The following is a 72,089-nucleotide window of genomic DNA, read 5'->3' as shown; positions in this document are numbered from 1 at the left end:
AAGACTAGGGCCTGGTTCACTGAGGGTTCTGCACAATATGCAGGCACCACCCAAAAGTGTACAGCTGCAGCATGACAGCCCCTTTCTAGGACATCCCTGAAGGACAGCAGTGAAGAGAAATCTTCCCAGTGGGCAGAACTTCAAGCAGTGCATCTGGTTGTACACTTTGCATGGAAGGAGAAATGGCCGGATGTGCGATTATATATTGATTCGTGGGCTGTAGCCAATGGTTTGGCTGGATGGTCATGAACTTGGAAGAAGCATGATTGGAAAATTGGTGACAAAGAAATTTGGGGAAGAGGTATGTTGATGGACCTCTCTGAGTAGTCAAAAACTGTGAAGATATTTGTATTGCATGTGAGTGCTCACCAACAGGTGACCTTGGCAGAGAAGGATTTTAATAATCAAGTGGATAGGATGACCTGTCCTACGGACACCACTCAGCCTCTTTCCCCAGCCACCCCTGTCATTGTCGAACAGGCCCATGAACAAAGTGGCAATGGTGGCAGGGATGGAGGTTGTGCATGGGCTCAGCAACATGAACTTCCACTCACCAAGGATGACCTGGCTATGGCCACTGCTGAGTGCCCAATTTGCCAGCAGAAGAGAGCAACACTGAGCCCTCGATATGACACCATTCCTCGGGGTGATCAGCCAGTGTCCTGGTGGCAGGTTGATTATATTGGAACTCTTCTATCATGGAAAGGGCAGAGGTTTGTCCTCATTGGAATAGACACTTACTCTGGATATGGGTTTGCCTATCCTGCCTGCAGTGCTTCTGGCAAGACTACCATCCATGGACTCACAGAGTGCCTTATCTACCATCATGGTATTCCACACAGCATTGCCTCTGACCAAGGCACTCACTTTATGGCTAAATAAGTGAAGCAGTGAGCTCATGCTCATGGAATTCACTGGTCCTTCCTTCCATGCTCCCTATCACTCTGAAGCAGCTGGATTAATAGAATGGTGGAATGGCCTTTTGAAGTCACAATTACAATGCCAACTAGGTGACAATACTTTGCAGGGCTGGGACAAAGTTCTCCCAAAGGCTGTGTATGCTCTGAATCAGAGTCCAATATATGATACTGTTTCTCCCATAGCCAGGATTTATGGGTCTGGGAATCACAGGGTGAAAGTGGAAGTGGCACCACTCACCATCACCCCTAGTGATCCACTAGCAAAATTTTTGCTTCCTGTTCCCGTGACATTACGTTCTGCTGGCCTAGAGGTCTTAGTTCCAGAGGAAGGAACACTGCCACCAGGAAGCACAACAACAATTCCTTTAAACTGGAAGTTAAGATAGCCACCTTGGGCTCCTCCTACCTTTAAGTCAAGCTAAGAGGAGAGTTACAGTGTTTGCTGAGGTGACTGACCCAGACTATCAAGATGAAATCAGTCTACTACTTCATAATGAAGGTAAGGAGAAGTATGTATGGAATACAGAAGATGCATTAGGCTGTCTCATAGTATTACCATGCCCTGTGATTAAGGTCAATGGGAAACTACAACAGCCCAAGCCAGGCAGGACTACAAATGGTCCAGACTCCTCAGAAATGAAGATTTGGTTCACTCCACCAGGAAAAAATCTGCTACCTGCTGAGGTGCTTTCTAAAGGCAAAGGGAATACAGAATGGGTAGTAGAAGAAGGTAGTCATCAATACCAGCTGCGACCACATGACCAGCTGCAGAAACAAGGACGGTAACTGTCATGAGTATTTTCTCCTTTAGTTAATAACATATTTGTGCATTATACACTTGTACTAATAAAATATCTTCATTTCCTTTTCCTTTATCATGTGACATAAGATTTATTGACTTCCTATCAGCATTTCAGTATTGTTAACTTTATGTAATAGTATTTGGGTTGGGTGTTGGTGCGTTTCCAGTTGTATGAAGGATGGTTGTATTATGTTAGTGCAGTTATGACCTCATTATTGTCTTTCTTTGAGATTGTGAATGATCTCAGGAGATGTGTATGGGTTCAAGTTGACAAGGGGTAGACTTGTGATGGTTAATACTTAGTGTCAACTTGATTGGATTGAAGGATGCAAAGTATTGATCCTAGGTGTGTCTGTGAGGATGTTGCAAAAGGAGATTAACATTTGAGTCAGTGGGCTGGAGAAGGCAGATCCACCCTTAATCTGGTGGGCACAATCTAATCAGCTGCCAATGAATATAAAGCAGGCAGAAAAAGTGAAAAGGTGAGACTGGCCTAGCACCCCCAGCCTACGTCTTTCTCCCGTGCTGGATGCTTCCTGCCCTCAAACATTGGACTCCAAGTTCTTCAGTTTTGGGACTAGGACTGGCTCTCCTTGCTCCTCAAGCCTGCAGATGGCCTATTGTGGGACCTTGTGATTTATTAAGACTTAATAAACTCATATATATATAAATATATAAAATATATTTATTTATATATAATATATATTATATAAATTATATATTATATATATTTATAAATATATATTATATATATTTATAAAATATATATATTATATATATTTATATATGTATTTATATATAATTTATATTTATATATTTATATATAATGTATAATATATATATTTATTTATATATATAAATATATATAAATATATGTAGGATCTCAAGAGATGTCTATGGGTTCAAGTTGACAAGGGGTGGACTTGTGATGGTTAATACTGAGTGTCAACTTGATTGGATTGAAGGATGCAAAGTATTGATGCAAAGTATTGATCCGATATACATATATATATACTATTATATATATATATCCTATTATATATATATATACTATTATATATATATCCTATTTTATATATATATATATAAAATCTCCTATTAGTTCTGTCCCTCTAGGGAACCCTAATACACAGTCTTATCACCTTCTAAATGGATTCAGAACCTTCTTACTTCAAACTGTCTCCACAGCCACGCCCCTAGCTCAGGCTACTATTGTCTCCACCTGGATGATTGCAGAAGCCTCCCTGCTGGTTTCCCTGCTCCTGTCCCTTACAATCTGTTCTGAACAGAGCAGCCAGAGTGATCCTGTCAAAACTTGAGTCTGATCATGTCCACTCCTCTGCTCAAAACCCTCTGATGGCATCCTGACTTGCTCAGGATAAAATTGGAAGTTTCTACAGTGATCTGCAGGGTCTAGGTACCTATGACCTCTCTGGCTTCATCTCCTTATTACCCTTGCTTATTCTGATGTAGTTACATAGGCCTCTTTATTATTCTTGGAACATGATAGGCAAACCCGTCCTTTGCATTTGCTCTTCCCTTTGTCTGGAAGTGGCTTTCTCCCAGGTAATCCAGACAGCTTCCTCCCTCACTTACTTAAAGTCTTTGCTCAAATTCACTCCGTCATAAAAGCCTTTGTTGAATACCCTGTAAGTCAGCATCCCTGCCTCGAATATGCTTATCCTTTATTCTAGCAGCTATCACCATCATTTCATTTTTAGGGTCCCAGAACAGAGACTTTGCTTTGTTCACTACTGTAAGCACAGTACCTAGTATAGTGCTTAATCTAGGAGATACTTTTTTGTTTTTTTTGAGATGGAGTCTTGCCCTGTCACCCAGGCTGGAGTGCAGTGGTGTGATCTCAGCTCACTGCAAACTCTGCCTCCCGGGTCCAAGCAATTCTCTGCCTCAGCCTCCCAAGTAGCTGAGATTACAGGCGCCTGCCACCAGGCATGGCTAATTTTTGTATTTTTAGTAGAGACAGGGTTTCACCATCTTGGCCAGGCTGGTCTTGAACTCTTGACCCTTGTGATCCACCCACCTTGGCCTCCCAAAGTGCTGGGATTACAGGTGTGAAGGCCCAGCCAGTACCTAGGAGATTCTTAATACATATTTCCTGAATGAATGAATGGGTACTTAACTATGTTCCAGGCTCTGTGTTAAACTCCTTACATACATTTTCTCATTGAACCCTCAGAACAAAAAAATTGGCCTGTGTTGTTACATACTTTTAATGCTGAGGAGTAACTCTCTCCAAGTCACACAGACTGGAAGTACATCAAGATATGCTGGCTCTGAATCACTAAGCTTTATCACCATCTCTCCTACTTCTTATGAGAAGCTTATAAGGAACTTACAAAAAGATGACTAATGTTAGAGGGGCAGAAATAAGTTTCCTGACTTTTAGCTGTTCTTTCACAGTGAGGGAGGAAAAGGGAGGTGCCTAAATTGGCCAAGGGGTTGAAGCTTAAAGGAGGGGTTTCTTTAGAGAGATTTGGTGCCTGCCTTAGTAGGGATAAAGAAAATTTCCCTCAAGATTAATGTGAGAGTTTAATAAAAGGAGTGTTTACAAAACTGTAGGAAGAGTGGAGGGAAACTACAAAGCATGCTTCTGTACCCTGGAACTCATATCAGCTGAGTGCTCCTAGGACTGGAAGAGTCACCGGGATGGAGAATGGAGCGGGACAGGTGAGGGCAAGATATCCAGCAGAGCAAAGGAAGGAGGGACCTTGGGTTTCCCAAGTATCCAGACAGATTCAATTTGCCATGCCACATAAGACCTTGTGGTGGACACTCTTGCTGCAAGTACTTGGGACTCTCCTAAGGGGTTTTTCTGGCCTCAGGAGGAAGCCTGGGCATTTGCACAGCAGGTTGAAAGTGCCACGTGAATGAACACCCCAGGAGGCATCCTCACAAATGACAAACATAAGTTGGTAGACAGTTATCCAAACTTCCTCTCTTTTTGAGTAGGACCGCACTGTAGCTGGTTCTTGACCATCTCCCAGAGCCTCCTGGCAGGATTGAATTCCAGTTGCCTCCAGCAGTAATTTGCTTACCAACAAACAACATGGCTTCTTTCCCTTTCCTGTTTCACTCCATCCCTCTCTCACTAGGTGTTTCTTGGGATCACCCCCAAACAAATGGCTCTCAAATCTTAGTCTTAGGGCAAGGTGCATGGCCCATGCTTGTAATCCCAGCACTTTGGGAGGCTGAAGTGGGCAGATCACTTGAGGTCAGGAGTTTGAGACCAGCCTGGCCAACATAGTGAAACCTCATCTCTACTAAAAGTACACAAATTAGCCGGGTGTGGTGGCATGCACCTGTAATCCCAGCTACTTGGGAGGCTGAGGCAGGAGAATTCCTTGAACCTGGGAGGCGGAGGTTGCAGTGAGCCGAGATCACGCCACTGCACTCCAGCCTAGGAGACAGAGTGAGACTCTGTCTCAAAAACAGCAACAACAGCAAAAAACCAAAATAAACAACCTTAGTCTTAGGATCCACTTTTGGGGAACTCAACCTAACAGAGACCTTGACAAAAACCTATGACAAACTGGAGTTTAGGAATAGTAAACATTCAAACAGATTTTCAAGTTAGGCCACTGGTATAATTTTGGAGGCTACAGGGCAAATTTTCCTATTGATCTGCAAAAAGCAATGGAAACCATAGGCTTTATGTCCTTGGATTCTTTGAGTGATATTGGGAGGCAGAGAAAGGAGGGGAAGAAATGGTTATTAGTCCCGGGTTTACCAAACACATTGTCAGGCTGGGCAACTTGCAGATGATCTTGCCTGTTGTCTGGGAGGAGTGACTGAACAGCGTTCTCCCAGGCTGTCTGTGTTCTTAGTCAACTGAGTGAGGCTAAGACATGAGAAATGAAGAGCTCCAACTTTGTTTGGGTGGAATTCATTCATTCATCCATTCAATGAATATGGAGTAAACATGACAAAATGCCACGTAAGATGCTAATTATTATGCAAGTTACATTCACTAACACCACCTTAGAAAATAAAATCATGAGAATAATTAAGTTCAAATACAATAGACTGGAAAATAATCAAATTTAACCATTTATTTTCTAGGATGTTTTCTACAGGACATTATTTAGACAAATTTTGACTGCTAAGGCCATTCTATACATTGTAAATGAAAATTTTATTGTTATAGATGTTATAAATATACATGCTTAAGAAGTTAAATTTTCTCTTTACTAAAATTCTATTAGTCTGTAAAACCATTTTGTAAGGACCAAAAATATGTATCACAATTTTAGTTACACTTCATCAAATTCCTATTCATCTGTATAAGTCACATATCTTTTTCATCTTAATATTTTATCCTCTGGTTAAAAAAATAAACAAACCAAATTTTTCAGCTTAGCTCTTTAAATTATAAACCATCTTACTTTTTTAACTATAGCATATATGGTTCAGTAAAATCATATTATACCTCTCTCAGTAGGTAAACTTTATGTACAGACTGTTGTTTCTAAAATATATTTTACCATTTCTTAAGTTTCCACGTGTAAGTGTAAGGTGTTTGCCTAATTTGAAGAAATTAGCTTTTATCTCCAAAATTTATTATCTGAGCTCCCTATAATTTTTCAACATAACATCTTTTATTTTAGACATACATTTAAAGCACAGATTTCATCATAATTACAGAATTAAAATAACTTTTAAATATATAGACATGCTTTTTTCTCCTCATAGAAAGTCCACTTCTATGGTATTAACTTTTTTATATTTAGTATCATGAGGTGAACTATTGAATCTCATGTTAGATTTTCACTGGGCTGACTGATACCTAAGCTATTGTAGTTTATATCTTGAATCTCATTGTTTTACATATACACTATATGTAAATATTTTTATACACATGTACACTGCAGACACGCAATGTTTTTAACTTCATTTTCAATTGTTTCTTTTTATCTCTCTGATGTTCATTCTTCAGAAGTCCTCTCCTTCCTTATCTTGTAGGTATGCTTTATTTACGAGTTTTTCTCAGGGGTAGGTATGCTTTATTTATGAGTTTGACTTTTGGTTAGCATTTGTAGTGCTGATGTGTAATGTGTTATGTTAATCTACTTAGGTAGCAATTGTGTCCTTCCTGGGAAAGTCAACTGGGGCTCAGTGGAGAAGATGTGGGAATGTGTGAGAGGTGGCAGCGGAACACATGCTCATTCTCCTTCTGAAATGTAATTTACTCTGGTTTTGGGTAAGTTAACATCAGCTTTTCTTGAAAATACAAAGCTGCTTGATCATAGTTGAGGGCAAATAACTGAGTTGAATTTGTAGTTTTGCCACTGGAATTAACCTTGGGCAGGCAACAGAAGCACATCTCTCCACTTTGTTTTGGCAGCGTGAGGAATGAGAATAATAATGCTGCCTACTTTATGAGGAGAGCCTTAATGCATTGTACTTCTGTAGAACATTGTGAGATCCTGCCGCAAGGGGTGCTGGGAGGGCCTGGATGCTATAGAAATCTAAATGCCCTTATTCTTGGTATTTCAAAGCTGTTCTCTCAGGGTTATAGCAGTCTCTCACCAGTGGGCTATTGAATTATTGTTATGAATAAGAACTGGAATCTAGTCAGAAGAAACTGGAAATCTTAAATTTTTATTGTTGCCCCAGACCTGAGCTTTTTGTATACATATGTGATTCTCTAAGATTAATTAGCTTAGTTGTTCCACATAAAAACAAAAACAGACTGGAAATGATTTCTGCTGCATCTCTAACAAAACAGGATATCAGCACCCAGATGTCCAGAATGCAGACAAGGCCAGCAGGAGAGGGAAGAGGATGATGATGGCAAGATAGACATCCAGCCCCATTCTGGGAGATTTCATTATGGGTGTGGGTTGTAACAGGAACAGTGGCATATGATGAATGTCAGTCATAAATCAGGCTGTTTGAAGATTGTCACTGTTGGCCTGGAGAGTCAGATTATTCTCACTGGAACTCCTGGAAAGTCTTTCTGTACTTCTGTATCTACTGCTGATCAAATTAGAAGGAAGTAGTACAACGGATGTATAAATATAATTCAGCCTCCCACCTCTACCTCCAAATAGTTACCTGCTCTGCAGGAGCCTCTTCTCCGGTATCCCTACTGCCAGCCTTTCTCAGGTTCTTCCATCCACCGTGCTACTGCCAGAACACTTTTCTCCTGGGAACAAAATCGGAATTTCTCTCTCTCTCTCTTGCTTGAAAACCTCTCAATTCCCAGATGTTGCCCACAAGACTCATTCCAAATTCCTCTGGCAGGAATATAAGGCCAGTTACAATTTGGCCTCAAGCTGACTCATTCCTTTTATTCCTGGCCACTGTAATCCTATGCTTTAAATTCCAGCTTCAGTAAATTTTTTAGCACTTCTTTAAACAGCAGGGCCCTTTGGTCTGCCTTTACCCAAACTGTTCCCTTCACCTGAAAACACTGTCTGCCAGAAGCCACCTTGTGGACACTCATCCTTCTGCATCCTGCTCAAAGGCTGTGCACCCTTCCTTGGAACCTCTCTCTCTCTGGTCTCCCCAGCCCTGAATACATCCCCTCTCTACCAACCACAGAGTTAAAGTTACCTCTGCTTTTGTGAGGGTAAGAACTATGCTTCTCACTTTTTTTTTTGAGACACATTCTCGCTTTGCCACCCAGGCTGTAGTACAGTGGCATGATTACAGCTTACTGTAGCCTCAACCTCCCAGTCTCAAGCAATCCTCCTACCTCAACCTCCTGAGTAGTTGGGACTATAGGCACATGCCACCACACTTGGGCAATTTTTGTATTTTTTATAGAGATGAGCTTTTGCCATATTGCCCAGGCTGGATTCAAACTCCTGGGCTCAAGTGATCCATCCTCCTGCCTGGGCCTCCCAGTGTGCTGGGATTATTAGGTGTGAGCCACTGTGCCCAGCACTTTTCACTGTCTTACCCCCACCTCTTTAATCCTAGAAACTGGCATTTGTATTTCTGAATGAGTGGACTATATCTCAGGTATTCCTTTTATAGGCATACTGTAAAGCGGCATTCTAAAGCCTTATGGGAGATGTAGCTTCTAAAACTGAGCTTGAGCATTTTTTTGTCTTAGGTGATGAGATTAGTGGAGATGCTGGGCTCTCGTGTAGTCCTGCCACACACAGACAGGGTCCCAGTGGACTCATGTCTTGTCTCACTGAATCTCATGCAAGGCAGGCTACGTTAAGGTAAGGCTCTGATCAGGAGATGCTCAACCCATGTCGTCACAGTGTGCTAGAGGTGGAAGGCCCTCATAGAGGTCACCAGTGTCACCTTAGTTTACTAGAAAAAGAGATTGAAGCTAAAAAAGATTGAGCGATGCTCAAGGAAACACAACAAGCTATTATCATAACTGAAATTTGCACCTGAGTGCCCCCACACTCCAGTGGCAGGCCATTGCTCTTTGTGTCCAGCCCTGCCTCTGCTGTGGTACTTTCTCAGCCACTCAGCAACCACAGGCGGGCAGGCAGAGGCCACCAAGCTAAGACTCTCTTACTCCAAATGGGAACAAGTGGATATGGAAACCTGACCATGGTATTTTTTTCTAAACTGTGGCTCTGTCACAGCAGGCTGACACCTCTTCTTCTTCTCCTTTTGGTTAGCTGCTCTGACCTACTTAGACCAAAGGAATCTGAATCTTTCCTTTGTCCCTACTCTTCTGTCTACCCCTGGGTTCTTACATATGACTTCTCTAGTTTGGTTTTGCCTCCCCTGGGTTCTTACATATGCTTTCTCTAGTTTGGTTTTACCTCTTCTCCATCTCACTACTCCTTGCTCCCTTAGCATTTGGGTATCTCATGAACAAGGATTTAATATGTGTGTGTGTGTGCACGTGTGTGTATATATGTGTATTTCCTAATGCTTATTCAGGAAAGGTCATTACATTAAAGGTTTAAGGAGGCAAAGTACAAAGGAAATCCAATAATCTATAATAAACATCCTGTGTAACTTTCACATTGGATATTCATGTATGCATTTGTATATGTATAGAAATTTTGAATAGGGGTATTTATGCCAACACATGGGTAAATGAGGTATGAAATAAGATTGGGAGTGGAGGGAGATGTTGAACTAGAAGATACCTAACAATGTTTTAAGGAAAAATTTTTGTGATTCTTTTAAGTGATGGAATCCAGTAGGAAAAAAACCTAAACGTTTTCACTAGAGCAGTTTGATGGTTTTTCTTTTGGTTAAAATGGAAATAAAAACTAGGCCAAACACTTTTTTTGTGGGAGTGGGGTGGTACATGAGCTTTGGGTGTTTATCAGTTTTATTCATGGCAGCGACATGTTCCCTCTCCTCTCTTATAAACACTCCCTATACTCATTTATTAGCATAGCATAAAGGACCTCCAGTGAAAGCTTGCCCTTTGGTCTCTGACATAGAGAGATCGTCACAGCACTCCTCCACACAGAGGGAACACTTAATACACACTGAGATCCTTGATTGTCTTCCTTGGTCCTCATCAGGGTCCAGCATTAAAGGCAATTGAACACATGTCCAGAGTGTGCCTTCCAGTGTCCAAAATTAGTGTCACAACTAAGTTTACATTTGTGACAAGATCAAATGTTATAGGATTTATAATAATTCATTATAATTACGTATAGCTAATATCTTCAGACAAATTGGGTAAGATGTGTTTAAAGGGTTCAAAAGGAAAACAGAAAAATCCCAACTTTAAGAACCTAAAATATTCCTATAATTTACACAAGATTACACAATTGATAAATGCTTAATAGAAATTAGAAATGTCCTTTGAATATTAAAATATTCTTTAAAAGTTTAATTATAGTCCTATAAGAGAACATATATGAGAATGGTTAAAAAATATCTTAAAATTTCAGAGATAGGCAAAAATGCAAACAGAGCTTAAGAACAGTTCTAAAGACATTAAAAAAGGCACTAAGAGTTCAACAATCTGATTATTTGATTTGAGCATCAGGTGAATGGGTTTTAGGAGGAAAGGCAAGACTGAAAAACTCTCTCAAGTGTACAAATGAAAAGCTATGAATGTAATGCTACTTACATTTGACATTTCTTTCTTTTCTTTCTTTTTTTTTCTTTTTTTTTTAGATGGTGTCTTGCTCTGTCACCCAGGCTAGATTGCAGTGGTGCGGTCTCAGCTCACTGCAGCCTCCTCCTCCCAGGTTCAAGTGATTCTCGTGCTTCAGCCTCCCGAGTAGCTAGGATTACAGCATGTGCCACCATGCCTGGCTAATTTTTGTATTTGTAGTAGAGATGGGGTTTTCATCATGTTGGCCAGGCTGGTCTTGAACTCCTGAACTCAGGTGATCTGTCTCCTTGGCCGCCCAAAGACCTGGGATTACAGGCATGAGCCACTGCACCTGGGTGTATTTGACATTTCTTTTGATAATTCTTTTGCTTGTCTTCCATCTGTCCCCCCTTTCATTTCTCGACAGGCAATATCAAACCTTCAACATCCTCTATGCCTCTACCAACTTCCAGTGGTTGTAGTAGGAAAAAAAAAAGGCCCCCCTAAAAAGGTCCACATTATAATCCCTGATCATGTGAATGTGTTAGGTTATGTTATAGCAAAAGGGAATTAAAGTTGTAGATAGAATTAAGGCGGCTAATCCCGTGACTTTGAAAAGGTGAGACTGATCCTTATAAGTGGAAGAGGGAGACACATGAGACAAAATCACAGAGACGGCAATATGAGAAGGCCTTGGCCTCATGTTACTGGCTGTGAAGATGGAGAAATGGGGTCATGAGTCAAGAAATGTGAGTAGCTCTGAAATTGGAAAGGCAAGAACACAGATTCTGTCCCAGATCCCCAATGAAGAGATTCAGACTTGCCAACACCTTACTTTAAACCCAGTGAGATCCATGATAAATTTCTCACCTATAGACCTGTAAATAATAAATGTATTGTTTCAAGTCACTATGTTTGTGGCAACTTGTTAGAGTAGCAAAAGGAAATAAATATAGTGGTCTTCAAATATTTTTGCTAAGATAATGCAAAAAAATTTTTATTTTTTGAGACAGGGTCTTGCTCTGTCACCCAGGCTGGTATGCAGTGGTGCAATTATGGCTTGCTGCAACCTCCACATCTGCTCCAGCGACCCTCCCACCTTAGCCTCTTGAGTAGCTGCAATTACAGGTGTGCACCACCATGTCTGGCTTTTTTTTTTTTTTTTGTAGAGATGAGGTTTTACCATGTTGCCCAGGCATCAAAGAAATTTTGAACAAACACATACCTCTTCAAGTTTTCATGCAAATATCTAAAAATTTTTCAACATAAGTTTAAATAGTTGAAAAGGATATGATTTTAGTGCATAGATATATTGTGTTTAAAACCTAAACCTAAAAGAAAAAGAAGGAATAAAAAAAGGCTTACAAGGTTCATAAACCAGCATCGAAGGAACAAATATTTGAGCTACAGGAGTTAAAGAAGGAGAAGAGAGAAACAAAGGGTTAGAAAACTTATTTAAAGAAATAATAGCAGAACACATTTCAAACTTGGAGATATAAATATCTAGGAAGAGGAAGGTCAAAAATGTCCAATCAGGCTGGGCGCGGTGGCTCACGCCTGTAATCCCAGCAGTTTGGGAGGCCATGGTGGGTGGATCACGAGGTCAGGAGATCAAGACCATCCTGGTTAATGTGGTGAAACCCCATCTCTACTAAAAATACAAAAAATTAGCCAGGTGTGGTGGTGGGCACCTGTAGTTCCAGCTACTCAGCAGGCTGAGGCAGGATAATGGCATGAACCTGGGAGGTGGAGCTTGCAGTTGAGCCGAGATCGCACCATTGCACTCCAGCCTGGGTGACAGAGAGAGACTCCATCTCAAAAAAAAAAAAAAAGTCCAATCGGATTTAATCCAATTCCAATACCACACCAAGATATATTAAAATTGAATTATAAAATATCAAAGACAAAAGAGAGGATCCCGAAAGCAGCAAGAGAAAGCAAGCAAGTCACATATAAAGGAGGTCCAATAAAGCTAGCAACAGACTTCTCAACAGAAGCCTTACAAGCCAGGATAGAGGAGGATGATATATTCTGAGTGCTTAAGAAAAAAAGAAAAAAACCTGTCAACCAAGAATACTGTACCCGGCAAAGCTATCCTTCAGAAATGAAGGATAAAAGCCTTTCTCAGACAGACAAAAGCTGAGGGAGTTCATCACCCCAGACCAGTCTTAAGAAATGTTAAAGTGACTAATTAGCATCCCTTTCTTCCAGTTTAAAGAACACGAGAATAGTAAGTCCTTACCCGCCAATAATTACCTGGCATATCCAATCAAAAGACACAGAGTGACTTAGTAGATTAAAAAAAGGACCCAACTATATGCTACTTACAAGAGACTCACTTCAAACTTAAGTGCACACATAGACTGAAGCAAAGGGATAGAAAAAGATATTCTATGCAAATAGAAACCAATAAAGAGCAGGAGTAGTTATACACATATCAGATAAAACAGAGAGTTAAAAGCTGTAAAAAGAAACAAAGGAGGTTATTATATAATGATAAAGGGGTCAGTTCAGGAAAAGGGTATAACAATTATAAATATATATACACCCAACATCAGAACACCTAAATATATAAAGCAAATATTAATAGATCTGAAGGGAGAGAGAGATTTTTATAAAATAGTAACAGACATCAACAACCCACTTTCAGCAATGAATAGATTATCCAGCCACAAGACATTAATATAGAAACATTGAAAGTAAATGACCCTGTAGACCAAATGGACCTAAAAGACATATACAGAACACGACATCCAACAGCTGCAGAATACACATTCTTCTTAATTGGCATGGCACATTCTCCAGGATAGATCAGATGGATCATATGGTAGGCCACAAAATAAGTCTTAATAAATTTAAAGATTGAAATTGTATCAAGCATCTTTTCTGACCACACTGGTATAACATTAGAAATCAGTAACAGAAGTTTTGGAAAATTCAAAAATTAATCAATATGCTCCTGAATAACCAATGTGTCAAAGAAGAAATTGAAAGGGAAATTAAAAAACATCTTGAGACAAGTGAAAATAAATGAACAATATATAAAAGCTTCTGAAATACAGCAAAAGCAGTTCTGAAAGGGAAGTCTATGGCAATGAATGCCTACCTCAAAAAAGAAGAAAAATCTCCAAAAAACTACACTACACCTCAAGGAACTAGAAAAAGGAGAACAAACTAAGCCCCAAAATTAGTCAAAGGAAGGAAATAATGATCAGAGCAGAAATAAATAATATAGAGACTAGAAAAACAATAGAAAAGATCAAGGAAGATAAAAGCTAATTTTTTAATCCTTTCCCCATCTGCCTCAAGAAAATTTGCCAGTGGCACTTGCAGCTGCAGAGTTTATCCAGAAATAACTGCCATGACATATCTTGCTTTTATTGTTATTTTTGCATTACTGTAGTATATCAACTTTGGAAACAAAAGACATCATCCTATTTTAGCAGTTATTTTCCATTTACAAAATATGGTAATGCTCAATTGTTGAAAATGTCTAATCCTAGAAAAGATAGCATTACTACACATGATGTTAGTGTCATTTTCAGTTTTTATTTGATGAATCAGATTTTTCTAAAATAGATGATTCTGATGATTCAGAAGATTCTGATGTTAGTTCTGTTTAGAAATAACTCCAAGAAAAGTTTTTGTATTTCATTTTCACATTGAAAATTAGTCAGATTTACTTCAGCCTCAAAGAGGGTACTTATGTAAAATTAAATGAGTGCTGGTAGCAAGTGGTACTTTTTTTTCCTAATTGAGCAAAGGGTTAAAAAGAGAAGCAAAATTGACAAATCTTTAGCTAGATTAAGAAAAAAAACCTGAGGACTCAAAATGAGTAAGAGGGAGAGATCACAACTGATATCACAGAAATACAAAAAATTATAAAAGACTACTCTGTATAATTATATCTCAACAGATTAGATAGCCTGAAACGAATGAATAAATTCTTACACACATTCAACCTACTATGAAATAGAAAATCTGAACAGATCTATAACAAGTAAGACTGAATCAGTAATAGAAAGTGTTCCCTCAATGAAAAACCCATACCTTGATGGATTCCTAACTGAATTCTGACAATCACTTGAAGAAAACCTAATTCCAATCCTTCTCAAACTCTTCCAAAATATTGAAGAAGAGGAAATATTTCCAAACTTTTTACAAGGCCAACATTACCCTGATAGTAAGGCCAGACAAGGATACTACAAACAATAAAATTACAGGTCAATATCTCTGATGAACATGAATGTGAACATTCTTAACAAAATACTAGCAAATCATATTCAATAGCACATTAAAAGGTTCATTCACCTTGAGCAAGTGAGATTTAAACTAGGAATATAAGGATGTTTCAACACATGCAAATAATAAATATGGTACATCAGGAGAGCTGTCAAGATGGTCAAATAGGAACAGTTCTGGTCTGCAGCTCCCAGCGAGATTGATGCAGAAGGTGGGTGATTTCTGCATTTCCAACTGAGGTACCCAGTTGATCTCACTGGGACTGGTGGGACAGTGGGTGCAGCCCGCGGAGGGCAAGCTGAAGCAGGGTGGGGTGTGGCCTCATCCGGGAAGCTCAAGGGGTTGGGGATTTCCCTTCCCTAGTCAAAGGAACTTGTGAGAGACTGTATCAGGAGGAATGGTACAATCTGGCCCAGATACTGTGCTTTTCCATTGGTCTTCGCAACCAGCAGACCAGGAGATTCCCTCTGGTGCCTGGCTTGGTGGGTACCACCCTCACAGAGCCTAGCAAGCTAAGATCCACTGGCTTGAAATTCTTGCTGCTAGCACAGCAGTCTGAGGTGGAACTGGGATGCTCAAGCTTGGTGGGGGGAGGGGCACCTGCCAATGCTGAAGCTTGAGTAGGCTGTTTTACCCTCACAATGTAAACAAAGCTGCTGGGAAGTTAGAACTGGGTGGAGACCACTGCAGCTCAGCAAGACCAACTGCCTCTCTAGATTCCTCCTCTCTAGGCAGGGCATCTCTGAAGAAAAGGCAGCAGCCCCAGTCAGGGACTTATAGATAAAACCCCCATCTCCCTAGGACAGAGCACATGGGGGAAGGAGTGGCTGTGGGCACAGCTTCAGCAGACTTAAACATCCCTGCCTGACAGCTCTGAAGAGAGCAGTGGATCTCCCAGCACAGTGTTCAAGCTCTGATAAGGAACAGACTGTGTCCTCAAGTGAGTCTCTGACCCCTGTGTATCCTGACTGGGAGACACCTCCTAGTAGGGACCAAAAGACCCCATATACAGGAGACTTCTGGCTGGCATCTAGCAGGTGCCCCTCTGGGATGAAGCTTCCAGAGGAAGGAACAGCCAGCAATCTTTGTTGTTCTTCAGGCTCTGCTGGTGATACATAGGCAAACAGGGTCTGAAATGGACCCCCAGCAAACTCCAGCAGACCTGCAGCAGAGGGGCCTGACTGTTAGAAGGAAAACTAACCGAAGGGAATAGTAACATCAACATCAACAAAAAGGATGTCCACTCAGAGACCCCATCCAAAGGTCACCAATAGGAAAGACCAAAGATAGGTAAATCCATGAAGATGGGGAGAAACCAGTGCAAAAAAGCTGAAAATTCCAAAAACCAGAATGCCTTTTCTCCTCCAAAGGATCACAACTTGCCAGCAAGGGAACAAAACTGGATGGAGAATGAGTTTGACAAATTGCCAGAAGTAGGCTTCAGAAGGTGGGTAATAACAACCTCCTCCGAGCTAAAGGAGCATGTTCTAACCCAAAGCAAGGAATCTAAGCACCTTGAAAAAAAGGTTAGAGGAATTGCTAACTAGAATAACCAGTTTAGATAAGAACATAAATGACCTGATGGAGCTGAAAAACACAGCATGAGAACTTCGTGAAGCATACACAAGTATCAATAGGTGAATTGATCAAGTGGAAGAAAGGATATCAGAGAGTGAAGATCAACTCAATGAAACAAAGTGAGAAGACAGGATTAGAGAAAAAAAGAGTGAAAAGAAATGAACAGAGCCTCCAAGAAATAAGGTCTTTGTGAAAAGACCAAATCTACGTTTGATTGGTGTTCCTGAAAGTGATGGGGAGAATGGAACCAAGTTGGAAAACACCCTTCAGGATATTATCCAGGAGAACTTCCCCAACCTAGTAAGGCAGGCCAACATTCAAATTCAGGAAATACAGAGAACACCACAAAGATACTCCTTGAGAAAAGCAACCACAAGACACATAATTGTCAGATTCACCAAGGTTGAAATGAAAGAAAAAATGGTAAAGGCAGCCAGAGAGAAAGGTCAGGTTACCCACAAAGGGAAGCCCATTAGACTTACAGTAGATCTCTCGGCAGCAACTCTACAATCAAGAAGAGAGTGGGGGCAATATTCAACATTCTTAAAGAAAAGAATTTTCAACTCAGATTTTCAACCCAGCCAAACTAATCTTCATAAGCAAAGAAGAAATAAAATCTTTAACAGACAAGCAAATGCTGAGAGATTTTGTCACCACCAGGACTGCCTTACAAGAGCTCCTGAAGGATGAACTAAACATGGAAAGGAACAACTGGTACCAGCCACTGCAAAAACATACCAAATTGTAAAGACCATCAACACCACGAAGAAACTACATCAACTAATGGGCAAAATAACCAGCTAGCATCATGATGACAGGATCAAATTGATACATAACAGTATTAATCTGAAATGTAAAGGGGCTACATGCCCCAATTAAAAGACAAAGACTGGCAAATTGGATAAACAGTCAAGACTCCTCTGTGTGCTGTATTCAGGAGACCCATCTCATATGCAAAGACACACATAGGCTCAAGATAAAGGGATGGAGCCAAGTGAATGGAAAGCAAAAAAAAGTCTGATAAAACAGACTTTAAACCAACAGAGATAAAAAAAAAAAAAAGCCCAAGAAGGGCATTACATAATGGTAGAGTGATCAATGCAACAAGAAGAGCTAACTGTCCTAAATATATATGCACCCAATACAGGAGCAACCAGATTCATAAAGCAAGTTCTTAGAGACCTACAAAAAGACTTAGACTCCTACACAAGAATAGTGGGAGACTTTAACATCCCAATGTCAATATTAGACAGATCAATGAGACAGAAAATTAATAAGGATATCCAGGACTTGAATTTAGCTCTGGACCAAGTGGACCTAACAGACATCTACAGAACTCTCCACCCCAACTCAACAGAATATACATTCTTCTCAGCACCACACTGCACTTACTCTAAAATTGACCACATAATTGGAAGTAAAACACTCCTCTGCATATGCAAAAGAATGGAAATCATAACAAACAGTCTCTCAGACCACAGTGCAATTAAATTAGAACTCAGGATTAAGAAACTCACTCAAAACCACACAACTACATGGAAACCGAACAACCTGCTCCTGAATGACTATTGGGTAAATAACAAAATTAAGGCAGAAATAAAGATGTTTTTCAAAACCAATGAGAACAAAGACAAAACATACCAGAATCTCTGGGACACAGCTAAAGCAGTGTGCAGAGGGAAATTTATGGCACTGAATGCCCACAAGAGAAAGCAGCAAAGATCTAAAATTGACAGCCTAGCATTAAAATTGAAAGAACTAGAGAAGCAAGAGCAAACACATTCAAAAGCTAGCAGAAGACAAGAAATAACTAAGATCAGAGCAGAACTGAAGGAGATAGAGACACAAAAACCCCTTCAAAAAAATCAATGAACCAGGAGCTGGTTTTTTGAAAAGATCAACAAATTAGATAGACTGCTAGCCAGACTAAGAAGAAAAGAGAGAAGAATCAAATAGATGCAATAAAAAATGATAAAGGGGATATCACCACTGATCCCACAAAAATACAAGGTAACCATCAGAGAATACATAAACACCTCTACACAAATAAACTAGAAAATGTAGAAAAAATGGGTACATTCCTGGACACATACACCCTCCCAAGAATATACCAGGAAGAAGTCAAATCCCTGAATAAACCAATAACAAGTTCTGAAAATTTAGGCAGCAATTAATTACCTACCAACCAAAAAAAAAGTCCAGGACCAGATGGATTCATAGCTGAATTCTACCGGAGGTACAAAGAGGAGCTGGTACCATTCCTTCTGAAACTATTCCAAACAATAGAAAAAGGGGGAATCCTCCCTAACTCATTTTATGAGGCCAGCATCATCTGATAACAAAACCTGGCAGAGACACAACAAAAAAAGAAAATTGTATGCCAATATCAGTGATGAACATCGATGTGAAAATCCTCAAGAAAATACTGGCGAACTGAATGCAGCAGCACATCAAAAAGCTTATCCACCATGATCAAGTCGGCTTCATCCCTGGGATGCAAGTCTGGTTCAACGTACACAAATCAATAAAGATAATCCATCACATAAACAGAACCAACTACAAAAACCACATGATTATCTCAATAGATGCAGAAAAGGCCTTCGATAAAGTTCAGCACCAATTCATGCTAGAAACTCTCAATAAACTAGGTATTGATGGAACATATCTCAAAATAATAAGAGACATTTATGACCAACCCACAGCCGATATCATACTGAATGGGCAAAAACTGGAAGCATTCCCTTTGAAAACCGGCACAAGACAAGGATGCCCTCTCTCACCACTCCTATTCAACATAGTATTGGAAGTTCTGGCTGGGGCAATGAGGCAAGATAAAGAAATAAAGGGTATTCAATTTGGAAAAGAGGAAGTAAAATTGTCTCTGTTTGCAGATGACCTGACTGTATATTTAGAAAACCCCATTGTCTCAGCCCAAAATCTTAAGCTGACAAGCAACTTCAGCAAAGTCTCAGGATACAAAATCAATGTGCAAAAAATCACAAGCATTCCTATACGCCAATAATAGATAAACAGAAGGCCAAATCATGAGTGAACTCCCATTCACAATTGCTACAAAGAGAATAAAATACCTAGGAGTACAACTTACAAGGGATGTGAAGGACCTTATCCAGGAGAACTACAAACTACTGCTCAAGGAAATAAGAGGACACAAACAAATGGAAAAACATTACATGCTCATGGATAGGAAGAATCAATATTGTGAAAATGGCCACGTTGTCCAAAGTAATTTATAGATTCAATGCTATCCCCATCAAGCTACCACTGACTTTCTAAACAGAACTAGAAAAAACTACTTTAAATTTCATATGGAGCCAAAAAAGAGTCCACATAACCAAGACAATCCTAAGCAAAAAGAACAAAGCTGGAGACATCATGCTACCTGACTTGAAACTATACTACAATGCTACAGTAACCAAAACAGCATGGTACTTGAACAAAAAGAGACCTATGGAACAGAATAGAGGCCTCAGAAATACCACCACACATCTGCAACCATCTGATCTTTGACAAACCTGACAAAAACAAGCAATGGGGAAAGGATTCCCTATTTAATAAATGGTGTTGGGAAAACTGGCTACCTGTATGCAGAAAGCTAAAACTTTACAAAATTAACTCAAGATGGATTAAAGACTTCAATGTAACACCTAAAGCCATAAAAACCCTAGAAGAAAACCTAGGCAATACGTTTTAGGACGTAGTCATGGGCAAAGACTTCCTGACTAAAACACCAATTGGCAACAATAGCAGCAATGGCAACAATAGCCAAAATAGACAAATGGGATCTAATTAAACTAAAGAACTTCTGCACAGCAAAGAAACTATCATCAGAGTGAACAGGCAACCTACAGAAGGGAGAAAATTTTTGCAATGCATCCATCTGACAAAGGGCTAATATCCAGAATCTACAAAGAACTTAAACAAATTTACAAGAAAAAAACAACCCCATCAAAAATTAGACAAAGGATATGAACAGACACTTCAAGAGAGTTATGCAACTAACAAACCTATGAAAAAATGCTCATTATCATTGGTCATTAGAGAAATGCAAATCAAAACCACAATGAGATACCATCTCATGCCAGTTAGAATGGTGATCATTAAAAAGTCAGGAAACAACAGATGCTGGAGAGGATGTGGAGAAATAGAAATGCTTTTACACTGTTGGTGGGAGTGTAAATTAGTTCAACCATTGTGGAAGACAGTGTGGCAATTCCTCAATGATCTAGAACTAGAAATACCATTTGACCCAGCAATCTCATTACTGGGTATATACCCAAAGGATTATAAATCATGCTACTATAAAGACACATGCACAGTTATGTTTAATGTAGAAATATTCACAATAGCAAAGACGTGGAACCAACCCAAATGCCCATCAATGTTATACTGGATAAAGAAAACATGGCATATATACACCATGGAATACTAAGCAGCCATAAAAAAGAATGAGTTCATGTTTTTTACAGGAACATGGATGGAGCTGGAAACTATCATTCTCAGCAAACTAACACAGGAATAGAAAACCAAACACCACTTGTTCTCACTCATAAGTGGGAGTTGAACAATGAGAACACATGTGCACAAGGAGGGGAACATCTCACACTGGGGCCTGTCAGGGGATGGCAGGCAAGGGGAGGGATAGCATTAGGAGAAATACCTAATGTAGATGATGGGTTGATGGTTGCAGCAAACCACTGTGGGACATGTATACCTGTGTAACAAAACTGAACATTCTGCACATGTACCCCAGAACTTAAAGTGTAAAAAAAAGAAAAAAAAGTATAATAAAAAAAGAAATAATATACTTTATAATAAAGTATAATAAAAAAGAAAAAAAATTACACATCACATTAACAGAACAGAATGAAGGTCAAAAAATATAATCTACAAAATATAATAGATGCAGCAAAAGCATTTGGAAAAATTCAACATCTTTTCATGGTAACTTTTAACAAAAAACTTTTAACAAATTTAGAAGGAATGCACCTCAACACAATAAAGACCACATTTGACAAGCCCATTGAAAACATTATACTCATTGGAGGAAAGTTGAAAGCTTTTCCTTTAAGATCAGGAACAAGACAAGGATCCCTCTCATCATCTCTTTTCAACATACTATTGAACTGCTAGCCAGAGAAATTAGACAAGAGAAAGAAATAAAAGAATTCAAATTGGAAAAAAAGAAGGTAAATTGGATCTGTTTGCCAGTGAGATGATCTTATATATAGAGAACACTTAGAATTCCCTTAAAATTAATTAGTTAGAATAAATTCAGTAAAGTTGCAGAATAGAAAAATCAACATACAAAGAATCAGTAGCATTTCTATACATTAGGAATGATCAATCCAAAAAAAAAAAAAAAAAAGAAAATGAAAAAAATCCTATTTGTGGTAGCTACCAAGAATAAAATACATAGAAATAAATTTACCCACGGAGGTGAAAGACATGTATACTGAAAACTCTAAAATACTGGTGAAATAAATTGATGAATACATAAATAAATGAAAAGATATCCCATGTTCATGGAATTGAAGAATATTGTTAAAACATTCATACTATCCAAAGTGACCTACAGTGAATGCAATTGCTATCACAATTCCAATAACATTTTTCACAGAAATAGAAATAAATCCTAAAATTTATATGAAACCAGAAAAGACTCCTAATAATCAAAGTAATGTTGAGCAAAAAGAACAAAGCTTGACGTATTGTACTATACTATCTGACTTGAGACTATACCACAAAGCCACAGTAATCAAAACAACATGGCACTGGCATAAAAACAGATACATAGACCAATGGAACACAACAGCAAGGACAGAAATATAACTACACGTTTACAGTCAATGGATTTTTAATAAAGGTGCCAAGAAGAAACAATGAGGAAACATAATATTTTCAATGAATGGTCTTAGAAAAACTGTATTTCCACGTGCAGAATAATTAAATTAGAAGAAAATATTACAGGCCCAATCTCATACCATATATGTTTTCCTCCAAGATGAGAGATGAGGCTTTTAGTGAGCCTCAACCACTTGTAAATAACAAGGTAGTGCATAAAGAACAACTCTGTGAAAAATAACTGCATTTTTGATAAGGAAAATGGGAATCCACTGGAATTGTGTAGAACACTACAGACCCAGGGGAGGAGAATGTGGGCAAACAGCTCCTGTGATGGTGTCCAGCTGATAAAAGTGAGTAAATTTCCATTAAGTGAGAGATAGAGTGCCTCTCTCTGTGACTCACCCTTCCACTGAGAATCCAAGCAACCCAGAGGCTTGGAAGTGCTGAGAGAGAAAGACTTGGAAAATCTGGAGGAATTTTCCTGTATCTGTGACTAAGAGCAAAATGCCATTTGTTTTTTTTTTTTTTTTTAATAATATTTAGTCTTGCTCTGTTGCCCAGGCTGGAGTGCAATGGTGTGATCTTGGCTCACTGCAACCTCTACCTCCCAGGTTCAAGTGATTCTCCTGCCTCAGCCTCCTGAGTAACTGGGACTACAGGTGCCCACCACCATGCCTGGCTAATTCTTGTATTTTTTCGTAGAGACAGGGTTTCACCATGTTAGCCAGTCTTGTCTCAAACTTTAGATCACAACTGATCTGCCCCCACTCGGCCTCCCAAAGTGCTGGGGTTACAGGCATAATCCACCACACCTGGCCCAAGATGCCATTTTTAATCTGAGTACACACAAAGTTAACCATTCTTTGGCAACCTGGCAGCATGGCCATACAGGCATTATAGTCTCAGGCCAAAGACTGAGGTGTTTGTTCTGGAGCCAGGTAGGTGCCTCCACAGCCAGAAATGTGGAAAGCATCTCAGCAGAAGGTGCTGGAATTGTGTTCTCCCTGGTCACAGTCCTGGGGTGGGAGGACAGCTGCTATGGCTACAGTTTCTCCCCGGTGATGAGACCTGCAGCTATAGCCAGCATGGAGATCGAAACTGGTCATGTGTGTCATTGCTGGATGCCCAGCCTGCTTCCCTGAGATCGTGGTGCAGTGGGACCCTGTATTAGTCTGTTCTTACACTGCTATAAAGAAATACTTTATAAAATACCCAGCCAACTTGGTAACTCATGAAGAAAAGAGATTTAATTGGCTCACAGTTCTGCACGCTGTACAGAAAACATAGCTGGGAAGGCCTCAGAAAACTTACAATCATAGCAGAAGGCAAAGAGGAAGCAGGTCTGTATTACATGACTGGAGCAGGAGGAAGGAAGGGAGGGGAGGCGTTACACAGTTTAAAGCAAACAGATCTCATGAGAACTTACTATCATGAGTACAGCACCAAAGGGGAAATATGTTCTCATGATCCAATCACCTCCCACCAGGTGCTTACTCCAATGTTGGTATTATAATTTGACATGTGATTTGGGTGGAGACACAGACCCGAACCATATTATTCCATCCCTAGCCCCTCCAATATCCCATGTCCTTCTCACATTTCAAAATACAATAACGCCTTCCAAAAGCTACCCCAAAGCCTTAACTCACTCCAGCATTAACTCAAAAGTCCAAAGTCCAAAGCCTCATCTAACACAAGTCTAGTCCCTTCCACCTATGAGCCTGTAAAATCAAAAACAAATTAGTTACTTCATGGATACAATGGGGGTACAGGCATTGGGTAAATACTCCCTTTCCATATGGGAGAAACTGGGGAGAAGAAAGGGCTACAGACACTATGCAAATCTGAAACCCAGCAGGGCAGTTATTAAATCTTAAAGCTCCAAAATAATCTCTTTCGACTCTATGTCTCACAGTCAGGGCACACTGGTGTGAAGGGTAGGCTCCCAAGGCCTTGGGCAGCTCCACCTGAGGCTCTACAGGGTACAGTCCCTGAGGCTGCTTTCAGGGGTGGCATTTAGTGCCTGTGTCTTTTCCAGGTGCAGGGTACAAGCTGTCAGTGTATCTAGCCCTCTTCCCACAGGTCCAGTAGGCAGTGTCCCACTGGGGACTCTGTGTGGAGGCTTCTGCTTGGTGTTCCAGGCTTTTCCATACATCTTCTGAAATCTAGGCAGAGGCTCCCAAACCTCAACTTTTACAGTCTGTGCAGCTGCAGGCTTAACACCACATAGAAGCTGCTAAGGTTTGTGGCTTGAATCCTGAGAAGCAGCAGCCTGAGATGTACCTAGGATCCTTTGAACCACAGCTGGAACTGGAGCAGCCAGGATGCAGGGAGCAGTGTTTTGAGGCTGCACAGGAAAGCAGGGCCCTGTGTCTGGCCCATGAAACCATTCTTCCTTCTTAGGCTTTGGGGCCCGTGATTGGAGGGGCTGCTGTGAGGTCTCTGATGTGTCTTCAAGGGCTTTTTTTCCCCATTGTCTTGGCTACTAGTTCTTGCCTTCCTTTTAGTTATGCAAATTTCTTCAGCTGGCTTGAATTTCTTCCCAGAAAATGGGTTTTTCTTTTCTACTGCATGGCCAGGCTGCAAGGTTTTCAAACATTTATGATCTGCTTCCCTTTTACATATAAGTTCCAGTTTCAGATCATTTCTTTGCTCATGCATATGAGCATAGGCTTTTAGAAGCAGCCAGGATTTAGCAGTTCAGGTTCAGGTTTACCTTGAACACTTTGCTGCTTAGAAATGTCTTCCACCAGGTACTCTAAATCATCTCTCTCAAGTTCAAAATTCTACAGATCCCTAGAGCTGGGGCACAATGCCACCAATCTCTGCTAAAACATATCAAGAGTGACCTTTACTCCAGTTCCCAATAAGTTTCTCATTTCCATCTGAGACCTCCTCAACCTAGACTTCACCATCCATATCACTATCTGCATTTTGGTCAACACCATTCAGCAAGTCTCTAGGAATTCCAAACTTTCCCTCATCTTCCTGTCTTCTTCTGAGCCCTTTGAACTGTTCAAACTTCTGCCCATTACCCAGTTCCAAAGCCATTTCCACCACATTTTCAGGTATCTTTATAGCAATGCCCCATTCCTGGTACCAATTTTCTATATTACTCTGTTCTTGCATTGCTATAAAGAAATACCTGAGACTGGGTAATTTACAAAGTAAAGAGGTTTAATTGATTCACAGTTCTGCAGGCTGTAGAGGAAACATTGCTGGGAAGGCCTTGGTAAACTTACAATCATAGTGGAAGGTGAAGGGGAGGCAGGCATGTTTTACATGGCTGAAGCAGGAGGAAGAGAGAGAGAGGGGAGGTGTCGCACACTTTTAAACAACCAAATCTCGAGATAACTCACTCACTGTCATGAGAAGAGCACCAAATGGGAAATACGCCTCCAAGATTTACTTACCTCCCACCAAGCTCCACCTCCAATATTGGGGATTACAGTTTGACTTGAGATTTGGGTGGGAACACAGACCCAAACCATATTAGATTCTGGTGTGCTCCACCCCCAGGTAAATCTCTAGACATTTGAAGTACTCCTTCACCTGGATCAGCAGGTGGATCTTCTTGTGTGTAGATCATGGTGCAGTAGGGCCCTCTCTACTCCACACCTAAACATTTTGGACATCATCCAAATTTCCAGGCATTTGAAGCACTTGCTCAAAAGAACTAGCAGCTTCAGCCATGCTGCCCTTCCTGCACAAAGATCCTGGTGCAGGGGAGGCCTTTGTGCTTCATACTGAGGCAGATCATCAGGCATTTGGAACACCTGCTCAACTGGGTGGCAACCCAAGTCACCCCATCCATTCTGTGCAGAGATGAATAAAACTGGACTCCTACCTCTCACTATATACAAAAATTAACCCAAGGAGGATTAAATATTTAAATGTAAGGCCTCAAAGTATAAGGACCCTAGCAGAAAATCTAGGAATACCATTTTATATGTGAGGCTTGGGATAGAATTAGTGACTAAGTCCTCAAAAGCAATTCCAACAAAACCAAAAATTGATAAGTTGAACCTAATTAAACTAAAAGGCTTCTGAATAGCAAAAGAAAACTCTCAACAGTAAATAGACAACCTACAGAATGAAAGAAAATATTTGCAAACTATGCATATGACAAAGTTCTAATATCCAGAATCCATAGAGAACTTAAACTGTTGAAAAAGCAAAACTCCATCTCAGAACAATATGTAGGCAAAAGACATGGACACTTCTCAAAAGAAGACATACAAGTGGCCAGCAGACATATGAAAAAATGCTCATCACTAAACATCAGAGAGAAATGCAAATTGAAACCACAATGAGATATTTTTTCACACCAGTTAGAATGGCTATTATTAAAAAGTGAAAAAGCAACAGATAGAAATAAATAAAATGTTTATACATTGTTGGTGGAAATATAAATTAGTTCAGCCACCGCAGAAAGCAGTTTGGACATTTCTCAAAGAACTAAAAACAACTACCATTCCACCCAGGTTTATATCCAAAAGAAAATAAATCATTCTACCAAAAAGTCACACATACTCTTATGTTCATGGAGTCAACCTAGATGCCCATCTACAGCGGATTGGACAAAAAAAAAAAAAAAAAAGTCATACATATATACCATGGAATACCATGCAGCCATAAAAAATGAAATCATGTTCTTTGCAGCAATGTGGATGCAGCTGGAGGCCATTATCCTAAGTGAATTAACACAGGAACAGAAAACCAAATACCACATATTGTCACTTATAAATGGGAGCTAAACACTTGGTAATTATGGATATAAAGATGGCAACAATAGACATGGGGGATTTCTAGTGGAGAGATGGAAGGAGTTGTCAAGGGCTGAAAAACTATCTATTGGGTACTATTCTCAGTATCTGGGTGAAAAGATCATTCATACCCCAAACCTCAGCATCACACAATATACCCAGGTAACAAACCTGCACATATACCCCCTGAATCTAAAATAAAATACAAAATTATTTAAAAAATATATAGCTCAGGGAAAAATCAACTCAAAATAGATTAAGGAATTGAATGTAAACCCAGAAATTATAAAACTACAAGAAATCATAGGCAAAATCTTCATGACATTGGTCTTGGTGATGATTTTTTTTTACAGACTCCAAAGGCACAGGTAAAAAAAATCACAGTTAGACAAATGGCATTACATCAAACTAAAAAACGTCTGCACAGCCAAGGAAATATTCAACATGTGAAGAGACCACCTAGCAAATGAGAGAAAATATTTGACACATGAGAAGGGGTTAATATCCAAAATATATAAGTAACTCTAACAATTCAATAGCAGGAAAACAATCTGATTTTAAAATGGGCAAAGGACTTGAACAGACATTTCTCAAAAGACCACATACAGTAAATAGGTACATGAAAAAATGCTGAACATTACTAATCAATTATAAAATGCAAATTAAAACTGCAATGATCACTTTACACATATTAGAGTAGGTATTATTAAAAAGAAAAAAGGTAAATGTTGGCAAGAATGCAGATTAAAGGGAATTCTTGTACACTTGGTGGGAATGTAAATTAGTTAGAGTCATTATGAAAAACAGCATAGTGGTCCCTCAAAAACAATATACATATGTAACTACCATATGATCCAGCTATCACACTACTGGATACATATTCAGAGGACATGAAATAAGTATGCTGAGGAGATCAGCACTCTCATATTCATTGCACCATTATTCACAATAGCTAAGATACGGAATCAACCTAAGTGTTCATTAATGGATGAATGGATTAAAAAAATCATATATATACACAATGGAATACTATTCAGTCATAAAAAAGAAGGAAATTCTGTCATTTGCAGAAACATTAATGGAACTGGAGGTCATTATATTAAATTAAATAAGCCAGGCATAAAAAGACAAATACTGCATGACCTCACTTATATGTGGAATCTAAAAAAGTTGAACTCATAGAAACAGAGAGCAGAATGGTGGTTACCAGGGGCTGGGGTGGAGGAAGTTAGGGAGATGTTGGTCAGAGGATACAAAATTTCAGTGAAGAGGAGTAAATTCAGGAGATCTACCTGATGTAAAACCTGGTGACTACAGTTAATATGAACACATTATATTCTCAAAAATCACTGAGATTTTAAATATTCCCACCACAAAAAAGGATATGTGAGGTAATGCATATGTTATATTTATTTACCCTATGACATATACACATTTCAGAACCTTAGATTGAACACAAATATATGCAATATTTTTGTCAATTAAAAAAATAAATAGTGGGGGGGTGGGTGGGCAAAACAATCCCAAAACTGTTACATTGCTCTTTAAATGTAAATAAGGAAATTAAAGGTTATAAAAAATTTGACATTTACCATCATCTGTTAAAAATATCAATATATATTGGAGTTCTTTAAATAGCTGAAAAATCTCCATTGTTACCTTTTCTTCTTGAAATCATATTTTTATTTCATTTTCCCTCAGAATTTTATTCCAATGAATTATTTTATGCTTAAATATATATCATTCTACAAACTTCTCTGCAATAAAAATATGTATATGAATGAAAATAATATTTTCTCAAAGACTGCATGTTTTAGTGTAAGTTATAGTAGGTTATTAATATAAATGTTATTGATAATTATCAAACCTAGACATTGAAATTTTATGACAAGACATTGCCTTGTCAGATAGTTTTCTTTTTGTCTACTTAAATAATGTATCCATGGATAAATAGGACTTACTGATAGAATGAGACAGGATTCAGCATTAACTATATTTTTTTATATAGTAAATGAGAAATATTTATTTACATAGTAAATAAAGAATATAATTTTTATAACATCACTCAATTCTTAGAAATTCATCCAAGTCATACAATCAAATTCATAGTGATATGTTATCAAAAATTATATTTAAAAATCTAGCTATTGACCACTGTTATACCTCCCTTTAATTTTGTTGAAGACAAAAAACAGAAAAGTGCTGACTTAAAAGGATTCTTTAACCTGGCCCTTAGAATAACTTTCTCATTTCCTGAGAAATACATCAAGAAGGCTTTATCAAGGCTTATCAATGCCTTTTTTTTTTTTTTAAATAGGGTTGCTCAGGCTGGAATGCAGTGGTGGGATCATGGCTCACGGCAAACTTGACCTCCCAGGCTCAAGCAATCCTCTCTCCTGAGATGAAAGCCCCTTATACCAACTATACTTTCACTTAGAGGCAACTTGTTTATGGAGCTAACACTAGATGGCCATTGAGTAAAACCACTGCCCGCCAAAAAAAAAAAAAAAGAAAGAAAGAAACCCTGGAAATTGTGCATTTTAGGACTTTTCCCATTGACTGTGAATCCAGACCTACATATTCATCTAAATTACAATTTTCCAGGTAATCTCAAAGTACCTTGGAAAGATGTGAGGTTAGAAAGAGTCACGTTCTTGAGTATTTTTATACATAGCTAGATTGGTAGTTCCATTTTATAGTTTAAGACAACTGCTCACACATTTGAAAGAATTGAACAGCGTATCTGCTTTGGAGAGGGAGAAAAAACACTAATAGTGTGAGTTTTCTAAACTTCAAGGCATTATATCCTAATTGCTCTGGAAACATTTTATCCTATTTCCATACACAAGGAAATGTTTTGCTTTAAAGGTACATTTTAACTGCTTTGTGGAAATTTATAGCAAGAAACAAATGAAAGACAAAAAAAAAAAAAAAAAGAAAGAAGGTATAGGGCCACCAGTAAATGTAGAACTTACAAGAAGTGAATTGACAATTTTAAACTATGTATAATAAAATCAATAACATATTTCTATTAAGTTAACCTAAATCTAATAAACACATAATAGAAATGAATGAGCAGAGAAGTGAGTGAGAAGAGGCAGCAAGCAGGAGGTTTCATTGCTTAAATATTTTAGTAATGAGTTAATAAAATTGTTTCTTTTACATGTCTGAATAAATGTTTAATATAAAATGCTAACTTACCTTCAATATGTGTTCCTTTTATTTGAAGCTGTAACACTGGCTGACTGAGCTTTTTCACCTCATCCTTGAAATCATGAACACATACACCTGTGTCCTCGATGAAGCAGCAGCTGAAATGAGTTCTTCTCACGCTCTTTTCATTAAAAAAAAAAAAAAATTGCAGAGGGTTGAACCTCATACTTGACTGGATTTCCCGAAATGCCTACCGCATATCTCAAATAGTCTATTCTCGAGCAAATAGAAGGGTACTCCACAGAGCCTTGCCTTGAGTTTGTTGCTTGGGTAAAATAAGGCACTGAAACTTCCACATTTTCCTGTATTCTCTCTCATTGCTTTGCTCTCATAGCATTCTCCTTAACGTGATGTGTTCCTTGGTAGTAGTCCAGAGATGGAAGAGCGGAAGTTGGTAAATGAAATCACCCTCATTTCTTCTGCCCCATCCTACAAAATATCTGAATTCAGAACATCTTAACTCTCTTTTCCTGGGTTCTCCCATAGCAGAGCCTAAAACAAATGCTTGCATACAGGGAGGAGTGACACAGGTGAGTGAAGGAGGAAGCAGGAGAGCCAATAAAGGAAGCTTTATTCAGCTGGCTACTATTATAGGAGATTGGCTGCTGGATAACAGTGGATCATCAGAGAATCCTAATGAAATGTGTCTCAGGATTGTCTCTTGGTGAACAGAGGGGGAAGCCTTTATCTACCTACTGCCATGGTTCAAGGATTACTCTACAGAGTAACTTCCCACACAGTTGGGTTGCATTTATGTGAGTTCCCACTGGTATCCACATCAGAGAAACTGAAGCCAGAAGCTTCTAGGTTGTACCTGCATGAAGTTGGTCAAAGCCTTTGAAGAACTGGACATGGGAATAAGAGGTGAGATTAAAAGGAGCGAAAGTGGTCACAAAGGAGATGGATACAGAACATAGGCTTCTAGAGCCAGGCTGTGCCCTTAACAGAAAAGTGTAAGGGAAAAACGTAGGCTCATCATATGTTTTTGGTGCCTCAATCAATTCAAGAGGACTTTGCTCAAGGCTAAAATCTTGATGTGCTTCTTTGACCTGTTGGAGGTTTTTATATTCTAAGGAAATTTATCTGATTACCATTAGGGATAGATGAGGAGAATGCCTTTCTTTTGTGAAGGGGAAAGATGGTGACTGCAAATGGAGAAGTGAGAAAGGAGAATTTTTTCAGTGCCTGAACCCAAAGTGTGTAGGTCAGTTTTAGGAGGGTTCATATGGAATTTTAGGATATGGAAATTGATCCCCTTAAGACTTTTCTTGGCAGCAGATCAATATTCTACATAGGTTTACACATTCACTTTTGAAGTTATTTAAAGCTCAGGTGGAGAAATTAGCCTTCAGATTGAGGAGGCATTTCTCAATCATTTTTAGTACAAGAGAGGGCAGAGGGTTTGTGCTGTGATTCTAGCACTCAGGCTTAATGTCATGAAGCTGCCTTCCATGATCTCTGCACTCTTCTGCCACATTTCCACCAATTTGTGCTCAGCCTTCTATGTGGAATTCTCTTCGCTGTGTCTCATTCAATGTGGTGGTGATTCCAGATTCTGTCCTTGGTTCTCTTCTCTCCTTAATCTCCAGTCTCTATACTATCCCAGGACATCTCCTTCATTTTCATGGTTTTAACTGCCAGCTATACATGGATGAACACCAAATATTTATCTTTATGAATTTTCTCCTAAAGCTGCAGATCTACTCATCCACATGCCTCATGGATATCCTCCTCAGGAATGTCTAAATTGAGACTGGAATTCAACATGCATCAATTCTTTATCTTCCCTGCCATGCCCAAATCTGCACTTCCTTCCCCTTACTCCCCATTCCAGTGAGCACAATCATTATCCACTCATTCCAACAGGCTAGAAAACTGAAAGGCACCCTGGACTTCCTTCTGCACTTTGCACATCAGACTCCAGTTGAGTTTATTTCTCCTTCGTCCTTCCTTCTTCCTTCTTCATCTTTTTTTTTTTTTGAGATTGAGTCTCACTCTGTCACCCAGGCTGGAGTGCAGTGGCTCAATCTCGGCTCACTGCAACCTTCGCCTCCCAAGTTCAAGTGATTCTCCCACCTCAGCCTACCGAGTAGCTGGGAGTACAGGTGTTTGCCACCATGTCTGTCTAATTTTTGTATTTTTACTAGAGACAAGGCCATGTTGGCTAGGCTGGTCTTGAACTCCTGACCTCAAGTGATCCACCCACCTTGGCCTCCCAAAGTGCTGGGATTACAGGCATGAACCACCTTGCCTGGCCTGATTTTACTCCTTAAACACTTTTACATTCATCTACTTTTCTCCATCTTCAGTGCCACTTATTCCAGGACTCCCTTATATCTTGCATGGATCATTGTAAAAGCCTCCAAACTGGTCTTACTACTTCCATTCATTTTAACCCTCTATTCTATTCCTCAAATTGCTCCCCAAGAGAGATCTCAATAAAATTTAAATCAAATCATGTTACTCCCTTCCTTAAAATTCAATGACTTTCAAGTGCCAACAGGATAAAATTCCAACTGCTTATTATGACTTACAAGATCCTTCATGATTTAACTCTATCAGTGTTACACAAAATAAGCAGTTATGCAAATACAGTTTTTCCACCTGGAATGCCCTTGTAAACATAATTGAATCTCATTAATGCCACACTGTGTTGAGGGGACTGTTTATCTGGTTATCCTCAATTTTGGGGGAATGGAGTCGTTTTTTTAATTATGAAATATTTCAAGCACATAGGAAAGCAAAGAGAAATACTGAAAAATACCACCAAGTTTTGTCAAATCTTAAAACCTTGACATATTCCTGCAGATATATGTTCTTTTCAAGAAATAAGTCACTGCAGATACAGTCAAAGCCCCTCATTACCTCTTTCCCTTCCTGTTGTGTCTCCCACTGAAGACAGTGGGGTGAGACAGTCACTCTACTGAAATTGGTGTTGATCATTTTATACTCTTACTATGTTTCTTATATATCCACAAGTTATATATAGTATTGTGTTACACATTTTAAGTTTATGTATACGATATGGTATATATCCTGCAACTTGTTCAGATGCTCAATCAATGCTTTTGAGATTTATCCAGGCTCTAATTCTGAAGTACCAGTTAATATTCTACTGTATGAATCTACCATAGTCCATTTATCCATTTTCCCATTGATGGATATTTAGATTTTTTCCAATTTTCCTCTATTATGAATAATGCTGCAGTGAACATTTTGTGTGTATCCCTTCTGTGCATATGTGAGAGGATTTTCTTAGGTTACATACCTAGGATGAAATTGCTAGTAGAAGGACATGCACAAATTAAACTTTAGTACTTATATTTCTCCAAAAGTTCTTAAAGAAAAATTTTCGTATAAATTTTTCTCCAAAGGCAGTAGAATCTGGACCCTTCTACTAGTCAGGTAAAGTTCGAGTATGAATCTAGTCCAAATATTTAACTCTACTTAAGAAGATTTTTTTTTCTATAGCTTCTTTTGTTCTACAATGGCAGAGCTGAGTAGTTGAACAGAGATCATATGGAACAGAGATCAAAAAGCTTAAACTATTTACTATCTTGTGTTCACTATAGAAAATGTTTGCCAACTAAGAAGAGGTTCTTAAATTAGCAACTTTCTGAAGATTATAAGAGGGCCTTATAGTGATTGAGTCTATATTTGGTTATGAGAATTTCAGTGTGTACTATGTGTCTGTGCATGTATGAGTGCATGTGCATGTGTTTTGTTTATATAAGCAAGAAAGGAATGATGTGTTTTTCACATCAATCTCTAGCTGCTACTTTCTGAACTGGCTTTCTTCTGAGTGTTCAGGTGCTAGGAGCCTTTTCTTTCTCTTTCCTTTTTTCTTTTCTTTTCTTTTCCTTCTTTCTTTCTTTCTTTTTTTTTGAGACAGAGTCTCACTCTATTGCTCAGGCTGGAGTGCAGTGGCATGATTTCTGCTCACTGCAACCTCTGCCTCCTGGGTTCAATGATCCTCCTGCCTCAGCCTCCCGAATAGCTGGGATTACAGGCATGCACCACCACGACCGGCTAATTTTGTATTTTTAGTAGAGATGGGGTTTCGTCATATTGGTCATGCTGGTGTTGAAGTTCTGACCTCAGGTGATCCACCACCTCAGCCTCCCAAAGTGCTGGGATTATGGGTGTGAGCCACCACAGCCGGCCTCCATTTCTTTTCATTCATGCAGTCAGTCGATAAATATTTATTGGGTGCCTATTGTACAGCTGGCAGTATTGTAGGTGCTGGGGGTACACCAGTGAACACAGCAGATAATGTTCTGGCCCTCAAGAACTTATATTCTTATGGGGGTAGACAGACAAATATACACATATATCATGTGGCAATTTTGCAATTTAGAAAAAGCAGGGAAAGGGGAATACAGAATGTTAGAGTCGGGGGGAGAGTTGCTGTTTTATAAAAAGTGTTCCTTGAAGACATTATTGCACAGGTGTATTTTAAATATAAAGAAAGTCAGGAAGGGAACCTTGTGATTCCATGAGGTAAGACCATTTGAAGCAGAGGAAATAGTAGGTGAAAAGGTCCTGAAGTGGGGGAGCACTTGGCACTTTTGAGGACTAGAAATGAGGTCAACATGGCTGAGGCAGAGCCAGCAGGGAGTAGGCAAATGTGATAGCAGGTGAGGTCAGGATAGTGCTGGGAGGGAACTGTTGATTTTACTCTGACTCAGGTAGGAAGTCATTGGACAGATCTGAGCAGAGGAATGCCATAATCTGATTGACGTTTTTGAACAATCATTCTGATAACAGGAATAGATAGAAGCAGGGAGGCCCATTGTGGAGGCTATTACAATATTCCCAATGAGAGATGATTGCCCTATGGACCAGGATTTTTGCAATAGAAATTCTGAGAAAGGGTCAGATTCTGGATGTATTTTGGAAGAAAAGTCAATAAGATTTGGTGCTGAGGTTGAATATGGGATGTGAGTAAAAAAGAAGACTCATGGGTGACCAAGATTTCTGACATGAATAATAAAAAATGGAGATGCTATTACTTAGGTGGGGAAGATCTAAGTAATAGCAACCTGTAGGAACATGTTGAGGAGGGAGTAAGGAGTTTATTTTGAGATATGTTAAGGCTGAGATTTCTATGAGACTTAAAAGTAGAATTCTTTAGAGGGCAGTGAGATATATGGACTTGAAATTTGTGGTTGAGAGCCAGACCAGAGGTTTGAATTTTGGAGTCATCAACATGCAGACGTTTTTTAAAAGTATGAGACTGGGTGATATCTCTTAGGAAGTTAATTTGGATAGATTAAAGAAGAAAGAGGACTGAGGGCCTTGTCCTGAGGCCCACCAACATTTAGAGTGTAAAGAAATGAGGGAGAAACTGCAAAGAAGACCTAAGGAGTAGTCTTAGAGATTGGAGAAGCAAGAGACTGTGCTGTCCCAGAAGCCAAAGGAAGAAAGTGTTTCCAAAAAGAGTATGTAGTATATTCTATTAAATGTTGTCAGTAGATGAAATTGTAAGGATTGAAAATCGATTTTGAATTCAGCAACAGAATGATTATTGGTGACCTTGGCATAATGTATTTTAGTGAAGCAGTAGCATCAAATGACTGTTTGGAGTACGTTCAAGAGAAAATATGAGGGTGGAGCCAAGATGGCCAAATAGGAACAGCTCCAGTCTATGGCTCCCAGCACGAGCAATGCAGAAGATGAATGATTTCTGCATTTCCAACTGTGGTACCGGGTGCATCTCACTGGGGATTGTCAGACAGGGGGTGCCATGCACCGAGCCTGAGCCAAAGCAGGGTGAGGCATCGCCTCACCAGGGAAGTGCAAGGGGTCAGGGAATTCCCTTTCCTAGCCAAGGAAAGGGGTGACGGATGGCACCTGGAAAATCGGGTCACTCCCACCCTAATACTGCACTTTTCCGACAGTCTTAGCAAAGGGCACACCAGGAGATTATATTGCGTGCCTGGCTCGGAGGGTCCTATGCCCATGGAGCCTTGCTCATTGCTAGCACAGTAGTCTGGGATCAAACTGCTAGGTGGCAGCGAGGCTAGGGGAGGGGCACTCGCCATTGCTCAGGCTTGAGTAGGTAAACAAAGCAGCTGGGAAGCTCGAACTGGGTGGAGCCCACTGCAGCTCAAGGAGGCCTACCTGCCTCTATAGACTCCACCTCTGGGGACAAGGCATAGCCAGACAAAAGACAGCAGAAACCTCTGCAGACTTCAAAGTCCCTGTCTGACAGCTTTGAAGAGAGTAGTGGTTCTCCCAGCATGCAGCTTGAGATCTGAGAATGGACAGACTGCCTCCTCAAGTGGGTCCCTGACCCCCAAGTAGCCTAAATGGGAGGCATACCCCAGACTGACACCTCACATGGCCGGGTACTCCTCTGACACAAAACGTCCAGAGGAATGATCAGGTGGCAACATTTGCTGCTCACCAGTATCCACTGTTCTGCAGCCTCTGCTGCTGATACCCAGGCAAACAGGGTCTGGAGTGGACCTCCAGCAAACTCCAACAGACCTGCAGCTGAGGGTCCTGACTGTTAGAAGGAAAACTAACAAACAGAAAGAATATCCACACAATAACCCCATTTGTAGGTCACCCTCATCAAAACCCAAAGGTAGATAAAACCACAAAGATGGGGAAAAAAACAGCAGAAAAACTGAAAAATCTAAAAATCAGAGCACCTCTCCTCCTCCAAAGGAACACAGCTCCTCACCAGCAATGGAACAAAGCTGGATGGAGAATGACTTTGATGAGTTGAGATAAGAAGGCTTCAGATGATCAAACTACTCCGAGCTAAAGGAGGAAGTTTGAACCCATGGCAAAGAAGTTAAGAACCTTGAAAAAAGATTAGACGAATGGCTAACTAGAATAACCAATGCAGAGAAGTCCTTAAAGACCCTGATGGAGCTGAAAACCATGGCACGAGAACTACATGATGAATGCACAAGCCTCAGTAGCCTATTCCATCAACTGGAAGAAAGGGTATCATTGATGGAAGATCAAATGAATGAAATGAAGCAAGAAGAGAGTTTAGAGAAAAAAGAATAAAAAGAAATTAACAAAGCCTCCAAGAAATATGGGACTATGTGAAAAGACCAAATCTACCTCTGATTGGTGTACCTGAAAGTGATGGGGAGAATGGACCCAAGCTGGAAAACACTCTGCAAGATATTATCCAGGAGAACTTCCCCAATCTAGCAAGGCAGGCCAACATTCAAATTCAGGAAATACAGAGAACACCAGAAAGGTACTCCTCGAGAAGAGCAACTCCAAGACACATAATTGTCAGATTCACCAAAGTTGAAATGAAGGAAAAAGTGTTAAGGGCAGCCAGAGAGAAAGGTCGGGTTACCCACAAAGGGAAGCCCATCAGACTAACAGCTGATCTCTTGGCAGAAACTCTACAAACCAGAAGAGACTGGGGGCAAATATTCAACATTCTTAAAAACAAGAATTTTCAACCCAGAATTTCATATCCAGCCAAACTAAGCTTCATAAGTGAAGGAGAAATAAAATCCTTTACAGACAAGCAAACGCTGAGAGATTTTGTCACCACCAGGCCTGCCCTAAAAGAGCTCCTGAAGGAAGCACTAAACATGGAAAGGAACAACCAGTACCAGCTACTGCAAAAACATGCCAAATTGTAAAGATCATCAAGGCTAGGAAGAAAGTGCATCAACTAACGAGCAAAATAACCAGCTAACATCATAATGACAGGATCAAATTCAAACATAACGATATTAACTTTAAATGTAAATGGGCTAAATGCTCCAATTAAAAGGCACAGACTGGCAAATTGGATAAAGAGTCAAGACCCATCAGTGTGCTGTATTCAGGAAACCCATCTCCTGTGCAAAGACACACATAAGCTCAAAATAAAGGGATGGAGGAAGATCTACCAAGCAAATGGAAAACAAAAAAAGGCAGGGGTTGCAATCCTAGTCTCTGATAAAACAGACTTTAAACCAACAAAGATTAAAAGAGACAAAGAAGGCCATTACATAATGGTAAAGGGATCAATTCAACAAGAAGAACTAACTATCCTAAATGCACCCAATACAGGAGCACCCAGATTCATAAAGCAAGTCCTTAGAGACCAATAAAGAGAATTAGACTCCCACACAATAATAATGGGAGACTTTAACACCCCACTGTCAACATTAGACAGAACAATGAGACAGAAAGTTAACAAGGATATCCAGGAATTGAACTCAGTTCTGCACCAAGTGGGCCTAATAGACTTCTACAGAACTCTCCACCCCAAATCAATAGAGTATACATTCTTTTCAGCACCACACCTCACCTATTCCAAAATTGACCACATAGTTGGAAGTAAAGCACTCCTCAGCAAATGTAAAATAACAGAAATTATAGCAAACTGTCTCTCAGACCATAGTACAATCAAACTAGAACTCAGGATTAAGAAACTCACTCAAAACCACTCAACGACATAGAAACTGAACAACCTGCTCCTGAATGACTACTGGGTACATAACAAAATAAAGGCAGATATAAAGATGATCTTTGAAACCAATGAGAACAAAGACACAACATGCCAGAATCTCTGGGACACATTCAAAGCAGTGTGTAGAGGGAAATTTATAGCACTAAATGCCCACATGACAAAGCAGAAAAGATCTAAAATGGGCACCCTAACATCACAATTAAAAGAACTAGAGAAGCAAGAGCAAACACCTTCAAACACTAGCAGAAGAAAAGAAATAACTAAGATCAGAGCAGAACTGAAGGAAATAGAGACACAAAAATCCCTTCAAAAAATCAATGAATCCAGGAGCTGGTTTTTTGAAAAGATCAACAGAATTGATAGACCACTAGCAAGACTAATAAAGAAGATAAGAGAGAAGAATCAAACAGATGCAATAAAAAATGATAAAGGTGATATCACCACCAATCCCACAGAAATACAAATTACCATCAGAGAATACTATAAACACCTCTATGCAAATAAACTAGAAAATCTGGAAGAAATGGATAAATTACTTGACACATACACTCTCCAAAGACTAAACCAGGAAGAAGTTGAATCTCTGAATACACCAATAACAGGTTCTGAAATTGAGGCCATAATTAATAGCTTACCAACCAAAAAAAGTCCAGGACAAGACGGATTCACAGCTGAATTCTACCGGAGGTACAAGGAGGAGCTGGTACCATTCCTTCTGAAACTATCCCAATCAATAGAAAAAGAGGGAATCCTCCCTAACTCATTTTATGAGGCCAGGATCATCCTGATACCAAAGCCTGGCAGAGACACAACAAAAAAAGAGAATTTTAGACCAATATCCCTGATGAACATCGATGCAAAAATCCTCAATAAAATACTGGCAAACCAAATCCAGCAGCACATCAAAAAGCTTATCCACCATGATCAAGTATGCTTCATCCCTGGGATGCAAGGCTGGTACAACATATGCAAATCAATAAATGTAATCCAGCATATAAACAGAACCAAAGACAAAAACCACATGATTATCTCAATAGATGCAGAAAAGGCCTTTGACAAAATTCAACAATGCTTCGTGCTAAAAACTCTCAATAAATTAGGTATTGATGGGATGTATCTCAAAATAATAAGAGCTATCTATGACAAACTCATGGCCAATATCATACTGAATGGGCAAAAACTGCAAGCATTCCCTTTGAAAACGTGCACAAGACAGGGATGCCCTCTCTCACCACTCCTATTCAACATAGTGTTGGAAGTTCTGGCCAGGGCAATTAGGCAGGAGAAGGAAATAAAGGGTATTCAATTAGGAAAATAGGAAGTCAAATTGTCCCTGTTTGCAGATGACATGATTGTATATCTAGAAAACCCCATCATCTCAGCCCAAAATCTCCTTAAGCTGATAAGCAACTTCAGCAAAGTCTCAGGATACAAAATCAATGTGCAAAAATCACAAGCATTCTTATATGCCAATAGTAGACAAACAGAGAGCCAAACCATGTGTGAACTCCCATTCACAATTGCTTCAAAGAGAATAAAATACCTAGGAATCCAACTTACAAGGTATGTGAATGACCTCTTCAAAGATAACTACAAATCACTACTCAATTAAATAAAAGAGGATACAAAGAAATGGAAGAACATTCCATGCTCGTGGGTAGGAAGAATCAATATCATGAAAATGGTCATAGTGCCCAAGGTAATTTATAGATTTAATGCCATCCCCATCAAGCTACCAATGACTTTCTTCACAGAATTGGAAAAAACTACTTTAAAGCTCATATGGAAGCAAAAAAGAGCCCACATTGCCAAGTCAATCCTAAGCCAAAAGAACAAAGCTGGAGGCATCATGCTACCTGACTTCAAACTATACTATAAGGCTACAGTAACCAAAACAGCATGGTACTGGTACCAAAACAGAGATATAGATCAATGGAACAGAACAGAGCCCTCAGAAATAGTGCCACATATCTACAACTATCTGATCTTTGACAAACCTGAGAAAAACAAGAAATGGGGAAAGATTCCCTATTTAATAAATGGTGCTGGGAGAACTGGCTAGCCATATGTAGAAAGCTGAAACTGGATCCCTTCCTTACACCTTATACAAAAATTTATTCAAGATGGGTTAAAGATTTGAATGTTAGACCTAAAACCATAAAAACCCTAGAAGAAAACCTAGGCAATGCCATTCAGGACATAGGCAAGGGCAAGGACTTCATGTCTAAAACACCAAAAGCAATGACAACAAAAGTCAAAATAGACAAATGGGATCTAATTAAATTAAAGAGCTTCTGCACAGCAAAAGAAACTACCATAAGAGTGTACAGGCAACCTACAGAACGGGAGAAAATTTTTGCTATCCTCTTATCTGACATAGGGCTAATATCCAGAATCTACAATGAACTCAAACAAATTTACAAGAAAAAAACAAACAACCCCATCAACAAGTGGGTAAAGGATATGAACAGACACGTCTCAAAAGAAGACATTTATGCAGCCAAAAGACACATGAGAAAATGCTGGCCATCAGAGAAATGCAAATCAAAACCACAAATGAGATATCATCTCACACCAGTTAGAATGGCGATCATTAGAAAGTCAGGAAACAACAGGTGCTGGAGAGGATGTGCAGAAATAGGAACACTTTTACACTGTTGGTGGGACCGTAAACTAGTTCAACCATTGTGGAAGTCAGTGTGGCAATTCCTCAGGGATCTAGAACTAGAAATACCATTTGACCCAGCCATTCAATTACTGGGTGTATATACCCAAAGGATTATAAATCATGCTGCTATAAAGACACATGCACACGTACATTTATTGTGGCACTATTCACAATAGCAAAGACTTGGAACCAACCCAAGTGTCCAACAACAATAGACTGGATTAAGAAAATGTGGCACATATACACCATGGAATACTATGCAGCCATAAAAAATGATGAGTTCACGTCCTTTGTAGGGACATGGATGAAGCTGGAAACCATCATTCTCAGCAAACTATCGCAAGGACAAAAAACCAAACACCACATGTTCTCACTCATAGGTGGGAATTGAACAATGAGAACACATGGACACAGGAAGGGGAACATCACACACCGGGGCCTGTTGTGGGGTCGGGGGAGGGGGGAGGGATAGCATTTGGAGATATACCTAATGTTAAATGACGAGTTAATGGGTGCAGCACAGCAACATGGCACATGTATATATATGTAACAAACCTCCACATTGTGCACATGTACCCTAAAACTTAAAGTATAATTAAAAAAAACAAAAAACAAATTCTAGGGATTACACCCTTAAAAAAAAAAAGAAAATTTGAAGAGAGGAATTGGAGAAAAAGAAAATAGTTCCTTGGCAATAGTGGTTCTGGATATTCACTCCAATTATAATACTTCATTCTTAGGGCCAGGTCGGTATGTCCTTTCCTGACCCTTCTGCATAGTGAATTCATATTCACACTTCAAACCCATGCTTACCATATAGTGAATTCATATTCACACTTCAAACCCATGCTTACCATATAGTGAATTCATATTCACACTTCAAACCCATGCTTACCATATAGTGAATTCATATTCACACTTCAAACCCATGCTTACCATATAGTGAATTCATATTCACACTTCAAACCCATGCTTACCATATCTGCATGTGTGGATTCTTTTTGTTTTTTCAGATAGAACAAATCATTTTCGGCTTTATATGTGTTTTTAGCATAAACAGATTGTAGTACATAATTTATTCTCCACCAGGCAGTAACTTCATGACAGCAAGTGTTGTGATTTTCTAGAATTCTCAGTGCTAAGTATAGTGTCTGCCTATCATTTAATAATGTTCAGTTAATGTTTGTTGAACTAAACCGTATTATCTTAAAGAAATATAGGGTCCATGTTTTCCCTTCCATTTCCAAAGGCATAATTGTGTGCCCTGCACCATGCCTTCTCCCTCACCTCCCGCTCTCCCGTCCACCCACCGGGAGCCTCAAACAGGATTCTTGTTGGCAGTTTGGCAAAGCCCTTCTTTTCATTTTTACTTTTATTATCATAAGTTCTTCCAGATGAAGTCAGAGGGACCCTCGCTGATGCATACAGCCAAGGAGTCTGCTTGGTGTCTTTGATGTGTTCCATCATGTTAATTTGTGGTGGCATGAGGTGGGTGACCCCATAATGTTCCTTTTTTCCATACATCATTAGGCCCAGCTAAGGGCTTTGTGAGTTTTCTACTCAGGCAACTGTGTTTTCCTAATATGCCTTCACCAAATGCTGACATCATTTCATCTCCAGAATCATTTCAGTTACATTAGAAACAGTCTTTTATTGCACTTTGGAAGCATTTTGAGATGACAAATTATTTATTTCTATATTCAATTGGCTGTTCTTTTCTTTCTCTGGCCCTTCAATTACAGCTGTTGAACCACAGCTGTAATTTGGAGTCTTAGCTCAAAGTGACTGCTCTGTGTTTTTCTCAAGGGTCAGAAAATCGAATCTGTATTCTGCTAGTCAGACACACTGTAAAGAGTGCCACCTTTGCCTGGGTTGTTTGGAAGGCCCATAGGTCTTGGTAACTTGGTGGATTTTGATGCACAGCCATGAGTTCCACAGGGCATTAATTCTGCTCCATTGCCTGTCCCTTTGAACTAAAAAGTGCCAGTGAATACATTATACTTGGGGACCTCCAAATCCCACTTTAGTTCTTGAGGTCACTGATGTTTGCTATCTTTTGGTATCCAGAACACATTTGAAGTGTGTTGCTATTGTGTCCTTTTTCATTTATCTTTGACAAATGCATCAGCTCTTGCTCTTGAGGAAATTAATATTTCCTTTGGTTCAGAAAGCAAGATTATTTGGAAAGGTCAATGTATGTGGCACAGCACTCTGTTATGTTTCTACAGAGACACGTGTCTGCTATATTTCAGTGATGCCTCAGCTTAAAGGCTAGCTTATTTATACTGAATAGCCACATAGAAATGATCACTATAAATTCATTTGTTATTTGAAAGAAACTGCTTTCATGTAGATTTTATGAGGGAATCCATTAAAAGAAATATTATCAAACCTGAGCTTAAGGAGCCATTTCTGTTCTGTTTAAACCAGATTCTAAGTAACAGATGTATTTCTCCCTTCTAACATGACAGTGATTCAGAATTTGTCATGGAGTGGAGCAAGAAAGAGAAACCCATAAAAGACTGACCATAGAGACTTCAGGAGTTTGTCAATCCTGCAGAGAAAAAGCCTACAGGAAAAAAAGGCAAAAGCTGAACACAGTAAGGAGCAGTCAGGATGGCAACACAGAGATAAAAGAAGCCACCTTTTCTCTCCTTTCAAGACATGGAACCATGCACAAGATTGACTTGCCTCTGGGCTATGGAAGATCTGAAATGCTGCCCTAAGGAGAGGCCAGAGTATTTCCTCAGCCCAGAGGGTAAAGTAAAAATCTATCAATTGGATTTTGATGGCAGGGAGTGGGAATTTATTCACTTTATATTCCTTTTATGGCTTTCACTGTTCATTATATTTCTTTTAAATTAACTGGTAGAAAACATTCCTGACCTCTGTGTCAGATACTTTCAGGAGGGCCAGTTGGAGATTGGAAATGGGGTAGGGATTTGAAGGGTGAGATTAGACAGCCAGTTTCAACCCTACCTGAACATTAGAATTGCCAGAGGAGCCCAGACTCCACTCATTGTGATGTCTTAATTAATTGCCTTGGAGTGGAACCTGAATAATCTGTTTTTTTAAAGATCCTCAGTTATAATGTGTAGCCAGGCTGGGAACCCTTGAGTTGCAGTATATGACAACACAGCAATAGTCCATGAAAGTAATTCCCAGCAGGAATCTAGTGTTAAGCCTACATAGTTTTACTTAAAGGTCTGTAGTCCATTACCTTGGTTATTTAGGTGCAGCTGTGCTGCTGATATTCTCTCAACTTTTGTTGATATGAACAAGACTTTAGTTTTCTTTTACTCTTAGAGGATAGTTGCTTTGGATATAATCTAGGTTGACAAGTTTTCTATTTCATCGCCTTAAAAATATCATCCCATTTTCTTCTGGTCTTCATGATTTCGGCATAGGAATAAGCTGTTATTATCTTTGTTCTTTTATAATTAATATGGGTTTTTTTCCTTCTAACCTCATTAAATATTTTCCCTTTATTACTTATTCTCAGCAATTTGATTTTGATGTACCTTGGTTTTGTTTTGTTTGTGTGTTCCTGGAATTTGTTGAGCACCTCAGATCTGTTGTTTTATAATTTTCATCACATTTTTGGTCACTATTTCTTCAAATATTTTTATTTCCTGTCTGCTTCTTCTATAGGACTCTAATTATACGTTGTCTTAGTCCATTTTGTGTTGTTGTAACAGAATACTACAGACTGGGTAATTTACAAAGAACAGATTTTTTTTTTCTCTCATGGATCCAGAGGCTGGGAAGTCCAAAATTGAAGGGCTGCATCTGGTAAGGACATTCTTGCTGTATCATAATGTGGTGGAAAGCATCACATGACAAGAGAGTGCATGCATATGAGAGAGGAAGGGGGCCAAACATCATTTTATCAAGAATTCACTGTCATAATAACTAACCTACTCCTGAGATAATGGCTTTAATAAGTTCATGAGGACAGAGCCCTCATGACCTAATCACATCTTAGTTTCCTCCTCTCAATACTGTTGCATTGGGGATTAGGTTTTCAACACACAAATGTTGAAGGGCACATTCAAACCACAGCACAGGTATATTAAACTATTTGATATTACCCCAAAGCTCAATGAGGATATGTTTATTTTTTCTTTTTTCTTTTTTTTTGAGATAGAGTCTTGCCCTGTCTCCCAGGCTGGAGTGCAGTGGCATGATCTCAGCTCACTGCAACCTCCGCCTCCCAGGTTCAAGCAATTCTCCTGCCTCAGCCTCCCAGGTAGCTGGGACTACAGGTGCATGCTGCCACGCCTGGCTAATTTTTTTTGTATTTTAGTAGAGATGGGCTTTCACTGTGTTGATCAGGCTGGCCTTGAACTCCTGAGCTCAGGCAATCCACCCACCTTGGTCTCCCAAAATGCTGGGATTACAGGCGTGAACCACCGTGCCTGGCCTTCTGCTGTGTTCTATATGCTATTAATCCTACCCAGTGCATTTTTCATTTAAGATTGTGTCTTTAATCTCTGTAAATTCCATTTGAGCTTTTAAAGATATCTTCCATTTTCTCTTCTCAGTTTATTCATGTATTTCTTTACATCCTTAAGCATATTCATACAATTTATCTTAGCAGTTTAAAAGTCCTTGTCTTCTTTTTAAATCATTTTTGCTATTTCTCAGTCTAGTTTTATTGACTACATTTTCTGCTGATTATGGATCATGTTTTTCTGCTTTTCATGCCTGATAATTTTTTGTATCTTAAAAATTTATATCTGTTATTTTTTATGAGTTTTATTTAAATTCAGGGATACATGTGCAAGATGTGCAGGTTTGTTACATAGGTAAATGTATATCGAGGGGGTTTGTTTTATATTCATCAGCCAGGTATTAAGCCTGGCTTAATACTTAATAACTTAATCCATTAGTTATTTTTCCTGACTCTCTTCCTCCTCCAAACTTCTGCCATCTGGTAGGCCCCAATGTGTGTTGTTCCTCTTTATGTGTCCATGTGTTCTCATCATTTAGCTCCCACTTATAAGTCAGAACATGTGGTATTTGGTTTTCTTTTCCTAGGTTAGTTTGCTAAGGATGATGGCCTTCAGCTCCATCCATGTCCCTTCAAAAGACATGATCTTTTTCCTTTTTATGGCTGCAGAGTATCCCATGGTATATATGTACCACATTTTCTTTAACCAGTCTATCATTGATGGACATTTAGGTTGATTCCATGTCTTTGCTACTGTGAATAGTGCTACAGTGAACATATGTATGCATTTATCTTTATAATAGAAGAATTTATAGTCCTTTGGGTATATAGCCAGTAAGACATTGATGGGTTGAATTGTATTTCTGTCTCTAGGTCTCTGAGGAATCATCACACTGTCTTCCACAATGGTTGAACTAACTTATACTCCCCAAAACAGTGTAAAAGTGTTTCTTTTTCTCTACAACCTCACCAACATCTATTATTTTTTGACTTTTTAATAACAGCCTTTCTGACTTGCGTGAGATGGTATCTCATTGTGGTTTTGATTTGTATTTCTCTAAAGATCAGTGATACTGAGCTTTTGAAAATATGATTGCTGGCCATGTATATATCTTCTTTAGAAAAGTGTCTGTTCATGTCCTTTGCCCACTTTTTAATGGGGTTGTTTCTTTCTTGTAAATTTGCTTAAATTCCTTATAGATGCTGGATATTAGGCCTTTGTCAGATGCATAGTTTGCAAACATTTTCTCCCATTCTGTGGATTGTCTGTTTACTCTGTTGACAGTTTCTTTTGCTGTGCAGAAGCTCTTTAATTAGATCCCATTTGTCAATTTTTGCTTTTGTTGCAGTTGCTTTTGGCATCTTTGTCATGAACTCTTTGCCCATTCTTATGTTCAGGATGGTACTGCCTAGGTTGTCTTCCAGGGTTTTTATAGTGTTATTCTTTACATTTAAGTCTTTACTCTATCTTGAGTTGATTTATGTATATGGTGTAGGAAAGGGGTCCAGTTTCAATACTCCGTATATGGCTAGCCAGTTCTCCTGCATTTATTAAATAGGGAACCATTGCCCCATTGCTTGTTTTTGTTGGCTTTGTTGAAGATCAGATGGTTGTAGGTGTGTGGTCTTATTTCTGGGTTCTCTATTCTGTTCCATTGGTTGATGTGTCTATTCTTGTACCAGTACCATGCTGTTTTGGTTAGGTTACTGTAGCCCTGTAGTATAGTTTGAAGTCAGGTAACATGATGCCTCCAGATTTGTCCTTTTTGTTTAGGATTACCTTGGCTTTTGGGCTCTTTTTTTTGGTTCCATATGAATTTTAAAATAGTTTTTTTTCTAGTTCTGTGAAGAATGTCAATGGTAGTTTAGTGTCAATGGCATTAAATCTATAAATTGCTTGTGGCAGTATGGTCATTTTAACAGTACTGATTCTTCCTTTCCATGAGCACAGCATGTTTTTCTATTTATTTGTGTCATCTCTGATTTATTTGAGCAGTGTTTTGTAATTTTCCTGTAGAGATCCTCCACTTCTCTTGTTAGTGATATTCCCAGGTATTTTATGCTTTTTGGGGCAATTGTGAATGGGGGTTCATTCATGATTTGCATGCCTAATAATTCTAAAATTATGTCTGACATTGTGAGTTTTATGGTTTGCTGAAATTATTTGTATTCCTTTAAAGAGTGTTGGATTTTATTCTGGTGTGTAGTTTCATAACTGGCAGGTAAATTTGAAACTTTTAAGACTTAATTTTAAGCTTTGTTAGGTGTTCCCAGAGAAGCCTTTATCCTGGGATTAATTTAGCTCCAATATTAAGGCAGGACCCTTCTGTGGACTGTATGCAATGACCCATGTTAGGAGGTCTCTTCATTCTGACTTGTGGAAACATAAGCTATTTTCACTTCTGTGTGAGCTCTGAGAAGCTGTTTTATAGCTTTCCTCAGTCTTTGGTAGTTTCTTATCATTCAGCCAAAGACTCGAGAAGATCCCTATGCAGAACTCCAGAGCTCTCTGTGAAGTTCTGCTATGCAGTGAATTATATACCATAAAATTTATGTATTGAAGCCCTAATCCCTAATGTAATGGTATTTGGAGATGGGGCCTTTGGGGCACAATTGGTCTAGATGAGGTCATGGGGTGGTGTTCTGAAGTATGACTCCCTCACCCTCCCCTTCTCCTTCCCCCACTCCTCTCTCTGCCATGTTAGGGTACAGCAAGAAGGCAGTGATCTGCCAACCAGGAAGAGAGTCCTCATCAGAACCTGGCATCCTGATCTCAGACTTCCAGCCTCTAGAACTTTGAGAAAACAAATCCCTGCTTCCTAAGCCACCCAGCCATGGTATTTTGTTATGACAGCCTGAGCTGAGTCAAGATGTCTCTTTGTTTTTAAATCTGACAGTTATAGGAGTCTCCACCTTCCCAAACTTTAATCCCTATTCCTTAATTTGGAGCCCCCTCCTTGACTGTGATCTGAAAACTGTTTGAAGTCATTAACTTAGAGTTCACTGATAATCTTGTTTCCCTTTTCTCAGGGATCACATTCTGTTGCCCAGAATCTGAAAACTTTTGTTTTATATACTTTATCTGGTTTTCTTGGCTATGGTGAAGTGGCAATTCCTGTGGCAGCTAACACTTCATAGGCAGAAACCTGTGTCTTTTTAATACAATCTCATTTTATTTTATTGCTTCTGGATGTTGAATGATAGTTTGAAACATTCCTCCCTCTCCCAGGTAATAGAGGAATTTACCCATGTCTTAGTCTAATAGTTCTGTAGTTTTCTTTTTAACAAATTTAGTATATTTAACAAATTAGTATATGATGAATATTTTTATCTCTAAAAATTCTTTTTGTTTAAAGTGGAAGTTATTAATCCTCATTCTGTATCATAAGTACCTAGGGAACTTTTAGAAACATCCATGCCCAGGCCTCACTTTTAGAAGTTAATTGGTGGGGGTAAAACATTGGTAACTTAAAAACATTTTCCAAAATTATTATAATGTGTAAACAGGTCTGAGAACTATTAAAGTCTTCTTTTTTCTTTCTGATATTAATCCAGCACCTTTGACCAGCCATGAAACCTTCTTTCCAATATTAATTATACTGGCTTTCATTTGATTAGTTTTGCCTTAGTAGTTTTTCTATGCTTTAACTTTCTAACTTTTTCTGTTCTTTATATTTTAAACTTGTCTTTTTGTTTACTTGTCTTTTATAAGTAGCATAAACCTGGATTTAAAAAAAATTCTCTAATTTGAAATGTTTATCTCTTTGCTGGTATGTTTAGTCCATTTACTTTTATTGTTATTTCTAATATTTTGGATTTACTTCTACTAGTTTACTTAGCATTTTCTCTGTGTACTGCTTTTCCTATATCCCCTTTTTCTTCCATTCTGATTTTCTATCTTCTGAATTTATTACAGTCAAAAACTTTCACCCCCCGCCCCCGCTGCCAACATCTGGTTTGAAAGTCACACACTCTACTTCCATTCTTTTTGTGATTACTTTTGAAATTATTATGGAATATACCTAAAGCCTAAAGTTAATAAATATCTTAACCTCCTTCTGAACTTTGGAAAGACCTTAGAACACTTGAATTCTAATCATATGTTTGCATCGTATATCTAATTTTTGCCCAATATTTTTAAGTCTATCATATTTTAAACACCACAAATTAGATATTATTATTTTATATGGATATATTTTAGATTTATTATCATGTTTACCAAGAAGACACGGAAAGACAGAAATAAGTACTGAGAGTTAATATGTAGAAGAGTGGCAAATGAATTTGAATACCAAAATAGAATTATAAAATAGTTACACACCTTCTCTGTATGAAAACAAAAATTTGTGGTTACAACCTAAAGACAAAGAATTGTTATAGAATGTTTTCTGATGACATCAGATCAACCTAAGGCTAAAATTTAAAATAGTTGGCATTTTTATCAAGGAAATGAAAATCTAAACAATATATTCTATAACCTTATTATAGTATTTTCACCTGAAATCTGGAAGAGTGTAGTCAATTCTAATGCATCTCAAGAGAGAAATGGTAGATCAATGACCAAAGATGTGTTTCTGGCTTTGGTAATAATAGCCATCATATAAAGGACAATTGGGAAACTTCAATCTAGGAGGTTAAGGCTAAAGAAAGACATGACTAAAATTTATAAATTAAGCAGTGTATAAGGTAATACATGATCTCATCAAACTGTGAAGGAACAGTGTGTCATTCTTTAAAACTTGTTCCTGCATTTAAGCAAATGAAGGACATAATTTTGGAAGGTGTGTGGAGCTTAATAAATGGGGGCAGTTGAAATGAATTCATAGTGATTTGAGTGAATTTAGGAATGGCAAAGCTACAAGGAGATAGAAAAAAGAAGCTGGAATATAAATATGAATATATTATGTGCACATGCAAGTGTGTGCACACAGACATACACACATGTGCCCACACACACAGCCACATCATGTCACTTGGAAGCGTTTGATACAGCAGAATACTAGATTGTATTGTCCAGTTTGACAATTTCCACATTTTGATGTTGCAGTGAGAGAACGAAAATGTATTTTGGAACAGATATCAAGAAAAGTCATACTGTATTGGTGGAACTTGAGCTAATAAATCATTGAGAGAAGGCTAGAGAGTGAAGAGGATAAGATGTTTCAAGATATCTGCCAGACAGTGGGGGGTGAGAGGGAAAAGCAGGGAGCCTGAATTTAGCCAGTTTGAATAATAGATCCTTGTTACCACATGAGCACTGAATTGAAAGCTTCCTGAGAGTTGGAATAGTGTAAGATAAGAAGATAGACTCTGGACAAGTGGAGCCCAACAGAACTATGACTTGTGCCAGTTATTAAAAAGACAAAAAATAACAGATGCTGGCAAGGCTGTGGAGAAAAGAGTATGCTTATAAACAGTGGGAATGTAAATTAGTTCAGCCACTGTGGAAAGCAGTTTGGAGATGTCTTAATGAACTTCAAACAGAACTACCACTTGACTTAGCAATCCCATAACTGGGTACATACCCTAAGGAAAAGAAATAATTTTACCAAAAAAAAGACACACGCACTCGTATGTTCATCACAGTACCGTTAACAATAGCAAAGTCATGGAATCAATCTAGGTGCCCATCAGCAGTGGATTGGGTAAAGAAACTGTGGTACATATACAACACAGAATACCATGCAGCCACAAAAATAATGAAATCATGTTCTTTGCAGCAATATGGATGCAGCTGGAGGCCATCATCTTAAGCAAATTAATGCAGGAACAGAAAACCAAATGCTGCATGTTCTCACTTATAGGTGGAAGTTAAACTTTGGGTACATATGACATAAAGATGAGAACAATAGTCACTGGGGACTACTAGAGGGAGGATGAAGGGAGTGGGGAAAGGGCTGAAAAACTATTGGGTACTATGCTCAGTACCTGGGTGATGGGTTCAGTCATACCCAAACCTCAGCATCATGCAATATACCCACGTAACAAACCTGCACATGTACTCCTTGAATCTGAAACAAAAGTTGAAATTATTAAAAAAAGGTAGTTTCTATGCAGTAGAAAAGAAATATAATGTGAGCCATATCTGTACTTTTAAATTTTCTTATGCAAAAGAAATAGATGACATTGTACTAATATGTTTTTACTGAACCCAATATATAAAAAATATTTCCATATATAGTCAATATAAAAATTACCAATGAGATATTTTACAGTCTTGTTTTTAATACCAAGTCTTCAAAGTCTAATTTTACACTTATAGCATGTATTAGTTTGGAAGCTAAATTTTCATCAGAAATACTTGATCTGTATTTAGATTTCATAAATTTCATAAATTTATGGTTGAAAAGTATATTCACATACTCAATAACCAACAACTATTGGTTTTTAAAATTAAATTTAAATTAATTTAATGAAATTAAAAAATTTTCCCAGTTGCATTAGCTGTATTTTAAATGCTCATTAGCTGTATGTGGCTATTGGACAGTGAAGCTCTAATGCCTGATTTTTCAAAATCTGTCTGCAAGTTAAACACTTCCTAGTTATTTGAACATGTTACTTAACCTTTCTAAATCTTGGTTTCCTTACTTGTCAAGTGAACTAGTAATATTATCTGGTTCATAGGAATATTTTGAAGGTTAAATCAGATAACCCATGTAATGCACATAATGCAATGCATTGCACATACCAAGTGCTAATTTTGGGTTATTATTTTGACAATTAGAAACCTGGGGATGAGAACCAGGCAGGACTTAGGAAGAATGAAAAATCTGTCTTGAGCATCCTGACTTTGAGGTGAAGATGGTGAATCTATCTGAAGAAGAAGATTAGAATTTAGGTGAAGGGGTTATGCCCAGAGAAAGCACAGGAGAATAGAGCCTCATGGATGTTCTTATGACTGGCTATAGCAGGGATCATCCACTTTTCTTTCTTTCTCACTAGACTGTAAAGCATTTGATGTTTCCTAGATGTGATTAGTGCAACTTAGAAACTGATTAGATTTTGGCCGGGCACAGTGGCTCATGTCTGTAATCCCAGCACTTTGGGAGGCCAAGGCGGGGAGATCACCTGAGGTCAGGAGTTGGAGACCTGTCTGGCCAACATGGTGAAACCCCATCCTACTGAAAATACAAAAATTAATGGGGCCTGGTGGTGTACACCTGTAATCACAGCTTCTCGGGAGGCTGGGGCAGGAGAATTGCTTGAACTTAGGAGGCAGAAGTTGCAGTGAGCCAAGATGGCACCGCTTCACTCCAGCCTGGGCAAGACTCTCCTAAAAAAAAAAAAAAAAAAAAAAAAAAAAAATTCGATTTTAACTGACTGGAATTGATCCTGCACAGAGTAGTCATTTAAGAAATGCCTATTAAATGAACAAATTGGAACCACCAAGGGACTAAATATAACAAGGGAATAGAAAATTGAATACCAAAAATAAATGTTTTAGAGGGCTTTGGCTGATTATTACCTGATCATATGCTTCTAAAGTAATGACAGTTCAAATGAACATTTTAGGCATACTCTCAGATATACCTTTCGATATGGATGAAAAGCATTAATTTTAGCTAAAAGTTTGGTGTATAAGAGTGACTCTGAGATATTAAAAATAAAATTCTTCATTCTCAAAAGGGCACTGTTATAATTCAAATTAATATAGTCTTTGTTGTTGTTGTTTCTTCTCATTATTTGCATTTTAAGCTCATCTCTATGTTTTGAGATTTTGAAGACTGTGAAAGTCATATGAAAGGTATAAAATTCCTCCCTCCTAGCAAATCTTTCTCTCTCAACAGTTATGCGTCAGAGAATTCTATTAGTGGACAACGAAGAGGCAATCTAGTTAGTGTGACATCGTTTCCCCATTTGGTGACACTTTTTAATAGCATTCTTCAGGCTATTTCATTTGACACTTTGGAACAGCTGCCAAGTCCTTTCCTGCTCCCTGTAAACAAGGCTGTCATTCACAGAGCTTTCCCTTACCTTGCGTAGGGAATGGAGGTTAATGACTTTGGAAATCAAAAACAGAACCGCCATCAAAAGGACTTTTAATACCAGGAGAATTATAGGAGAATAATTGAATCAAATAAAATAAGAATATAAATAGACCGTGTTACAAGCTGCATTTGTTAAAAGGTTTCCTATCAGTTGAAGTTTTGTGTTACCTGGGAAGAGTAATAAAAAGAAATAAAATAGATTGAAAATGGTTACCCTTGAGAAGCTATTTCTGACTTTTTGGCAGGATTCCCCTGTGGCTGCGGATGCCCATATAGCGTGTCTCATCCCTACTTTCTTTCAACTTCAATTCTGCTTTACAGGTAAGACTTCTGATAGTTTTTCTTCCCCTTAGAGTGTCTTTGATTTATCATTTAGTTTAGTGGTTAAAGAATGAGACAGGCATTTGTATCTGGGGAAATACTGACACTTTTAGGCTTCTGATAGGTGGCCTTTTTAGGTCAACTACTCTAAGAGGAATCAAGAGAATCTTTTTTTTTTTTTTTTTTTTTTTTTTTTGGACAGATCCTGTTCAATCTGTATCTGAAGATATAGAAACAGGAATGAGAAGAGTAGAGAAGGATATCGTTAGGATGTTTGTCTCCTCCAAATCCCATATTTAAATGTAATTCCCAATGTTGGAAGTGTTTGGATCATGGAGGGTGATCTCTTATGAATGTCTTAGGGCCATCACCTTGGTAATAAGTGAATTCTCACTCTGACTTCACATGGTATCTGATTGTTTCAAGGAGTCTGGCCCCTCCCTTTCTCTCTCTCTTTTGCTCCCGCTGTCATCATGTGACATGCTGGCTCCCTGTCACCTTCCACCATTATTGAAAACTTCCTGAAGCCTCACCAGAAGCCAGATGTTGGTGCCATGCTTCCTGTACAGCCTGCAGAACCCAGAGCCAATTAAACCTCTTTTCTTTGTAAGTTACCCAATTTCAGGTATTCCTTTAGAGCAATGCAAAAATGGCCTAATACAAGGACTTCTAAGAAAGAAATACAATCTCATACATACACATACACAAATACGCAGCTGATGGAGAAAGAAATGGAGAGATTTTGCATCACAGTGTTTAATAAGCTTCTTAAATGCAAGGCACGTTGATAACATATGTACCTTTTACAAAAGACAGGCTGGTTTGCTTATAAAGGTCTTTTGATTTTGTAGCTCTCAAACTGAATATTCTTTGATTCTATGAGTCTCATATGGCATTATCATTATTATTAATTCAACAAATAGTAATAAGAGCTTAATATATTCAGAGTATTGTTCTAGACACTGGATTTAGAATAAAAAATGAAGAAGACGTGGTAATTTGCTTGCAGAGTTTGTATCTCTAGTAAGGGTAGAAATGCACTAGACAAATTTACAATTAAAAAGTGTAAAAAATGTATTTAAAAAAGGAGAGAAGAGGAAATCTGGTTAAGAAATTAGGTAATATTTAATCTCAAATAGGAGGAATAATAAGAAACTAATCTGGCAAAGAACCTGGTAGATGGAACAGGGGTGGTGGCTTACTTCAGGCAGATTGAAATTGGGGAAATTTTTAATGGAGCAACAGGTAACTAATATACTATTACGTTCTTTCCACTCTACAAGCTGCCTATTTTCTGAGAGCTATTAAATTTTTACCATTTACAATGGTAATTATGAAGGTGCAATGTAGGAAATACCTTAATTTGCTCTAGTAAAGGAAAAGTCCATGTGATTATAGTTTATAAGTGGGGGAATGACACTCGGTGAGGGTGAAGATGTAGTCAGGGAGTTGTGAGCTTGTTATTGAGCTTAACAGTCTTTTTTAAGATGATTTTTCTGGCTACTGTGTGAAGAATGGATTAGTGGGAGGCAAAACTGAAAAAGGGAGCTATTAAGTATTATAGATGAAAGATGGTGGCTAATAGTAGGTTGGCAGCATTGAACACAGAAGTAAGTGCATGAATTCAAGACACATTTTGGAGGTAGACTATAGAGGACTTGTTATTGTGTTGAATATGGAGACAGGTCATGGGGGTAGAAGAAATCAAGGATAACACCCCAGTTAGTTTCAGGCTTGAGTATCTATGTGGAGGGGGATGCCAGGGACAGTAATGTTTTGGGAATGAAGAGTTCTGTTGTAGACATGTTAAGTTTAACATGCATGTGTGGCAACTGGAGACCTCAAATTAACTGTTGGATGTATGAATCAAGAGGCATAAATGTGGGATTCTTTGGCATTTATATGGATTTTCATGTGTTGGAAGTAGATGAGGAATTTGGAGTAGAGGAAAAAGATGGCATTGGACTGAATCCTGAGAAATAGTAACATTTATAAAGCAGGCAGAAGAGGAAGAGTCAGAAAAGGAGACTGAGCAGAAGTCGCCAGAAAGGTAGGAGGAAGACTGAGAAGGAGTGGTGTCCTAGGAACCAAGGGAGGAGAGTATGTTCATAGGATGGAATGACTACCTGATTGGATGTGGGATTAAGATAAAGATAAGGAAGCTTCCACTGTAAATGGTGAAAGATGATAATTAATACTGATAAATATAATATCAGTAAAATAATGGGACCAAAACCCAACTAGAATGAATAAAGGCAAAAATGAAAGACGGCAAAACAGAGAAATCAAAAATAAACATCCGCCTTGGAGGTTTTGCCCAGGAAGATCAGATAAATGGGGTTAAGTAAGGGCATTTTTAGAATAGTGGCATCAAGGCATATTGATATGTTTCTGAAATTAATATAAAGAGAGGGATGAATTGATGATGCAAGAGAGAGTAGAAACTATTGGAAGTAAAATTCTTTAGTAGTTGAGAGGGCATGGGGTATTAAGGTATTGGCCATAGAGAGAAGCATGGATGGGACTTTGTGGATACAGATGCAGATTGATTGGCGGGTTTGGTGGGAAGAGAGTGAGAATGTCTTTGATTGCTTCAATTTTCATAGTGAGGTCACTGTTAATAATGACATGAATAAAGGGAAGAAGGAGACTTAAGCCAGTGGCTGGAGTCTTTAAGACCAGAAGAACGTGAATGTCAGTAATAATAAACTTTTCCTTGAATATATCTCTCCTCTTGGATGTTTTGCTTCCACAGTGTAAAGGACAAAATATGCTAATTTTTTCTTCTCTATGATTTCCCTCCTGTCTGGCTTCCTGTCTGGCTCTTTGTTTTTTAGTAACATTAAAAGATTCTTGGGAAGTTTCACCAGAGCATATGGAGAAACACGAGTAGGTTCATTTACACTTAGCATAACCAGAGAGTTGAAAGTAGTGTCTACAGTATCCCTCTGCTTCAATGAAACTTTGGAGCCTCCACCAGAAGGAAAATGATATGACTGAATTTCATTGCCTTGTGGCAAAAGCAGTAAAAATTTACCTGAGAAGTTATCTCACGTTAAAATGCTATATCTTGCTCTTATGATGTTGCAAAACAGACAGAAACTCCTAGAGTTAGGAGAAAAAAATTGACAAAAATATATAATGTTTAATTTTTTTCTTCTTAAATGGAGAAATGTAAATCAAAGTCAAACCCACACAGAGTGATTAACGTTTGAATTTTAGCCAATGCATCCTAGAAAACAATTGTAAATATAACAGTAGTTGTGTAAGTGGCAGGTTTTAGTGTAAAGAGCAAAAATATATACTAGTTATCCATAATGGCATAACAGATTTCTGCAAACCCATAGCTTAAAATAATTTATTATTTCACTATTGGTGTGGATCAGGAATTAAGGAGTGGCTTAGCTGGATGATTCTGGGTCTTGGTCTCTCATGAGGTTTAATCAGGCTGAGGTTTTTAGCTGGGGCTGCAGTCTCATCTGAAAGCTCAAGCAGGGGAGGATATACTTCCAAGCTTACTCATGGAGTTGATAGCAGACATCAGGCCCTGGGCACACAGGCCTCTTCATTATCTTCATGAATGTCATATGGCTTTCAGCTAGTTTCCCTGGAGTGAGTGATGGGAGAGGGAGGGAAGGGAGGAGGGGCCTACATAAAGATGTGAATACCAAGAGGTGAGAATCACTGGAGATGATTGTGGAGGCTGGCTATCACAGTGGTTTTCAAATATACAATATCCTCATCATTTGGCTGTGTAATTTTGGAGAATCAGTTAACATTTTTGAGATGCAATTTTCTCATTTGGTAGATCTCTAGCAACTTTTCTTACTCTAAAAAAAATTAGCCTATTCCCTAATCATTGTTTATACAGGTGGCTAAAAAGTGAAATTGCAGGTTTCATCTACCTTCTTAACTATATATTTTTCAGTGTTGATGGATAACTTTGGCAAGATTACAGAAAATTTATAAGGGAACGAATACTAGTCAATCAACCATAGAGAAGAGTTTCCAAATTCTGTGAAGATATTTTAAAGCAGAAGATTCAAAATGATATTTGAGAATAGTTAAACGCCTGAATATCATTCATATTTAGGCTACTATTATCTTTTTTAAATAACAGATTTATTGAGATATATTTACATACTATATAATTTACCCACTTATAGTGTACAATTTAATGGTTTTTAATACATTCACAGGAGTGACTTCCTCACAGTCAATTTTAAAACGTTTTCATCCTTCAAAAAGAAACTCCATACCCATTAGCAGTTGTTTCTCATCACAACTATCGTCTGCCACCATTAATATACTTTCATCTCTGTAGATCTGCCTTTTCTGGACTTTTCTTATAACTTGAATGTATAATAGCCACTCTTTTGTGTCTAGCTTCTTTAAGTTAGCATGTTTTCAAGATTCACCCATGTTGTAGTACATATTGGTACTACATTCTCTTTATTGCTGAATAATACTCCATTGCAGGATACACCACATTTTACTTGTCCATTCAACAACGGATAAATGTGTTGATGAATATGTGATTTGATTCCACTCTTTGGTTATTATGAATAATGTTGCTATGAACATTAGTATATAAGTTTTTGTGTGAACATGCATTTTCATTTCTCCAGCATATATATTTAGGAGTGGAATTGCTGGTTCATATGGTAATTCTGTGTTCAATATTTTGAGGAACTGTCAAACTGTTTTCCAAAGCAGTTGCACCATTTTACATTCCTCCCAGCAATGTATGAGACTCCAATTCTGCACATCAATGCCAACTGTTTTTGTCTGTCTTTTTCATTACAGTCATCCTAGTGGATGTGAAGTGGTATTTCCTTGCATTTCCCTAATGGCTAATAATGTTGAGCATCTTTTTATGTGCTTGTGGGCCATTTGTTATCTTCTTTGAATATATGTCTTTTGAAATCCTTTACCCATCTTCTTTTTACTTGGTTTAATATATCTCTGTGTTTTCTTTTTCGATTTTTTAAAATAAATTTTGTTGTATATATTTAGGGTATACAACATGATCTTATGGGATACACATAGTAAAAAGATTACTATAATGAAGTAAATTAACATATCCATTATTTCACATAGTTACCCATTTTTTTTGTGGTGAGAGCAGGTAAAATCTATTCATTTAGCATGAATCCCATATACAGCACAATTTTATTACCTATAGTCTTCACATGATACATTAAATCTCTAGACTTATTCATCCTACATGTCTTCTACTTCATATTTTCTTTCTTTATTATTATTACACTTTAAGTTTTAGGGTACATGTGCACAATGTGCAGGTTTGTTACATATGTATACATGTACAATGATGGTGTGCTGCACCCATTAACTCGTCATTTAGCAGTATGTATATCACCTAATGCTATCCCTCCCCCCTCCCCCTCCCCCACAACTGTCCCTGGTGTGTGATGTTCCCCTTCCTGTGTCCATGTGTTCTCATTGTTCAATTCGCATCTATGAGTGAGAACATGTGGTGTTTGGTTTTTTGTCCTCGTGATAGTTTGCTGAGAATGATGGTTTCCAGCTTCATCCATGTCCCTACAAAGGACGTGAACTCATCATTTTTTATGGCTGCATAGTATTCCATGGTGTATATGGGCCACATTTTCTTAATCCAGTCTATCATTGTTGGACGTTTGGGTTGGTTCCAAGTCTTTACTATTGTGAATAGTGCCGCAATAAACATGTGTGCATGTGTCTTTATAGCAGCATGATTTATAATCCTTTGGGTATGGACACCCAGTAATTGGATGGCTGGGTCAAATGGTATTTCTAGTTCTAGATCCCTGAGGAATCACCACACCGACTTCCACAATAGTTGAACTAGTTTACAGTCCCACCAACAGTGTAAAATTGTTCCTATTTCTCCACATCCCCTCCAGCACCTGTTGTTTCCTGAATTTCTAATGATTGCCATTCTAACTGGTGTGAGATGGTATCTCATTTGTGGTTTTGATTTGCATTTCTCTGATGGCCAGCATTTTTTCATGTGTCTTTTGGCTGCATAAATGTCTTCTTTTGAGAAGTGTCTGTTCATGTCCTTCACCCACTTGTTGATGGGGTTGTTTGTTTTTTTCTTGTAAATTTGTTTGAGTTCATTGTAGATTCTGGATATTAGCCCTTTGTCAGATAAGTGGATTGCAAAAATTTTCTCCCATTCTGTATGTTGCCTGTTCACTCTGACGGTAGTTTCTTTTGCTGTGCAGAAGCCCTTTAATTTAATTAGATCCCATTTGTCTATTTTGGCTTTTGTTACCATTGCTTTTGGTGTTTTAGACATGAAGTCCTTGCCCATGCCTATGTCCTGAATGGTATTGCCTAGGTGTTCTTCTAGGGTTTTTATGGTTTTAGGTCTAACATGTAAGTCTTTAATCCATCTTGAATTAATTTTAGTGTAAGGTGTAAGGAAGGGATCCAGTTTCAGCTTTCTACATATGGCTAGCCAGTTTTCCCAGCACCATTTATTAAATAGGGAATCCTTTCCCCATTTCTTATTTTTGTCAGGTTTGTCAAAGATCAGATAGTTGTAGATATGCAGCATTATTTCTGAGGGCTCTGTTCTGTTCCATTGGTCTATATCTCTGTTTTGGTACCAGTACCATGCTGTTTTGGTTACTGTAGCCTTGTAGTATAGTTTGAAGTCAGGTAGCATGATGCTTCCAGCTTTATTCTTTTGGCTTAGGATTAACTTGGCAATGTGGGCTCTTTTTTGCTTCCATATGAGCTTTAAAGTAGTTTTTTCCAATTCTGTGAAGAAAGTCATTGGTAGCTTGATGGGGATGGCATTAAATCTATAAATTACCTTGGGCACTATGGCCATTTTCATGATATTGATTCTTCCTACCCACGAGCATGGAATATTCTTCCGTTTGTTTGTATCCTCTTTTATTTCATTGAGCAGTGGTTTGTAGTTATCTTTGAAGAGGTCCTTCACATCCCTTGTAAGTTGGATTCCTAGGTATTTTATTCTCTTTGAAGCAATTGTGAATGGGAGTTCACTCATGATTTGGCTCTCTGTCTGTTGTTGGTGTATAAGAATGCTTGTGATTTTTGCACATTGATTTTGTATCCTGAGACTTTGCTGAAGTTGCTTATCAGCTTAAGGAGATTTTGGGCTGAGATGATGGGGTTTTCTAGATACACAATCATGTCATCTGCAAACAGGGACAATTTGACTTCCTATTTTCCTAATTGAATGCCCTTTATTTCCTTCTCCTGCCTGATTGCCTTGGCCAGAACTTCCAACAGTATGTTGAATAGGAGTGGTGAGAGAGGGCATCCCTGTCTTGTGCACGTTTTCAAAGGGAATGCTTGCAGTTTTTGCCCATTCAGTATGATATTGGCCGTGAGTTTGTCATAGATAGCTCTTATTATTTTGAGATACATCCCATCAATACCTAATTTATTGAGAGTTTTTAGCATGAAGCATTGTTGAATTTTGTCAAAGGCCTTTTCTGCATCTATTGAGATAATCATGTGGTTTTTGTCTTTGGTTCTGTTTATATGCTGGATTACATTTATTGATTTGTGTATGTTGAACCAGCCTTGCATCTCAGGGATGAAGCATACTTGATCATGGTGGATACGCTTTTTGATGTGCTGCTGGATTTGGTTTGCCAGTATTTTATTGAGGATTTTTGCATCAGTGTTCATCAAGGATATTGGTCTAAAATTCTCTTTTTTTGTTTTCTCTGCCAGGCTTTGGTATCAGGATGATCTGGCCTCATAAAATGAGTTAGGAAGGATTTCCTTTTTTTCTATTGATTGGAATAGTTTCAGAAGGAATGGTACCAGCTCCTCCTTGTATCTCTGGTAGAATTTGGCTGTGAATCCATCTGGTCCTGGACTTTCTTGGGTTGGTAAGCTATTAATTATTGCCTCAATTTCAGAACCTGTTATTGGTCTATTCAGAGATTCAATTTCTTCTTGGCATAGTCTTGGGAGAGTGTAGGTATTGAGGAATTTATCCAATTCTTCTAGATTTTCTAGTTTATTTGTGTAGAGGTCTTTATAGTATTCTCTGATGGTAGTTTGCATTTCCGTGGGATTGGTGGTGATATCCCCTTTGTCATTTTTTATTGCATCTATTTGATTCTTCTCTCTTTTCTTCTTTACTAGTCTTGCTAGCAGTCTATCAATTTTGTTGATCTTTTCAAGAAACCAGCTCATGGATTCATTGACTTTTTGAAGGATTTTTTTTGTGTCTCTATTTCCTTCAGTTCTGCTCTGATCTTAGTTATTTCTTGCCTTCTGCTAGCATTTGAATTTGTTTGCTCTTGCTTCTCTAGTTCTTTTAATTGTGATGTTAGGGTGTCCATTTTAGATCTTTCCTGCTTTGTCTTGTGGGCATTTAGTGCTATAAATTTCCCTCTACACACTGCTTTGAATGTGTCCCAGAGATTCCGGTATGTTGTGTCTCTGTTCTCATTGGTTTCAAAGAACATCTTTATTTCTGCCTTCATTTCATTATGTACCCAGTAGTCATTCAGGAACAGGTTGTTCAGTTTCCATGTAGTTGAGCAGTTTTGAGTGAGATTCTTAATCCTGAGTTCTAGTTTGATTGCACTGTGGTCTGAGAGATAGTTTGTTTAAATTTCTGTTCTTTTACATTTGCTGAGGAGTGCTTTACTTCCAACTATGTGGTCAATTTTGGAATAGATGTGGTGCTGAAAAGAATGTATGTTCTGTTGATTTGGGGTGGAGAGTTCTGCAGATGTCTATTAGGTCCACTTGGTGCAGAGCTGAGTTCAATTCCTGTATATCCCTGTTAACTTTCTGTCTGGTTGATCTTTCTAATGTAAACAGTGGGGTGTTAAAGTCTCCCATTATTATTGTGTGGGAGTCTAAGTTTCTTTGTATGTCACTAAGGACTTGCTTTATGAATCTGGGTGCTCCTATATTGGGTGCATATATATTTAGGGTAGTTAGTTCTTCTTGTTGAATTGATCCCTTTACCATTATGTAATGGTCTTCTTTGTCTCTTTTGATCTTTGTTGGTTTAAAGTCTGTTTTATTAGAGACTAGGATTGTAACCCCTGCCTTTTCTTCTTTTCCATTTCCTTGGTAGATCCTTCCTCCATCCCTTTATTTTGAGCCTATTTGTGTCTCTGCACATGAGATGGGTTTCCTGAATTCAGCACACTGATGGGTCTAGACTCTTTATCCAATTTGCCAGTCTGTGTCTTTTAATTGGAGCATTTAGCCCATTTACATTTAAGGTTAGTATTGTTATGTGTGGATTTGATCATGTCATTATGATGTTAGCTGGTTATTTTGCTCGTTAGTTGATGCACTTTCTTCCCAGCCTTGATGGTCTTTACAATTTGGAATGTTTTTGCAGTGGCTGGTACTGGTTTTTCCTTTCCATGTTTAGTGCTTCCTTCAGGAGCTCTTTTAGGGCAGGCCTGGTGGTGACAAAATCTCTCAGCATGTGCTTGTCTGTAAAGGATCTTATTTCTCCTTCACTTATGAAGCTTAGTTTGGCTGGATATGAAATTCTGGGTTGAAAATTCTTGTTTTTAAGAATGTTGAATATTTGCCCCCAGTCTCTTCTGGCTTGTAGAGTTTTTGCCAAGAGATCCACTGTTAGTCTGATGGGCTTCCCTTTGTGGGTAGCCCGACCTTTCTCTCTGGCTGCCCTTAACATTTTTTCCTTCATTTCAACTTTGGTGAATCTGACAATTATGTGTCTTGGAGTTGCTCTTCTCGAGGAGTACCTTTCTGGTGTTCTCTGTATTTCCTGGATTTGAATGTTGGCCTGCCTTGCTAGATTGGGGAAGTTCTCCTGGATAATATCCCACAGAGTGTTTTCCAACTTGGTTCTATTCTCCCCGTCACTTTGAGGTACACCAATTAGATGTAGATTTGGTCCTTTCATGTAGTCCCATATTTCTTGGAGGCTTTGTTCATTTCTTTTTGTTCTTTTTTTCTTTAAACTTCTCTTCACGCTTCATTTCATTCATTTTGTCTTCCATCACTGACACCTTTTCTTCCAGTTCATCGCATCAGTTACTGAGGCTTGTGCATTCATCACGTAGTTCTCATGCCATGGTTTTCAGCTCCTTCAGGTCCTTTAAGGACTTCTCGGCATTGGTTATTCTAGTTATCCATTCATCTAATTATTTTTCAAAGTTTTTAACTTCTTTGCCATTGGTTCGAACTTCCTCCTTTAGCTCAGAGTAGTTTTATCTTCTGAATCCTTCCTCTCTCAACTTGTCAAAGTCATTCTCCATCCAGCTTCATTCTGTTGCTGGTGAGGAGCTGCAGTCCTTTGGAGGAGGAGAGGCACTCCGATTTTCAGTGTTTCCAGTTTTTCTGCTCTGCTTTTTCCCCAACTTTGTGGTCTTATCTACCTTTGGTCTTTGATGATGGTGACGTACAGATGGGTTTTTGGTGTGGATGTCCTTTATGTTTGTTAGTTTTCCTTCTAACAGTCAGGACTGTCAGCTGCAGGTCTGTTGGAATTTACTGGAGGTCCACTCCAGACCCTGTTTGCCTGGGTATCAGCAGTGGTGGCTGCAGAACAGCGGATATTGGTGAACCCCAAACGCTGCTGCCTGATTGTTCCTCTGGAAGTTTTGTCTCAGACGAGTACCCGGCCTTGTGAGGTGTCAGTCCACCCCTACTGGGGGCTGCCTCCAAGTTAGGCTACTTGGGGGTCAGGGACCAACTTAAGGAGGCAGTATGGCCATTCTCAGATCTCAAGCTGCATGCTGGGAGAATCACTGCTCTCTTCAAAGCTGTCAGACAGGGACAATGAAGTCTGCAGGGGTTACTGCTGTCTTTTGTTTGTCTGTGCCCTGACCCCAGAGGTGGAGCCTACAGAGGCAGGCAGGCCTCCTTGAGCTGTGGTGGGCTCCACACAGTTCGAGCTTCCCTGCCGCTTTGTTTACCTACTCAAGCCTGAGTAATGGCGGGCGCCCCTCCCCCGGCCTCACTGCCACCTTGCAGTTTGATCTCAGACTGCTGTGCTAGCAATGAGTGAGGCTCTGTGGGCATAGGACCCTCTGAGCCAGGCATGCAATATAATCTCCTGGTGTGTCATTTGATAAGCTCATTGGAAAAGTGCAGTATTAGGGTGGGAGTGACCCAATTTTCCAGGTGCCGTCTGTCACTCCTTTCTTTGACTAGGAAAGGGAATTCCCTGACCCCTTGTGCTTCCCAGGTGAGGCAATGCCTCGCCCTGCTTCAGCTCATGTGTGTTGCACTGCACCCACTGTCCTGCACCCACTCTCCAGCACTCCCCAGTGAGATGAACCCAGTACCTCTGTTGGAAATGCAGAAATCTCCCATCTTCTGCGTCGCTCACTCTGGCAACTGTAGACTGGAGCTGTTCCTATTCGGCCATCTTGGCTCCACCCCCCTATTTCGTATTTTCTGACCTACATCTCCCATTTCCTTACCCACTACATGTCCTTGGCAACCACTGTTTCATTTTCTATTTCTGTATATTTGAATTTTTAAAAAATATTTCACATCTACATGAGATCATGCAATTATTTTTCTTCCTGTGTTTGGTTTATTTCACTTAGCATAATTTCTTCTAAGCTCATCCATGTTGTGATGAATGACAATATATCATTCTCTTTTTAGGGCTGAATAATATTCCATTGTATATATGTGCTACAGTTTAAACATTTGTCCATTGATGGTCATTTAGAATGTTTCCATATCTTGGCTGTTATCAATAATGCAGTAAATATGGGAGTGCAGACATCTTTATGAAGTGGTGATTTCACTTGCTTTGGGTATATTCCCATAAGGGGGATTGATGGTAGTTCTAATTTTAATTCCTTTAGTTGCCTCCATATTGTTTCTCATAATGGCTGTACCAAGCTACATTCCTACTGACAGTGTGTAAGAATTCCCTTTTCTCTTTACCTCACCAACATTTGTTATCTTTTGACTTTTTGACAATAACCCTCATAACAGGTGTAATGTGGTATCTCATAGTGATTTTGATTTGCATTCCCCAATGATTAGTGATGTTAAGCACCTTTTCATATACCTCTTGGCCATTTTTATGTCTTCTCTGGGGGAATGTCTATTCAGAACCTTTGCCCATTTTAAAATCAGCTTATTTGTTTTTTTCCAGTATTGACTATATGAGTTCTTTATAAATTTTGATTATTAATTCCTTATCAGATTTATGGTTTGCAAATATTTTTTTCCAATCCATAAGCTGCCATTTCGTTTTGTTAGTTGTTTCTTTTATTATGTAGAAGCTCATACAAGTCTGGTTGAACATACACATATCAGTCAATGTGATACATCATATTTACAGAATGAAAGGTAAAAACCACATGATCACCTCAACTGACACTGAAAAAGCTTCTGACAAAGTCCAACATTCTTTCTTGATAAAAACTCTCAACAGTGTTAAAAATAATAAATTCAGTAAAGATACAAAATGCAAGATGCAAAATGAATATAGCAAAATCAGTAGCATTTTTATATATGAATAATGATCTAACTGAAAAAGACATCAAGAAAGCAATTCCACTTATGATAGCATAAAAAATTCCTAGGAATAAATTTAAGCAAGGAATTAGGATATCTATACATTGAAAACTCTAAAGCACTGAAAGAAATTGATGAAGACACAAATAAATACAAATATGTCCTGTGCTCATGGAGCAGAAGAATTAATATGATTAAAATGACCATATTACCCAAAGTAATCTACAGATTTAATGCAAGCCCTATCCAAATCCTAATGGCATTCTTCACAGAAATAGAAAAAACAAACATAAATTTTATATGGAAATGTAAAAGACCCTGAATGGCCAAAACAATTTTGAGAAAGAAAACACTGGAAGCACCACACTTCCTGATTTAAAATATTTTACAAAGCTATAGCTCATCACAACAGTTTTATGGTACTGACATAAAAACAGACCCATAGACTAGTGGAACAGAATAGAGAGCCCAGAAGCAAACCCAAATACATGTGGTCAACTAATTGTTGACAAAGACACCAAAAAAGAACAATGGGGAAAAGGACAATCTCTTCCAATAATTGGTGCTGGGAACGTTGAATTTCCACATGCAAAATAATAAAATTGGGGGCTGGGCATGGTTACTCACACCTGTAATCCCAGACTTTGGGAGGCTGAGGTGGGAGAATTGCTTGAGCCCAGGGGTTTAAGAACAGACTAGGTGACATAGTGAGACACCAACTATTAAAAAAAAAATTAGCTGGGCATTGTAGCACGTTCCTTAGTTCCAGCTACTTGGCAGGCTGAGACCAAAGAATCGCTTAAGCCCAGGAATTCAAGGCTGTAGTGAGCTGTGATTGCACCACTGTGCTACACTCCAGCTTGGGTGACAGAGTGAGACCCTGTCAAAAAAAAAAAAAAAGAAAAGAAAAGAAAAGAAAAAAATGGAATCCTCATCTTACACCATATGCAAAAATCAACTCAAAATGGATAAAAGACCTAAATATAAAAATTGATATTTGAGACTATTCAAACCACTGAACACCAGTCATATTTAAGCTATTTATTACATTTGAAACTATGAAACTCCTAGAAGAGACAGACTGTAGGAGAAAAGCTCCTAGACATTGGCCTTGGCAGTGATGTTTTAGATTTTATACCAAACGCTCAGGCCACAAAAGCAAAAATAAATAAGTGGGACTACATCAAGCCTTTATCCGTTTTAAAATTGAATTATATGTATTTTTATTGTTGAATTGTAAGTCTTTTTTATAGATGCAGGATACATATGCCTAACAAGATTAGGTGGCATAATATGTAAAATTAAGGTTCAATATTATGTGCTGCCTTCACACTTGGAAAAATCACAAGGGCCTCGAATAGCCTAACTGCAGGTTCTCCTCCCCATTCTGCTGCCATAGATAAGGTCCCCTAGAAATAGCCCTGCTTATGAAATGGACCAGATGTGGTTCCTGCTTATTCATGTGTGGCAGGTTTCAATTTCCTGCCAGTCCATGGGATTTTTCCAATAAGCCAATCACATCCTCTCATGGGAACCAGGGGACGTTGCATCCTCTTCATACTACAAAGTCAGCTTCCCACAGTCCCTGTCATTCACTCTGTTTCTGAGTAAACCTCTGTGTGGCCCTGTGTGGTGTGGTGTCCTCCTCCCCTGAGGTATGAGTGCATGTGACTAACAAACTGCTGTCGATCTCCTCTTTCTGGTGGCGGAAGTTGGGCCATCCCCATTACTCTGGGGTGGGAATCCCTCCTTTCACCAATGAGCTGAACAGGAGGCAATCAAAACAAATTTGCAAATATTTTTTCCCATTTTGTGTGTGGTCTTTCACTTCCTTGATAGTCTCATTTGAAGCATAAAAGTTTTAAATTTTGATGAAGTCCTATTTATCTTTTTGTTTTGTTTTGTTGGTGGTTGCTTGTGCTTTTGGTCCCATATCTAAGAAGGCTTTACTTAACCCCAAATCACATAGACGCACTCCTATGTTTTCTTCTAAGAGTTTATAGTTTTAGCTCTTACATTTGGTTTGTGATCCATCTGGAGTTAATTTTAGTCTGTGGTATAAGGAATGGCTTCAACCTTATTCTTTTACATGTGGATATCCAGTTATTCAGTACCATTTGTTGAAGAGTATTTTCCCTCACTGAATTATTTTGGCACCTCTGCCAAAAGTTGCCCATTACCTTTTGAATAGTTTTTCTATATTTGGAGAAGTTTCCATTTTTGAGTCCCACATTTCTGCTGTAGAGTCAAAACTTAAGTTTATAGCTTTTATTGCAGTAAATGTGAGCATGTGTCTGAGGATTCTTTTATCACATAAGGCATGAAAGACTGATACATAGGAGAGCAATATGAGCAAACAGGCTCTAGGTGGAACCACCTACCTGCTGATGAAGTGGTGGCAATGGCTACAGGGTTCCCTAGTCTTTGATGGGGCCATGGAAGTGGTGTTTGTTTCTTTAACAAGTCAGCTGTATCTTGTTTTTTTTTTGTATTATATCCAAGCTCATGCTTGGGCCTTGTTCTCCAACACTTCTATGGATTATCATGTTTTTTCTTTTTGATTAATCAGCCAATGTCAGCTTCTGTTGTTCACAACCAGCAGCCTGGGTGATATGCACTTAATGGAAAAAGAAAATAGAATTTAAGGTAATAAATTGAACTTTAACTTTGCATAGAACATGGATTTGACAATTTCTACTGGCCTTTATGATGGGGGTTTAGGGGACTTAGAAAACAGTGTCTCTTTCAAGACAGTCAGATGCAATTGTCTGCTGCCAAATTAAAGACAAGCAGTGGACTCTGCAATTAAATTTGCATAGATGCTTTATATTTTCATCTCTGACCAGCTTTGCTTCAGTTCTTTTCCTGTTTCAGAACTTGAGCTCTATACCATAGTTAGGCCTGTATGACATTCTCAGACCTGGTTGTACAAGTAGGCTCCCTGGTTTGACTCATTTGACTTACATCTCTTCCTTGAAGAATGGGATGTGACAGACCTCTCTGGTCCTTCACATCTAAATTATCAGCCTGTTCATCAATCCGTTAAGACCCAATCCTTGGCTCCATGTAGCTTAGCAGGTTAAAGATTGGACCTGCCTAGCCAAACTCAATCCGTTTTGCTCTAGTTCTCTGGATTCAAGGGCATGCCAATTGCTATGTGAGGTAGAGAAAAGTTGTATCTCATGAAAAATGTCACATGGAGGAAATAAAACACTGACATTTGCTGTGAGATAACAGCTATAATGAGTCAATTGAAGGGGTGAGAGAGCAGTAAGCCACCTGATACTTTCTGACCTCTCCTTGACAGAGACCCCCAGTTCTAATCCCTCTCCTTTCTCCTGTAAAAACTTTTTGATAAGCTAGACAAATGGCTTTGCTTCTTCATGGAGATTCAAATCCTTAAGAAACGGAGCCCACCATTTGTTAATGAATTCAAAGATTTGGTCTTTTTTATGTTCTATCTGTAAAGGGATTAAACTAAATAGGTTACCGGAATCCCCTCTTCCCTGGAAATTACATATTCTGTATTTCCTAGTTCTCCTCATCACTAAATTCACACTTCAGGGCTTGGAGCTACTTATATTGGCAACCTCAGTAGCTACAAATAATGATCTTGGCATAAGTTGTGGGGTGGATGGAGGAGGAGATTTCTTTAGAGATCTTGTGAAGATGTCAAGGTTGTCTCCTTTAGATGTCGTAGTGGTTGCTGGGTAATGCAATACTGATGGTTTCTAGTATGAAGATGTATATTGCATGTTCTCTATCTTGGAGAATTGAAATCTACTGTCATTTTATTTTTGCCTCTTAGACAATCAGCTTAAATCTTTGCCTACAATATTAAAAACTAGAATCAGTCTGAACAGTGTTGTTGGGGAAAGTTAGATATTTTTGAGAGCATGAACCGAGAAAAATAGACAGGTAAAAGTAATGTGAAATGGTCTCTGTCAAAGTCATTATGTTTGATAGGTTTTTCTAAGGCATTAACCTCAGAGGTGTCTTCAAGAGATGCTTTCAAGATACAGCACTCTTATAAAGGAAGACATCAGTCAGTGGGCTAAAAAATAGGCTAGGACCTAGGGGGACTCTATTTGAAATTCCATTTCAGTACTGAATTTCTGAGGAACAGTGGCAAAGTCATTTAGTTCAACATGGCTTCAGTTTTGCTACCTGTAAATGGGAACCATAGCTTCTTATGTAGTTTAATAGTTTATACTTTCTTCAGATTACAGAAGCATTATACATGTATTCATGAAAAAATGCATTTAGACAAAAAGAATGTCAAATACATCTTCAATCTTCCTCCAACCCAGAGGTAATAATTACGTTGGTGCATATCCTTTAAGATTTGCAGATTATCTTTTCATCCTCAGTTTCAAGAACCATCATTAGTTAAATGACTGATGAACAACGAAAATTTAGTCAAATTTTACCACATTTCACTCTATTACCTGTCTGTATCTGAGGTAAAATAAGTACAATCATAACAAAAGGTCAATAAAATTGGCATGAGAAATAGAATTTATGTTATATCACAAAACTGTAATTTTGTACCACCTGAAGCAGATACAATTTTAAGCATGGATGTATATGCCTAAGGCAGCCATAGTGGCAAACTGCTCTTGCGGAATTTTGTAGAATATCTTGTAAATAGTTCTCAATCAACAGTGTATGGGAGAATAATAGTTGCCAATTCGATGACACAGGGTGGGGTGGGGCAAGCCCCTTTGCTGATGGAAAAACTCTCCTAAGGTAGGAGCCACAGTTCAAGAAATAGGAAAGCCTCTCACCTCTGTGTGATGCTATGTAAGACAGCCAGTGATGACCAGGGTGACCAAGACTACACAGGGGCTGGTTAGTTCCTTTAAACCTTTGCTGTCTTCATGGAATGGTATGTCTTCCTAACATGCCTAGGGACTCAGGCTAGCTCTAGGGCTCCTCACCCAGAGGGCCTTTCTGGACTGCTCTGTTTGTAAGGGTTTTTGTGGCAAGGCAAGTGGAGTTCCTTCTAGTATTATTGTCTCAGTAGGGGGAGAAAGAGACTGAGGTCTAGATCTTTTGAGATGGCACCTCTCCAAAACATTGATTGCTCATGAACAGGAAACTAGCTGCCTGTGGAAGAGGGATGGAAGGGAAAATTTACAGATTATATAACTTCATGTACATTTGAGTTTTATACCATGTACAAATACTATCTATTCTAAAAACAAATATAAATTAACATTGAAAATATTTAAAAATAGAAACAACAAAAATCAGGTATTTTTAGTGGAGGTTAAATTGCTTTGTTTGATTGCTCATGAACAGGAAACTAGCTGCCTGTGGAAGAGGGATGGAAGGGAAATTTTA

Source organism: Pan paniscus, chromosome 2 (assembly GCF_029289425.2).
Source record: "Pan paniscus chromosome 2, NHGRI_mPanPan1-v2.0_pri, whole genome shotgun sequence".
Classification (NCBI taxonomy): Eukaryota; Metazoa; Chordata; class Mammalia; order Primates; family Hominidae; genus Pan; species Pan paniscus.
Note: the sequence above shows the minus strand (reverse complement) of the source record.